General features: G+C 35.5%; 9 protein-coding genes, 1 long non-coding RNA gene and 2 other non-coding genes across 21 annotated transcripts in view; 4 read left to right on the top strand and 8 right to left on the bottom strand.

Moving 5' to 3' along the window:
• Window positions 1-736: 736 nt before the first annotated feature.
• LOC130744989 (F-box/FBD/LRR-repeat protein At4g26340-like) lies at window positions 737-4,243 on the bottom strand. The gene is made up of 4 exons (XM_057597144.1): window positions 4,173-4,243; window positions 1,308-2,220; window positions 974-1,211; window positions 737-801 (listed from the first exon to the last, which is right to left on the bottom strand). The coding sequence occupies exons 1-4, from the start codon at window positions 4,241-4,243 to the stop codon at window positions 737-739; spliced, it is 1,287 nt and encodes a 428-aa protein (XP_057453127.1).
• Window positions 4,244-16,027: 11,784 nt separating this feature from the next.
• LOC130747218 (uncharacterized) lies at window positions 16,028-21,029 on the top strand. 10 transcript variants are annotated; one of them, XR_009022348.1, is made up of 5 exons: window positions 16,035-16,275; window positions 16,716-16,767; window positions 17,929-18,047; window positions 18,243-18,447; window positions 19,333-20,016. It is a non-coding gene; the product is annotated as an uncharacterized LOC130747218 (long non-coding RNA). The 10 variants fall into 10 exon arrangements; XR_009022347.1 differs by having other exon boundaries at window positions 16,035-16,469; window positions 16,741-16,767; XR_009022345.1 differs by having other exon boundaries at window positions 16,035-16,469.
• Window positions 21,030-22,792: 1,763 nt separating this feature from the next.
• Window positions 22,793-23,566, bottom strand: LOC130744988 (uncharacterized). Its single transcript, XM_057597143.1, has one exon. The coding sequence runs from the start codon at window positions 23,564-23,566 to the stop codon at window positions 22,793-22,795; it is 774 nt and encodes a 257-aa protein (XP_057453126.1).
• A 9,165-nt stretch (window positions 23,567-32,731) lies between these two features.
• Window positions 32,732-34,575, top strand: LOC130747217 (zinc finger protein ZAT5-like). The gene has a single exon (XM_057600085.1). It carries the CDS (start codon window positions 33,059-33,061, stop codon window positions 34,001-34,003), a length of 945 nt encoding a protein of 314 aa, XP_057456068.1. The 5' UTR covers window positions 32,732-33,058; the 3' UTR covers window positions 34,004-34,575.
• A 5,261-nt stretch (window positions 34,576-39,836) lies between these two features.
• Window positions 39,837-39,909, top strand: TRNAV-UAC (transfer RNA valine (anticodon UAC)). Its single transcript has one exon. It is a non-coding gene; the product is annotated as a tRNA-Val (tRNA).
• Window positions 39,910-40,009: 100 nt separating this feature from the next.
• On the top strand, window positions 40,010-40,082 carry TRNAV-UAC (transfer RNA valine (anticodon UAC)). Its single transcript has one exon. It is a non-coding gene; the product is annotated as a tRNA-Val (tRNA).
• Window positions 40,083-40,448: 366 nt separating this feature from the next.
• On the bottom strand, window positions 40,449-43,652 carry LOC130747216 (50S ribosomal protein L9, chloroplastic). Its single transcript, XM_057600084.1, has 6 exons — window positions 43,422-43,652; window positions 43,149-43,276; window positions 42,192-42,237; window positions 41,726-41,823; window positions 41,598-41,645; window positions 40,449-40,875 (listed from the first exon to the last, which is right to left on the bottom strand). Exons 1-6 carry the CDS (start codon window positions 43,569-43,571, stop codon window positions 40,755-40,757), a joined length of 591 nt encoding a protein of 196 aa, XP_057456067.1. The 5' UTR covers window positions 43,572-43,652; the 3' UTR covers window positions 40,449-40,754.
• Window positions 43,653-45,238: 1,586 nt separating this feature from the next.
• LOC130747214 (leucine--tRNA ligase, cytoplasmic-like) lies at window positions 45,239-50,275 on the bottom strand. The gene is made up of 4 exons (XM_057600081.1): window positions 50,122-50,275; window positions 48,481-50,030; window positions 46,416-48,164; window positions 45,239-45,659 (listed from the first exon to the last, which is right to left on the bottom strand). Exons 1-3 carry the CDS (start codon window positions 50,169-50,171, stop codon window positions 46,423-46,425), a joined length of 3,342 nt encoding a protein of 1,113 aa, XP_057456064.1. The 5' UTR covers window positions 50,172-50,275; the 3' UTR covers window positions 45,239-45,659; window positions 46,416-46,422.
• Window positions 50,276-51,154: 879 nt separating this feature from the next.
• Window positions 51,155-56,516, bottom strand: LOC130747215 (pheophorbide a oxygenase, chloroplastic). The gene is made up of 7 exons (XM_057600082.1): window positions 55,950-56,516; window positions 55,628-55,863; window positions 55,142-55,268; window positions 54,200-54,336; window positions 53,721-53,880; window positions 52,187-52,462; window positions 51,155-51,514 (listed from the first exon to the last, which is right to left on the bottom strand). The coding sequence occupies exons 1-7, from the start codon at window positions 56,385-56,387 to the stop codon at window positions 51,260-51,262; spliced, it is 1,629 nt and encodes a 542-aa protein (XP_057456065.1). The 5' UTR covers window positions 56,388-56,516; the 3' UTR covers window positions 51,155-51,259.
• Window positions 56,517-59,208: 2,692 nt separating this feature from the next.
• Window positions 59,209-60,176, bottom strand: LOC130747213 (uncharacterized). Its single transcript, XM_057600080.1, has 3 exons — window positions 60,022-60,176; window positions 59,808-59,921; window positions 59,209-59,579 (listed from the first exon to the last, which is right to left on the bottom strand). Exons 2-3 carry the CDS (start codon window positions 59,888-59,890, stop codon window positions 59,453-59,455), a joined length of 210 nt encoding a protein of 69 aa, XP_057456063.1. The 5' UTR covers window positions 59,891-59,921; window positions 60,022-60,176; the 3' UTR covers window positions 59,209-59,452.
• A 1,907-nt stretch (window positions 60,177-62,083) lies between these two features.
• LOC130747211 (cyclin-dependent kinases regulatory subunit 1) lies at window positions 62,084-63,628 on the bottom strand. Its single transcript, XM_057600079.1, has 4 exons — window positions 63,484-63,628; window positions 63,277-63,373; window positions 63,132-63,192; window positions 62,084-62,447 (listed from the first exon to the last, which is right to left on the bottom strand). The coding sequence occupies exons 2-4, from the start codon at window positions 63,327-63,329 to the stop codon at window positions 62,295-62,297; spliced, it is 267 nt and encodes an 88-aa protein (XP_057456062.1). The 5' UTR covers window positions 63,330-63,373; window positions 63,484-63,628; the 3' UTR covers window positions 62,084-62,294.
• Window positions 63,629-68,531: 4,903 nt separating this feature from the next.
• LOC130747210 (pentatricopeptide repeat-containing protein At5g39710-like) overlaps window positions 68,532-69,667 on the bottom strand; it is a 3,363-nt gene continuing 2,227 nt past the window's right edge. Inside the window, exon 2 of the mRNA XM_057600078.1 lies at window positions 68,532-69,667. This exon is cut by the window's right edge and continues 1,888 nt beyond it. The gene's annotated coding sequence lies outside the window, so the exon portion shown is untranslated.

Raw genomic sequence — 69,667 nt, 5'->3', positions numbered from 1 at the left:
GAGAGAGAGCTTTTAAAGTTTTCTCCACAGCATTTCTACTAGTAATTAAAAATAAGAAAAGGAATGAAATTGTTATGGATCTACGAAATAGGGCCAAAACAATGAAAAATAGTGAAAAACAAAGGGATCTGCGAACAAACAATGAAAAATATAGATCTGCGGACAATGATTTATCTGAGAAATTAACTCACTCCTTGGAATACATAGATCTTCCGAACCAGCAAAAAAACAGTACAATAATAATTTCCAAAGGGATTCTCCCGAAAATACAAATCAAACCTGAAACCAAATCACAACCTGAATCTTGTCACAAACACATATCATCATGTCCGTGCATTAAAGATCTGATCTGAACAAACAATCTCACGACATCCGGTGATTAAAATACCGACAAATTAAGTTTATGCAGCCACAGATAAACCGAAGTAAAGAAAAAAACCATTAACCCTGACAGAATTGAAGGAGATGATGACACAAGAAACACAAAATAACAATAATTTCAAATTGAAGTTGCAGTCCCTAGGCAACCAAACATGAAGCAACACAGGAAAGAAAAATGCAAAAATATGGTTCAAGCAAATATGAATACTGACCTCAAACTCAGTTTTTTTTACAAGGACCAAAACATACACAACCTAAAGAGAAGAAGGATAATCTTTTTGGACAGAGAGTGAGCACAATACTTCACCAAAATATGAAATAACATTACATCAATTTAAGCCCTCACATCCGTTGGTCATGTGTCAGAACTGGATTCTTCAAAATCAGAAGTTGCATAACAAAATGCAGATACCAAGAGACCTAAAAAATCATACAAATAAAAGTTCACACAATGAAGATATCCTTGGGCATGAAGCTAATTCTTCGAACATTTTACATTTTAACCGTAGACATAAATATTGCGTGCAGCAAATTGTCATGGTCTGTAAAGTTGTTGATTTCTGCATGACATATTTTGCAAATCGCAGCTCACTTTCTGTCGCACAACAATCCTTAAGATAGCACTTTGTAAAGTGTGAAGTAAGACATTGAGGAACAAAATGAGGGTAACTAATAGGGCCACCCTTGGGATACCCACGGAAAATAAGTTCAAGATCCTGAAGCTTGGGGCAATTTTTGAGCATCTCAAGCAGGAAATCCCAGCTGTCCACAAAGGTGAAGACCAAATGTGTTAAATTAGGAAACTCAGGAATCATCTCAAACGTTCCGTACTGCAAAAAATAATTCAAACCAATTATGAGATATACAGGCAACATGAAATAAAAATGAAACCAAATAACAAATTGAACATATTTTCCTTTACCTACCTTTATAATGGTCAAAGACTCCACATTAGATATTGCCTGGAGAGGAACATCCAACCAACCCCTAAGGGATTTTAATTCTGCCCTAACCAATTTGGGTAAGCTTTTAAACTCTTCCTTAAAAGAAGAGACATCAAGCTTGGTATATATATGACGTGCTTTCAAATCCTCAAGAATTGGAAGCCCATAAAGAAGCTCCATAAGATGTTGAGGTTGTTGAAAATCAACATCAGCCAAATGTAGGGATTTGAGTGAGGGAAGCTCAACAGAAGAACAAGCATGCAGGGATACTCTTGTCAACTTAAGAACAACTAGGGTTTTGCAGCATAAAGTGTGGCAACTCAAACTAACTGCTCTAGACAATTCCATGTCAAGGTTCTGAATATGTTGTTGTGTGAGGCCCTCTACCCATGCATTGATCTTTTCAGCATTTGATTGGAAATTATTATAAGGCTGATATTTGAGACGGAATTTTCTTATAGGTGGGTGCATAGATGGGTGCAGATTTCTGGCGAGGATTGTTGAGCTTACGTGGTTTGCAAAGTCTAAGAATGAATCAGGTTTAGAGCGTCTAGTCCGAGTTATCATAGCTTTATAGTCATAGTGATCATATTCATATTCATAGTGAACTGAGGTACACAGGAGGCTCCACCTCCGTGAAAGAACACTTGTGGCAATAGCTTGTTTAGTTGGGAGAACGGAGAGAATGTGATAAAAGATTTCATCGGGTAACATGCTAATAATGTCCGCCCTATTTGAATCACTTGTATGCCTTTTTAATATAGCTTGTGTTGTTGATTCCAGTTTTTGACGTTTACTCTCCTGTGAAGCATGTTGACGGGAACTAGCCACATCATATGTGTCAATTTTCCCTACAAACTCAATGACGGTGAGGACGCGGGTTGAACAGTCTAATCTGTAAACACAACACAGAAGAGTTATCAAAGCTTAATAATAATGCCAAATCAAAATATACTAAACCAAATAGCCACTAAGTTCACAACAAAGAGGAATAACTAATTCAAATTGACTGACTATTCAGATCAGAATAGAAAAAAAGATGCTGCTAATACTAGAAAAAAGATGGATGCCTCACATAAATAAATTCAGAATAGGTTCAATAATCAATAGAAACACACATGTATGGTACAATTAGCCCTAATTTGAAGCCCTAATTTGATCAATCCCAAAATCAATTATCAATTACCTAGGAGCTCCTGCCTCTGCGGCGCCGCCGTGCCGGTGAGACTCGCGAGCAACCGAGCAAACAGTTGAGGGAGCAAACGTTCCAAAGAGACTGAATCATGCTAAGCCGGAGATCGCAGTGACATAGGAGGAGAATGAAAGACCTAAACTTTCACAATTCGATAGATAGATAGATAGATATACCCGACGACATGTTTTGCTTAATTACACTTTATCAAAGACATATGAGATTAAAATGTCTATTTTAAAGAAACTTTAAATAAAAGTTTTAAAAAACAATGATCCTGCATCAGTTTCAACCTTTAGTCTATGACTTCACTTATATAGCACACTCTTCACAACCTTATGCAGAGCAAAGGGCCTATTGAAAATCTCTTCATGCATATGATTTTGTTCTTCTATGTTAAATATTTCCCTTCTTTTATACTCAAATTTCAGGGGTAGTTGATGCGGCATGAATACTTATAAGAGTTCATATCCAAGTGATTTGAAATATGGAGCAATTGGTGTGGAGTATAGTGGAGTGTGACATGAACAATGAGCACATGCATATACACAGGATGAGGACCAGACTGAATGATCCTCTAAAAGGAATTAGGGGATGATAAAAGAATAAAAGGCCACAAGTCCTTGAGTTCGTGGATTAATGTTGTAGTAACCGGATCATGATGGGTGAGATCCAGACTATATAGAATTAGGATTAGTAGAGGGGTTTGTAATAATAGATGTAAATTCTAAATACATTTTGGTTATACTTAAATTTCTTCATATAATTTAAGAGCAAGTGCAATGCAATACATAGGTAAGCGAAGATTTTGGTCGCGCAATCCTATTAGTTTTAGTTTTTGTGTTACTTATATATGTTAAAATGGTCTAAGTTTAAAATACTACAATCAACTATTTTAATATATGTTTTTGAAATATTTAGACCTCTGATTAAGATTGTAATATCATTGTTGGTATCTCAATTCTTCTATAATTAAACTATGGATTAAACTATTGATTGATGCCAACTTCAATAGCCAATTACCCATGCAACGCCCAGGTAAAAGCACGTTCTCACTGTGTGGAACCGAACTTGCATAATCACGTTCATGCAGAATGTTTTATCTTTTTTTCACAGTAGATTAACTCAGCTATTGTTTATTAGCTACCATTAAACCGTTCTCTTATATGCTTTGCAGTATTTGAGATTTCGTTAAACAATCTTTTTATTAGTTAATCAATCGCACGAATTTCAATCTACGCAACAAGGGTTTCAATTTAAGACTTTTTTACCACTTTAATTAGCATTTCGGACTCTTCTATTTCATCTGTTCTTTAATATGTTTGTAATTTCTTATATCTATGATTTGTTCTATTGTCTTCATGTTCATGACGAATGTCAAACGAGTTCATATTGATCTAGATCAGGCTTAGAAGAAAAGTCATTTTATTCACTTTGCTTCGCATTTCAAACTCTTTTATTTCATTTGTTTAATATATTTTAAAAAACAATATATTAATTGACGAATCAAATACCACAAATCATATTCACCGTGCACCGCGCCGGTAAAAAAACACTAGTATGATTTTGAATACTTAAAGTTAAAAAAAAGTAAGTTTACAACAATATCATTTGTAGAGAATTTTGGATGACTTGCAGATCTATTTTTCTGTTACCTGCCCTGCAGATATGTTTTTTTCATTTCTTTGTTGAGTCCCTTAATCGCATCATAAAAGAATCCATTCATCTTTTGTAGGAGCAAGAATTAGATGATGGTCTTAGTTTTGTTAAAAGTTCACTTGAACTAGTCCATGATGTCATTGAAAAACCAGTTCATGAGCCCAGACCTTTAAAGAAAAATATTTTGAATACTTAAGGGTAAAAAACTAAGTTTACAACCTTAGCATTTGTCGAGAATTTTGGATGGCTTGCAGATATGTTTTTCTGTTACCTACCTTGCAGATCTGTTTTTTTTTTTGTTGAGTACCTCAATCGCATCATAAAAGAATCCTTTCATCTATTGTAGGAGCAAGAATTAGATGATGGTCTTAGATTTGTTAAAAGTTCAGTTGAACGAGTCCATGATGTCATTGAACCACCGGTCCATGAGCCCAGACCTTCAAAGAAAAATATTTTGAATACTTAAGGGTAAAAAAAGTAAGTTTACAATCTTATCATTTGTCAAGAATATTGGATGGCTTGCAGATCTGTTTTTCTATTACCTGCCCTGCAGATCTATTTTTTTAATTTCTTTGTTGAGTCCATTATTCGCATCATACAAGAATCCTTTCATCTTTTGTAGGAGCAAGAATTAGATGATGGTCTAAGTTTTGTTAAAAGTTCACTTGAACCAGTCCATGATGTCATTCAACCACCGGTCCATGGGCCCATACCTTGAAAGAAAAATATTTTAAATACTTACGGGTAAAAAAAGTAAGTTTACAACCTGATCATTTGTCTAGAATTTTGGATGGTTTGCAGATCTGTTTTTCTGTTACCTGCCCTGCAGATCTATATTTTTATTTCTTTGTTGAGTCCCTTAATCGCATCTTAAAAGAATCCTTTCATCTTTATAGGAACAAGAATTAAATGATGGTCTTACTTTTGTTGAAAGTTCACTTGATACAATCCATGATGTCATTGAACAACCAGTTCATGAGCCCAGACCTTTAAAGAAAAATGTTTTGAATACTTAAGGGTAAAAAAACTAAGTTTACAACCATATCATTAGTAGAGAATTTTGGATGACTTGCAGATCTATTTTTCTGTTACCTGCCCTGCAGATCTATTTTTTTCATTTCTTTGTTGAGTCCCTTAATCACATCATAAAAGAATCCATTCATCTTTTGTAGGAGCAAGAATTAGATGATGGTCTTAGTTTTGTTAAAAGTTCACTTGAACCAGTCCATGATGTCATTGAACAACCAGTTCATGAGCCCAGACCTTCAAAGAAAAATATTTTGAATACTTAAGGGTAAAAAAACTAAGTTTAAAACCCTAGCATTTGTCAAGAATTTTGGATGGCTTGCAGATATGTTTTTCTGTTACCTACTTTACAGATCTGTTTTTTTTCTTTGTTGAGTACCTCAATCGCATCATAAAAGAATCCTTTCATCTTTTGTAGGAGCAAGAATTAGATGATGGTCTTAGTTTTGTTAAAAGTTCACTTGAACCAGTCCATGATGTCATTGAACAACCAGTTCATGAACCAGACCTTCAAAGAAAAATATTTTGAATACTTAAGGGTAAAAAAACTAAGTTTAAAACCCTAGCATTTGTCAAGAATTTTGGATGGCTTGCATATATGTTTTTCTGTTACCTACTTTGCAGATCTGTTTTTTTTTCTTTGTTGAGTACCTCAATCGCATCATAAAAGAATCCTTTCATCTTTTGTAGGAGCAAGAATTAGATGATGGTCTTAGTTTTGTTAAAAGTTCAGTTGAACGAGTCCATGATGTCATCGAACCACCGGTCCATGAGCCTAGACCTTCAAAGAAAAATATTTTGAATACTTAAGGGTAAAAAAAGTAAGTTTACAACCTTATCATTTGTCAAGAATATTGGATGGCTTGCAGATCTGTTTTTCTATTACCTGCCTTGCAGATCTGTTTTTTTAATTTCTTTGTTGAGTCCCTTAATCACATCATAAAAGAATCCATTCATCTTTTATAGGAGCAAGAATTAGATGATGGTCTTAGTTTTGTTAAAAGTTCACTTGAACCAGTCCATGATGTCATTGATCAACCAGTTCATGAGCCCAGACCTTCAAAGAAAAATATTTTGAATACTTAAGGGTAAAAAAACTAAGTTTAAAACCTTAGCATTTGTCAAGAATTTTGGATGGCTTGCAGATTATTACTGCTGCAGTGTTTATATTCATTGGTGTATCAATTACAATTATATTAGGCCTTCCATATATAGAATCAAACTGTTGTGTGCTTAGGTTATATTAGTGTTGCTCAGCAGCTTTGGAATTGTATCAGAATTTTTTTCCTTCTCTTCTCTACAATTCTGTTTTTCTTCTACTAGGTATGCTAATGTGATTTGCAAGCCTCTCACCTCTCACTTAAGAGGAGGAGGTGATCAGGTTATATTGAAAGCTGCTACACAGGCCTTTCTTTCCTGGTTGGACATGGGTGCAATGGATGCATTCATGGTACTTTACTTTCTCTTTTGTATGTTGGAAATTTTGTGTTTGACACATAAATAATTTCATTTCATCCATGTTTTTTCATAATATAGGAATCTATTGTTGAGGCTCTCAAAGATTATTCTTTGGCGGTCAACACTTTGTATCTGATGATCCTATCACTGAGGTTAATTATACTCTTTTTTTTTTTGTCAAATGAGGTTAATTATACTCTAAAACATATAAAAGTCATTTTTTATTTTGCCATCTTATATAGGTGTATTTTTTTTATTCTAGGTGTCGTGGAGTAGAGATTCCCACATTAGCAACACGCATGATCATGCTAATGCCTGAACAAATTGAAAGTGTACGTCCTCTCACGGTTGACTATGCTTTTAAGCTGGCTCATGAGATCGTTAAGGTCATTGGAGCTCAGACCTTTAAAGAAAAGTATTTTGAATACTTAAGAGTTATAAAGGTAAGTTTACAACCTGACCTGCAGATTTGTTTTTTTATTTCTTTTTGAGCGCCTTAATCGCATAATAAAAGAATCATTTCATTTGTTGTAGGAGCAAGAGTTAGATGATGGGCTTAGGTTTGTTGAAAATTCACTGGAGCATGATGCCATTGAACCATCAATCCATGATGTCATTGAATCTCCCGTCCATGATGTTGGCACAAGTTTACATGTGGCGCATTCAGGAGAAGAACAACGCGATGTGATCTCTTTTTTGGAGGAAAACAAGTTTTGAACTAATATTGTAAGTCATGTACTATCTTCAATTAAATTTTGTCACAATGTTTTATTTGCCTAACATTCTCTTAATTAATAGGATCACCGGTCTTCAATTGTAAGGAAGGGTGCTATTAGCAGAGTGAGGATGGTTGCTTCAAACCGCCACCGTTTTCGTACGGGAGATCTGTCTCGGCTTTATGCCAGCTTACAACAGGTATATATGTTTGCTTTATTTTTAAAATTTTCCACGGAAGTGACACTGTAGCTAAACTACTAGTTTTGTTGGCAGGTCGTTACTGCTGATACGACTCTCGACTTTGCAATTGAAGTTGTCCGCGCCATTGGCGACATTGCTAGTGTGTTTGGAGCGCAATCTCCAAATTGCGCTTCCATTTTTGGTGATTTAATTGTAAGTTTGGTTGGTAAATATAATTAGTAAATATAATTGTTTATGATATCTAATATGTTCTTTCTTGAATAGAACAAATTCAAGGTGGAGGGTTTAAGAGCCTCATTGATTGAGACTCTTGAAGCCGTGCATAAGGCTGGATCCATTAACCTCTTGAATCCTTCGATTGTTGATGGTATGCTGCTATTTTTATGATTTAATTTTACTCTATAAGAGAAACAAAGGATTCATATCTTGCTTTTAATGTTCTGCAGCGGTGACAGTTGGTATAAGGGATAAAGACTCGGACATGCGGCTGTCCACATTGACAGGGATTCATACATTGATAGAGAAGATTACTGCATCAGACATAACTGAGACATATGCGCAAATACTTGCTGAAGTTAGTTTCTTCTAGCTTTCATTTGGTTCAACAACCCTACTTCTCTTAGAACTTGTAATGTAAATGTTTGAATCTTGTTGCGCACAGAATTATATCTAATATACTTCAATTAAAAAACTAAGTTTACAACCATATCATTTGTAGAGAATTTTGGATGACTTGCAGATCTATTTTTCTGTTACCTGCCCTGCAGATCTGTTTTTTTCATTTCTTTGTTGAGTCCCTTAATCACATCATAAAAGAATCCATTCATCTTTTGTAGGAGCAAGAATTAGATGATGGTCTTAGTTTTGTTAAAAGTTCACTTGAACCAGTCCATGATGTCATTGAACAACCAGTTCATGAGCCCAGACCTTCAAAGAAAAATATTTTGAATACTTAAGGGTAAAAAAACTAAGTTTAAAACCCTAGCATTTGTCAAGAATTTTGGATGGCTTGCAGATATGTTTTTCTGTTACCTACTTTGCAGATCTGTTTTTTTTTTTCTTTGTTGAGTACCTCAATCGCATCATAAAAGAATGCTTTCATCTTTTGTAGGAGTAAGAATTAGATGATGGTCTTAATTTTGTTAAAAGTTCAGTTGAACGAGTCCACGATGTCATCGAACCACCGGTCCATGAGCCTAGACCATCAAAGAAAAATATTTTTGAATACTTAAGGGTAAAAAAAGTAAGTTTACAACCTTATCATTTGTCAAGAATATTGGATGGCTTGAAGATCTGTTTTTCTATTACCTGCCTTGCAGATCTGTTTTTTTAATTTCTTTATTGAGTCCCTTATTCGCAACATACAAGAATCCTTTCATCTTTTGTAGGAGCAAGAATTAGATGATAATCTTAGTTTTGTTAAAAGTTCACTTGAACTAGTCCATGATGTCATTGAACCACCGGTCCATAGGCTCAGACCTTGAAAGAAAAATATTTTAAATACTTACGGGTAAAAAAAGTAAGTTTACAACCTGATCATTTGTCTAGAATTTTGGATGGTTTGCAGATTTGTTTTTCTGTTACCTGCCCTGCAGATCTATTTTTTTATTTCTTTGTTGAGTCCCTTACTCGAATCTTAAACGAATCCTTTCATCTTTGTAGGAGCAAGAATTAAATGATGGTCTTACTTTTGTTGAAAGTTCACTTGATACAATCCATGATGTCATTGAACAACCAGTTCATGAGCCCAGACCTTTAAAGAAAAATATTTTGAATACTTAAGAGTAAAAAAACTAAGTTTACAACCTTAGCATTTGTCGAGAATTTTGGATGGCTTGCATATATATTTTTCTGTTACATACCCTGCAAATCTTCTTTTTTTTCTTTGTTGAGTACCTAAATCACGTCCGAAAAGAATCCTTTCATCTATTGTAGAAGCAAGAATTAGATGATGGTCTTAGTTTTGTTAAAAGTTCAGTTGAACGAGTCCATGATGTCATTGAACCACCAGTCCATGAGCCCAGACCTTCAAAGAAAAATATTTTGAATACTTAAGGGTAAAAAAAAGTAAGTTTACAACCTTATCATTTGTCAAGAATATTGGATGGCTTGCATGTCTGTTTTTCTATTACGTGCCCTCCAGATCTGTTTTTTTAATTTCTTTGTTGAGTCCCTTATTCGCATCATACAAGAATCCTTTCATCTTTTGTAGGAGCAAGAATTAGATGATGGTCTTAGTTTTGTTAAAAGTTCACTTGAACCAGTCCATGATGTCATTGAACCACCGGTCCATAAGCCCAGACCTTGAAAGAAAAATATTTTAAATACTTACGGGTAAAAAAAGTAAGTTTACAACTTGATCATTTGTCTAGAATTTTGGATGGCTTGCAGATCTGTTTTTCTGTAACCTGCCCTGTAGTTCTATTTTTTTATTTCTTTGTTGAGTCCCTTAATCGAATATTAAAAGAATCCTTTCATCTTTGTAGGAGCAAGAATTAAATGATGGTCTTACTTTTGTTGAAAGTTCACTTGATACAATCCATGATGTCATTGAACAACCAGTTCATGAGCCCAGACCTTTAAAGAAAAATATTTTGAATACTTTAGGGTAAAAAAACTAAGTTTACAACCTTAGCATTTGTCGAGAATTTTGGATGGCTTGCATATATGTTTTTCTATTACCTACCCTGCAGATATGTTTTTTTTTCTTTGTTAAGTACCTCAATCGCATCATAAAAGAATCCTTTCATCTATTGTAGGAGCAAGAATTAGATGATGGTCTTAGTTTTGTTAAAAGTTCAGTTGAACGAGTCCATGATGTCATTGAACCACCGGTCCATGAGCCCAGACCTTCAAAGAAAAATATTTTGAATACTTAAGGGTAAAAAAAGTAAGTTTACAACCTTATCATTTGTCTAGAATTTTGGATGGCTTGTAGATCTGTTTTTCTGTTACCTGCCCTGCAAATCTGTTTTTTTTATTTCTTTGTTGAGTCCCTTAATCGCATCATAAAAAATCCTTTCATCTTTTGTAGGAGCAAAAATTATATAATGGTCTTAGTTTTGTTAAAAGTTCACTTGAACCAGTCCATGATGTCATTGAACCACCGGTCCATAGGCTCAGACCTTGAAAGAAAAATATTTTAAATACTTACGGGTAAAAAAAGTAAGTTTACAAATTGATCATTTGTCTAGAATTTTGGATGGCTTGCAGATCTGTTTTTCTGTTACCTGCCCTGCAGATCTATTTTTTTATTTCTTTGTTGAGTCCCTTAATCGCATCTTAAACAAATCCTTTCATCTTTGTAGGAGCAAGAATTAAATGATGGTCTTACTTTTGTTGAAAGTTCACTTGATACAATCCATGATGTCATTGAACAACCAGTTCATGAGCCCAGACCTTTAAAGAAAAATATTTTGAATAAGAGTAAAAAAACTAAGTTTACAACCTTAGCATTTGTCGAGAATTTTGGATGGCTTGCATATATGTTTTTCTGTTACCTACCTTGCAAATCTGCTTTTTTTTCTTTGTTGAGTACCTCAATAGCGTCCGAAAAGAATCCTTTCATCTATTGTAGAAGCAAGAATTAGATGATGGTCTTAGTTTTATTAAAAGTTCAGTTGAACGAGTCCATGATGTCATTGAACCACCAGTCCATGAGCCCAGACCTTCAAAGAAAAATATTTTGAATACTTAAGGGTAAAAAAAAGTAAGTTTACAACCTTATCATTTGTCAAGAATATTAGATGACTTGCAGATCTGTTTTTCTATTACGTGCCCTCCAGATCAGTTTTTTTAATTTCTTTGTTGAGTCCCTTATGCGCATCATACAAGAATCCTTTCATCTTTTGTAGGAGCAAGAATTAGATGATGGTCTTAGTTTTGTTAAAAGTTCACTTGAACCAGTCCATGATGTCATTGAACCACCGGTCCATGAGCTCAGACCTTGAAAGAAAAATATTTTAAATACTTACGGGTAAAAAAAGTTAGTTTACAACCTGATCATTTTTCTAGAATTTTGGATGGCTTGCAGATCTGTTTTTCTGTTACCTGCCCTGTAGATCTATTTTTTTATTTCTTTGTTGAGTCCCTTAATCGCATCTTAAAAGAATCCTTTCATCTTTGTAGGAGCAAGAATTAAATGATTGTCTTACTTTTGTTGAAAGTGCACTTGATACAATCCATGATGTCATTGAACAACCAGTTCATGAGCCCAGGCCTTTAAAGAAAAATATTTTGAATACTTAAGGGTAAAAAAACTAAGTTTACAACCTTAGCATTTGTCGAGAATTTTGGATGGCTTGCATATATGTTTTTCTATTACCTACCCTGCGGATATGTTTTTTTTTCTTTGTTGAGTACCTCAATCGCATCATAAAAGAATCCTTTCATCTATTGTAGGAGCAAGAATTAGATGATGGTCTTAGTTTTGTTAAAAGTTCAGTTGAACGAGTCCATGATGTCATTGAACCACCAGTCCATGAGCCCAGACCTTCAAAGAAAAATATTTTGAATACTTAAGGGGTAAAAAAAGTAAGTTTACAACCTTATCATTTGTCAAGAATATTGGATGGCTTACAGATCTTTTTTTCTATTACCTGCCCTGCAGATATGTTTTTTTATTTTCTTTGTTGAGTCCCTTATTCGCATCAGACAAGAATCCTTTCATCTTTTGTAGGAGCAAGAATAAGAATTAGATGATGGTCTTAGTTTTGTTAAAAGTTCACTTGAACCAGTCCATGATGTCATTGAACCACCAGTCCATGAGCCCAGACCTTCAAAGAAAAATATTTTGAATACTTAAGGGTAAAACAAGTAAGTTTACAACCTTATCATTTGTCTAGAATTTTGGATGGCTTGTAGATCTGTTTTTCTGTTACCTGCCCTGCAAATCTGTTTTTTTTATTTCTTTGTTGAGTCCCTTAATCGCATCATAAAAAATCCTTTCATCTTTTGTAGGAGCAAAAATTATATAATGGTCTTAGTTTTGTTAAAAGTTCACTTGAACCAGTCTATGATGTCATTGAACCACCAGTCCATGAGCCTAGACCTTTAAATAATAATATTTTGAATACTTAAGGTTAAAAAAAAGTAAGTTTACAACCTTATCATTTTTCGAGAATTTTGGATGAATTGCAGATTTGTTTTTCTGTTACCTGTCGTACATATATGTTTTTTAATTTCTTTGTTGAGTCCCTTAATTGCATCACAAAAGAATTCTTTCATCTTTTGTAGGAGCAAGAATTAGATGATAGTCTTAGTTTTGTTAAAAGTTCACTTGAATTAGTCCATGATGTTATTGAACCATCAGTCCATGAGCCTAGACCTTTAAAGAAAAATATTTTTAATACTTGGTAAAAAAAGTAAGTTTACAACCTTATCATTTGTCGAGAATTTTGGATGACTTGCAGATCTATTTTTCTGTTACCTGCCTTGCATATCTGTTTTTTTATTTATTTCTTTGTTGAGTTCCTTAATCACATCATCAAAGAATTCTTTCATCTTTTGTATGAGCAAGAATTAAATGTTGGTCTTAGTTTTGTTAAAAGTTCACCTGTACCATTCCATTATGTCATTGAACCACCAGTCCATGAGCCCAAACCTTCAAAGAAAAACATTTTGAATACTTAAGGCTAACAAAAGTAAGTTTACAACGTTATCATTTGTCGAGAATTTTGGATGACTTGTAGATCTGTTTTTCTGTTACCTGCCCTGCATATCTGTTATTTTTTATTTCTTTGTTGAGTCCCTTAATCGCATCATAAAAGAATCCTTTCATCTTTTGTAGGAGCAAGAATTACATAATGGTCTTTGTTTTGTTAAAAGTTCACTTGAACCAGTCCATGATGTCATTGAACCACCGGTCCATGAGCCCAGACCTTGAAAGAAAAATATTTTTAATACTTACGGGTAAAAAAAGTAAGTTTACAACCTGATCATTTGTCTAGAATTTTGGATGGCTTGCAGATCTGTTTTTCTGTTACCTGCCCTGCAGATCTATTTTTTTATTTCTTTGTTGAGTCCCTTAATCGCATCTTAAAAGAATCCTTTCATCTTTGTAGGAGCAAGAATTAAATGATGGTCTTACTTTTGTTGAAAGTTCACTTGATACAATCCATGATGTCATTGAACCACCAATCCATAAGCCCAGACCTTTAAAGAAAAATATATTGAATACTTAAGGGTAAAAAAAGTAAGTTTACAACCTTATCATTTGTCGAGAATTTTGGATGGCTTGCAGATATGTTTTTCTGTTACCTGCCCTGCAGATCTGTTTTATATTTTTCTGTTGATTCCCTTAGTCACATCACATCATAAAAGAATCCTTTCATTTTTTGTAGGAGCAAGAATTAGATGATGGTCCTAGTTTTGTTAAAAGTTCACTTGAACCTGTTCATGATGTCATTGAACCACGAGTTCATGAGTCCAGACCTTCAAAGAAAAATATTTTGAATACTTAAGGGTAAAAAAGTAAGTTTACAACCTTAGCATTTGTCGAGAATTTTAGATGACTTGCAGATCTGTTTTTCTGTTACCTGCCATGTGTAACGCCCCGATTTCTCGAGTGTCACACAGTAACTAGAACGTCATTAATTAGTGATAAAGATTCATTTTATAAAAACTCTTAAACTGTAATCCCAAATCATTTAAAATTGAATCGTGCGTCGAAATTCGAATAATCAGATAAGAGAACGATACTTGTAATTAAATGACGGTGAGTACGAGGGTTGAACAGTCTACTCTGTAAACACAACACAGAAGAGTGATCAAAGCTTAATAATAATGCCAAATCAAAATATACTAAACAAAATAGCCAGCCACTAAGTTCACTACAAAGAGGAATAACTAATTCAAATTGAATAGAAAAAAGGATGATGCTAATACTAGAAAAAAGGATGGATGCCTCACATAAATAAATTCAGAATATATAGGTTCAATAATCAATAGAAATATACATGTATGGTACATAATTAGCCCTAATTTGATCAATCCCAAAATCAATTGTCAATTACCTAGGAGCTTCTCCCTCTGCGGTGCCGCGCCGCCGTGCGGTGAGACTCTGTGCGTGCGAGCAACGGAGCAAGAGAACGAGAGAGACAGAGGAGGCAACCTTAGAATAAGTGAATAGGAAAAGGCCCAAATGGGTAAGCAAGAGCCCAAAACAGCCCAACAGCAAGGCTTCCATACAAGATGGGTAAGCAATAGCCCAAGACAGCCGATGATTTGGAGTGTTACCCCAACTAGTTAAATCGTCAATCCTCACTGAAGCAATGTGATTGAGATATAAATATATTGAAAATCACACCAACATTTTATTTAAATCTATATATGAAGACAATGTTATAATTTACCTAAGACGTGGCTATTCAATCCTTGGGTAAATTAAACAATCACATCTTTAAACAAAAAAATTGGTACAGAATCTAAGTAATATTTCAAAAGAAAAATAAAAGATGTGATTGAGCCTAAAATTATAAAATAAGAAGAAAGTAAAGAGTGCGTTGTGTTAGTTGGTCTCAACATGAACATATAACCTTGGATGTGCATGCTTTTAGTTTTAGTTGCAACAAACCAAAAACAAACCATGTTGTCTTTATCAACAGAGAAGTGGAGTGAGTATTAGGTTTACTAATTTTCTGTGTGCCGTTCAACTTGGCTTTCGATTTAAGCAACGTTATAAGCTACTTGCACTATATATAGACTAAAGTATTATGCACACCTTAATGTATATGCAACATTTGTCCAGTAGTACAGTCTCCATGTCACAATATATATATTTAGTTATGAGGAATTTTGTGTTACTTCAAAACCATTTTACAACTAGCAACATTCAACATTATGCTCGTTATCCTAGGAGAGGAGAAAAAGAAGAAGAGAGGAAATGGAAGAAGAATTGCTAGTGATCAACAATGTTGATCTAGTGACAGATAATTTAGATTTATATAAGAGTCAACATATAAGTTCAAACGCTAAAAAACTATTAGTTGAGAGAGACGACTGCCACGGTTTCACGAATAGATTTACATCTTTATAAAACTGAAATATTAAAGAAAAGGAAAGGAATGGTAGTGAAGTGGGAATTTTCCCAACTAGAAAATAAAGTTATATTTTTAGGAGCCTTTCGTTGTCTTGGACCACATGGAATTGGCAAACGGTTAATTGACGTTGTTGTGGATAATATGAATATTTTTTTATGTTTTCATCAAACAAAAATAAACATTTTTATAATTTTTTTTTTGTGATATGTGATATACGTCTAAATAATGAGAGACCTAGATAACTCTACCCAAAAACGCTTAATTAAAATATGAGAATTGTCTTCTTAATTATATATAAGGGTTAATTATCTTTATCATATATATAGTTAGTCAATGTAAGATATGCACCCAACAAAATCAAAATAATTATTTATTAATCTTACACAATTCAATTATTTAATTTCAAGTTTTTGACTCAAGTTGTTCTGACTCAAAGATATGTCAGCAAGGTTTGCTTCCACGCTTTCTTTCTCTGGCTGCTGTCACTGTAGATTTTTCGTCACCCTTGGATCGGATTAGGTGAGGACCATAAGGAGAAGAGAAGGTCATGGAAGATATCATCGCTGGACACACTTCATCGTTGTACGGCGTTGCTGGTTATGTCAGATGAGGACTGTACGGGATGGAACGGTGGAGCCAATCGTGTAGCAACAGCCAGGTTAGCTTCTTTTATTCAATTCTGAGCACAGACTTCCATCATCCTTCAAATAGTTACCCTATTAAAATTTAAATAATCACCTACTAGCTGTAGAGTGATAGTGTAATGGCCTCTTCCCTTTGCAATCTCTATAAATACCCCTTTGTTTGTTCATTTACCCTGATGTCTTCCCCTCTGGAGCTTTAGTGTATGAGGTACGTTTTTGTTATTGTTTTCTTTCAATTCAATTTCCCATTTTTTTTGGTAGAAATTCATTGATACATAGATGAATGAGTTATTTGATTTTACCCTTTTTCTTTTTTATTGTACTGGGAAACCTCAATAATAGTTATGGGGATGTCAATGTTATAGTGCATACAATACATAAGCTCACACATCCTTCTATATTGGCATCACATCCAATATCATCTTTTTCATTATTGGCTCATATTTGCTGATAGCTTTCTTTGTGGATGAGGGGATCAGATCATGTTGGAGGTTGCTGCACATGGGGTATGAGGAAATAAACGATTTCTATTTAATATTTCCCTTCCCTTTATACTTTTTCTTGGTTTAAAGCTTTTTCTATATGATCACATGAATGCTTATTCCCTTAATTTGCATCTAAGAATGATTTAGATCCATTCAAGATGGTCTTGAAGTCACATTAAGTGAGATGGAGGATAGAGTTAGTTCTTGGAAGAGAGAAGTGATTTGGTTGCTGGAGAATGAGAAAAGGTGTTGGTGAAGGTCCTACTAAGGTTCTTGGATTTGTGTTTTCTGGTTTGGTGGAGATGGGGGTGTGAGTTATGGTTTGATGTGGACAGGCTATGGTGGTAGAGGTTGAGGGAAATGGTGAAGGGTATTGTGCTCTAGGTTGTGTTTAGTCTTTCACAATTTAGTCATTTACCTCTATAGTTTGTTTGTCCTCTCCTAAAGTTAGTTTCCTCTATACTTTGGAACCTTTGTATTGAAGTGAGTCTTGAAGATCTATAGAGCTAGCTAACATATTGTTGTATTCATTCTTTAACTATTTAGTCCTTTCCTAATCCCTAAGTTTCATTTTTAATATATTGTGGTAGTTTAGAGTTTTAAAATAAATATAAAGCCATTCTTGATTTCTTTATTGTGTCTCCCGAAGTTATAAGGGCACTGTAAATTGTTGCAGCACTAGAATAGGACCTATAGTACAGGAAGGAGTACCTGGTAACTATGATCAGAACAAGGTTATGTGAAGTGACAGTTTGGGATGTTGTATTTCATTTAAGTTGGGTTGCACATCATGTTGGATGGGGCACATTTGGTTTTAGGATGATAATTCTTATTTTCTGTCAAATCTTCCATTGAAGTTTTTGGTGCTATTAAACTTTTATTATTGTTAAGTCTCGGTTACCAGAATCAGATAGACTGTCAAAATTTCCATTAAAAGATAAGGTTAGTGCTTAGTACTTCTATTGATTGATTATGATAGCCATGTCAAAGATTGATTTATCATGAGGGTAAGCAAAAGTGTAATTGTTAATATGAAGGTCACCATCTTTGTAAGAGTCATTGTCGCGTCTCTTTTCTCATTTTCCAGGAGCAAGTTTTATACCTTGAGTTTTGCCGTTGGTTTTGTGTTTTCTTTCACTTTTGATTCTTTTTTTTTTTACTAAGAAAGCTACATCTGTGTAGGCTAGCATCTTCATTGCTGGAGCTAAATGGTGAGCTAAAGTGGAAGTGAAAAATTCTAGAAGAGAGGAATTGCAACTGATGCTTTGTGTACAATTTGCTAAACTGAATATGAACCACAGGTATATTGTTTGGTTCGCTGCCCAACACTTCAACCAGTATAGTTTGCATTATCCAAAACTGATTTGGTTGACCACTCAGTTTGTTCTTGATTCATTTCTTACTTCAAAGAACTAAGTGTTTTGTTAAATAAATTTCTCTATTATGGTAGTAATTTTATGTACCTTGATATGTAAGTGTTTATGGTGAAAATGCAGATCTCCGCGAAGACAAGCACTATTTGCCTGATCATCCTGGCCTGGTGCCTGTCACTTCTGAGCAAGTATCTTCATTTATTACCTGTTTAGAGTTCAACATGCAGTATTTTTTTGTGGAAACTGTTGGCTTTAGCTCATAACTAGGGCGAGGAGCTCTGCAAACAGATTGGAGCTACCTATTATATTGAACTCAAAAACTTAGCAGGTATGTTTATTCAGTTCTTCAGTGTTTTAATTCAACATGTATATGGAGAAATACTACTAATTTTGTTCCCCTGATTGGCGAATAATTTTCTTTTTAGTACTATGAGGCTATGATCTTCTTGCTTTTCTCTTAATTAGTGCATCTTGTCTTCACGAAGGTGTCTCTTAACTTAGTTTTTTTATTAAGTGTTGTGTATTCTTTACTATGCACTCTCTGAACCAGTTGGCCCCCGTCTATTTCATGTCCTTGCACATATGACTTCTATTTGAACAATTGCAATCTACCATGATATTCCATATTTATGGTAGAATTCTAATACCGAGATTTGTGTAGCACTATTCATAAGAGGTATTTTTTGACCGAATGGTGTCACAGATTCTGCTCCCTAATGTTGTAACTTGCTGTTTTTTTTCTCTCTTATTAGTTTTAGTTTTAGATTTATGTTCTTAATTATATGTTGTGTTTGAGTATGTTCTTAACACTTTATTTTCCTATGTGCTTTTGTATATGTTTTGAATGGAAAGTAAGTATTTACTCAGTTGTCATACCTGACAAGGGTTATTTTAAAGCCTTTTCATGAAATATACTTATCATCACCACATTTCATCCAGCACTCTCTAATGAGTGGCAATGCACGTGGCAAAAGGGTTGGGTGGGATATTTGGTTGTCATTGATTTGGACCATCTCGAATATAGAGTTAATTCAATTCAAATCGTGCCTGTGGTTGAAAGCAAAAACAAAAGGTTTTGATTTCTCTCTTTTCAAGTGGAAGTCAAACCCTTTAATATGTTTGAATCCCAGTAATTGAGCTACTGCTTTATTGCTATGGTGTTGGGGTGAATTTGGGGGAATTTGGTTATGGTGCTTTTGTTTCGTTGATACAGGTTTGGCATATGGTGCAATCAGGCTAAATTCCAATTCTGGTGAGCTTCATCTGCACCATAGAAGGAGCAGATATATGAGTGTTCTGGCTCTTTCCACTCTGTTCGTGGTCTTGTGCTGTGAAACCGGAATTTTTGTCCATCTACTTAGCTTTTTATTGATATGTTGATCCTAATTGGTTGACTTACTATGAGGCTGCGGTGGCCATTATCAAGTGACCTTTGGATTGAAGCATGTAGCGGATAAGGGATCGATTACAACTTTGTCTGCTCGATTTTACCATAAGGACTACATTTCCAATATTAGACATTTTTACTCCTCAAAGGTGGGTGTGATTTTGGCATCAAGCTGGAGGTTTGATGAAGACTAAAGTATGGTTTGCTCTAATCAATACTTTGGTTTGGTTTTTGTATGTTGGCTTATTTTGGTTGGGACCTAATAGTCATAGAACTGTTTGAGTAGTTGTCTGACAAGAATTTTTGTTTACCTATGCTGATAGCATTCTTTTCCTGTTTTATGGGGCCTTAGTTTTGTCCCCTTGATCCCTTGTCTTTTGTACTCCTATTATATTTTGGGTTCTAGCACCACTTGTGCTAGCTTTGAATACAGTTTCCGCTTATAAAAAAACTTGAGAATCACAGGAATGAAATTTGGGTTGAATGTGATTTTGGAATATTAAAACTTAAGAGTTGAAAGTTCTTTTCTCGATGGATCGTGTCTGCTGCACTTGGGTGTTTTTTCTTTTAACCTTTGTGTTTATGGTGTGAGTTTTAGCCTCTATTTGTTGTACTTTTTCGTTTTGGCTTTTACAAAATTTGGCTTCTTTACATTCACTCTTTATTTGCGTGAGAGCTTTTGTTGGAGTTTTACACTCCTATTAGTTATATGAGGTGGTTTTTTATTATAATCATGGAATTTCGAAGTTGTGGGCAGTCCACCAAATTCAGGGAAGTATTGTAATGATTCGCTTTGTTTATGAAGGTGAATCCAAGTGTAGCATCAAAATATATGATGTGTAACTCAGAGAGATTCACTACAGGACCAACACTGGTCATCTTGTCCTGCCGCTGCAGATCCGAGTCGTGCCAATAATGACTTATTGTTTGAGGATGAAGACAATAATGTAGTTAGTGATGATGGATCTGATGATGAAGTTGAAGAGATGCATTGTAAGCAGTTGTCTTGGATGCTTGATATCACTACTGATCTTATCAATGGGAACGAATCTTTGGTTTGTTTTGTGTTTTTCTTTACTAATACATTGTTAGTATTGATTTATTTGCATTATTTATGTTGTGAAATTCAAATACATAGATTCTCCCCAATCGTGTCCAGTAAGAATATTTCGTATACTTACCTCCTTAAATAAGTATTCTCCTTCTAGATGGATCTTGGACCAATTGGAAAATTCTTTAGCGTTGCAAGTGGTTTGACTTTTATAGGACTGAATTTAGGAGGCTTGGTAATTCTATTGCAGTTCACAAGATGCAGTTAATGGAAAATGCCCTAGCCAAATAGATTCAAGGTTCATGTATTCTCCTACAATCTATCTTGAAGAAGTTGTAACTTTGATCCATCTCTTTTGATTATCGTATTTAGACTTTTCTTGAATTGTGGTACTTTTTGTGTTTACATGTATACTTGAATGATAAAACTATCCAAGGTTGGAAATGCACGTGGAAGTTGAATTTGTTGTAACTATGCATGTTGTTTAATGTGGAGAGCAATTATATCATTGCTCTATGTCTGTTTTTTTTTTTTATATGGGAATCAAACGAGCCTATTTTGTGACTACTTTCTATAGTTGTTGTAACCAGTTGATAAATTGATGTGATAGTTTTATTATATACTTAGTTATTATTACAGGATGCTATGGTTGAACGTAACGCCAATAAACATGATGATTGATAAAAAATTATCATGTTATTTGTATTACTAATTATAATTAGTTTAGTTATGTTTGGTTCTACATTAACGTATCTCTTTGACTTATCATTTTATCATTTGTGTATTTCCAACAAATTTTGTAACATTGTTATTGTATTATAATTATATTAAAAAAAGAGAAAAAATGCAAAAATATATGTTTTATATCTATTGAAGTTAACAATCGTTTATTTTCACCTATGTATTGGCAAAGTTGATAATAAATTTTGTTGATTTTAATAGGAGGGTTACTTAAACCCATCCCAATGAACGAATAAAACTATTTATAAATAATAAATAAATAAAATATGAAAATTTCAATTCAAATGTGATTAATCCATTTATGACCATGTGTTTTCAATTCAAACTTTTTCATGGGTCATAAAGAACAACCGTAGTATATAATTGAAAAGATTACAAGTTATTGGTATGTAGATTAATTTGTTCATCTTAATAAGTTAAAAAATTAATCATGTTAAATCGTAGAATTGCTCGTCCGTGCATTGCACGGAAATGAGCTACTATCCTAGTATAGAATATATCACCTTCACACAATGCCGAAGTGTCACACTCACCCCACCCCCTCGCCTAAGAGTGTACTTTACAAAACTATTTTTTGTATAAGTGCGCGAGTGTAACCACAATGGATAACGGTGACAAATTTTATTGCTGAAGTTGGTCGCACAATAAATGTCTAATTATGCAATGTACTTCATTAATCATATAATTAAAGGGATGAAATGAGTAATTACACATCACACCATATATGTTAATTGCATATTGATAGATCAATCATTTCATTCCATGTTAGTTTTTTTTTTACTTGACAATAAACTGTGAATTCTCGCTAGTCAAACCTTTCAAGACCAGGAGATGGAGATTAATCTTGTTTTTTTTTTGATAAGCCAAAAATTATATTGAAATGAAGTACAAGGGGTACTTCAACCCAATACAAAGAGAAAGAGATACAAAGATACAACAATAAAAAACCCAACAACCTTGGGGAAAACTCTTAGAAATGTGCCTCATTAAAACCTTACCAGGAAAACCCCCTTGGGAAAAACCTGGTGAAGGAAAAAGAGTACACATTTGTAAGAGCCAAAGCGAAACCCCAAGATGTCAATTACAATAAAATCCATATACAATAATGGTGATCCAGAACAGAGCCACATCCTCAGGTCCCATAGCGTCAGTGCACCTAATACTATCCTTGGAATCCAATCAGCCATAAACCATTGTCCCATCCTCAATATGAACTTAGCAACACATGTAAAATATACTCCCACGCAAAGAGTCCATTGAGCCATATACCACTGCCACATTATCAATAAAAGTTGAACAACAAGTGTAAATGTATTCCACGCATCATTAGTATATCAAATGCTCATGTTGCTGTGACATCAGAAACGCATATACTCCCCTCACAAACAGCAATCTCATTACCATGACAGTTCAGACCTCACAATGACAGAAGGCACAATCGTGGGTTCGATTTCCACTCAAACCAAGAGTAGGAAAATTCAACCCGCCGAGCTGTTAACCACTGCCACGATTTAAGCTGAACCTGCTCCAGAATTTGGTCTTTAAGTAGCTCACCCCACTGAAAACAATTCTATTACGCACACACCATAATGACCAAACTACAGTCAGCCATATTGCAACTTCACCTAATTTTTGAGATTTATTACTCCCAATTGAGGCAAATTGCAGTAAGTGTACCTCACCAACTGGAATCTGAGCTGTGGACACACCCAACCAGGCATAAACATCATACCATATCAGCAAGGCAGCGGGGCACGTAAAGAGCAAATGGGAACAAGATTCCTCCACCCGGCCACATAACGGACAAAGAGCTTCAGCGGCAGTATGAATGACTTGTCTCTTCAGCAAATTATCCCGAGTCTGAATGCGGCCTAACATTACTCTCCATGCAAATGCCTTTATGTTGGAAGGTGCTGGTGCTGTCCATATCCATGAGAACACAGGATTCGTTTCACCTAAGTTTTGTCCCTGCAAAAAAACATAAGAAGAATTAACTGAGTAAGAGCCACCCCCTTCTAGTTCCCACACCCAGCTATCCTGCTTATTCTCTACCAATTGTGCAGCTCGCAAAACCCCCGTTAACTCCTCAAACCATCCCACCTCCCTTCCTTGCAACCTCCTCCTCCATCGAAATGACCACCGCCACACCCCATTCTCCCAATAACCCATATTCTTCACTGGTTCCCGTTTCTGACAAGAAAGATTATATAAGCGTCTAAACCGAAGTTCTAAACTACCAGTTCCTATCCAGTTTTCTGCCCAAAACATGGTCTTGTTACCTCACTCATGATAAACGAACATCTTATTAGTGTTAGAATAATATTTTCATCATTTATAAGTTAGTTAGTTCATTTTTTTTGTTATAAAGGAAGATAAATTAGTTAATATATTAATAATTAAATTAATTAGATGAGTAGTTTAATAATTTATATTTTGTAGTAGCAGCTTAGCAGTTATAAATAATAAAATGGAAATTGAAGAGACTCACAAGTCTCATACACCACACCACTGTCATTCTCCTTCGCATCACAATACTTTTTTTTATCTCCTTCATATCGCAGTGATCTTTCTTTCTCCTTCGAGAGAAATGGCGTTGCTGTAACACCCCGATTTCGGTGGCGTCACTTTAGTAACCAAAAAGAAATTAATGCGGAAAAACGTGAATATTTTTTTTCGATAATAGAATTAGAAACTGAAAGAAATGAAACTCGACAACGAAAGATAACAGAACTAATATATAATAATAAATGCAGCTCCCGCTGTAGTACCAAACCTCGTCACGAGTAACCTCCAGTGACGGAAAGTAAAGGAAGTAACACGTAGGCAAAATGTACAAACCAAAAGTAAAGGTTTAAGTGTCCGCAACACAAACCCTCAAAAGTGAGAATGAGTTAGCCCAAACGGCCTAAAACAAGACCCCCTAGTCCAACCAACTCTCTGTGATTCCCGTAGAGAAACCACACAAAAAGCTATAGGCGGGAAACTACCCTGTCCCCAAATAGAAAAACATGACGGTCAGAGCTAAAACTCTACTCCTACACTAATCCTGTCTCGAGGAGCTCACACTAACACTCAATCCTACATGCTAGCGTGATCGTCGTCCGAATCTGAATCCAGAACGACCAAGTCTATGTACACCGTCTCAGCACTCCTTCCGTCAAGTGTCCTAAGCTGTCGACACGATCCTCCATGATCCTCCCCGAGTACGTCGCTCAATGGCCAGCGGGGTCGACCACCCACGCGCCAGAGTCATCCTGATCCATCATCTCGTATCTAGTCCCCCCCGAAGGGTGGACCATCGTGAACCAGTCCGCCAAAGACATCTGACAATGGGCGTAGTCCGCCAAAGCACACACAGAAGACGCGAGGGTCAACTCCAAAGAATTATGTAAATAATAATCCCAATAGGTACAAATAAGTAATAGCCACTTAGGCTTATAAGTTAAAGATAGCATCCTAGGGTTGTATATTTCACAATGAATATAAAAGACGATAATAACAATTAGCATGCATCAAATAGGATTAACAATTATCAATCACACTCAGCAACTAAGTCAGTATGCATGTTGCATGAAATGCAATGCTGGTTGACAAGATGCATTCCGGAACGGATGAGCATCTACGAGTCAGCCCTAGCACCAGCAACGGTGGGACCATTTCCGCTCGCGTGTCTCTTAAACCACACAAAGTGTAGTCAGATCAGCAGTGAACCCGAAGGTCTGCCATTTCCGTCTGCTACTAAGAATCACCGCAGTGTTCTTATATGGAAATCCGGGTCTTATGACCATTTTGGAATCCACCGAGGTCCAGAGTTCGTCCCGTGTTAATACCTCAAAATGAGTGCATGAATGCAAAGTGATTAGCCAAACAACGTCTCCGACCTCACTCGACACGTCGCCACGTGTTCTAGCTAACTTATTGTCTCTAAAAAGAATACCCTAAGGCAAATGTCGATTCTGCGACAAAATACAATTAATCATAAGAAGAGTGCAATCACTCACGATAACTCTTCGAGTCATCAATGCTCTCACGAAGTCTCACGCTTCAGTGAAGTCTTATACAATCACGAAGTCTCACGCTTCAGTGAAGTTTTATGCTTTCACGAGGTCTCACGCCTCAGTGAATTTACACACTTGCACGAAGTCTCACGCTTCAGTGAAGTTCCATGCTGTTCACGAGGTCTCACGCCTCAGTGAAGATCCATGCTTTCCACGAGGTCTCACGCCTCAGTGAAGATTCACACTTTCACAAGGTCTCACGCCTCAGCGAAGCTTCTCGGCTCATCTCTTGGATGGCTAAACAAACTGCTCAAAGAGCGAAGGAGTATCAACATACTCAGAAACTTACAGTTTCCCCAAAACTTGTATTCGACGACACTTCTCATTTTCCAAAACTAATATTCAATCCTAAGCTTGCATCCGAGATTGTTATCATTATTTAAAGGTTTAGAGGTTGTTCAATATCTTATGAATTTTCCTTGTAAAAATAGTTTCCATTTAGTCTTATCGTAATTCCTATGAGTTTCAAAGATCCCATAATCCCAAATAACTCCCAGAGAATGTCTCGATCCACTAAAACAAATACAAGGCCCGAACCTCCGTTTGTCCCGTCAAACTTTCCCAAACTCTCATAATAAATTCGGCATAACCTGCCCGTTGTCCTCACTCTGAAGTACAGCAGATATATGTGTAATAACATAGTTAAATTAGCACAGTCCAACAATCATAGCACATATATCAACACATCCTAGATTAACCATTTAGCACATAGCATGTAATTCAATCTAAAAAACAATCAATAGATGAATAATCATCATTGTCAGCCGAGGCCTCAGAAAACATTTCCCAGTCAAACACAAACAAGTGCATAAACAGTAAATCAAGTCGAATTCGTCGACACTTAAAGCATTAACTAATAGTTCAGTGAGTAGCTCTCACCTGTAGATTCTCCAGGGTTCTCTTCGAATACTCCTTCACAATCAATTCCTTGATCTACGGGAAATTCCTCAAAAGAACCTTAGAGTAAAAACCACAGAATTCCATCAGAATGTATCAGAAACTCAGCAATCAATACTCACTAAGGTTACACGAAGTAGTATATACTCCGAGATACGATAATCTAGCGCGAAAGGACAAGTTTTTGAAAAAGAATTTTCTTCCTCCTCCTAGGGTAGCTCTCGGCCACACATGGTAATTGTGTGTGTCGATTTTTCTTCGATCAAACTTGGTTCCTAGATTTTAATTCGTCGTAACTAAGGTGAATCTAAACTCGGAAAAATTATCGGATCGAAAACTGTCGCAGGGGTATTTTGGTCATTATTTTCAGCTCAGAATTTCAAAATCAGAGTTTCGAAAAACAAATTAGATGGGGTTGATACTAACGACGATTATGACGACTAATCTTACTAACGCTAAGCTCAGTCGAGGGTTTTAAGCCCAAAGGTTGGAACTTTAGCAAAAAATGGGTATTATGAGCAGAATTGAAACTCGGCGGCAATTCGGCGAGAATCGGCGAAATGTAATCCGCTAAACATGCTCAGGGGCACGCAGGGAATAAGTTTAGATAGAAAGATGAAGTTATTTTGGATAGTTTTGCAAAAAGCTCAAAACTTAGAGCACAGAAAAACATAGAGAAAAGCGGCAGAATTTACGATCAGAAGTAAGGATTAGCATCAGTACCTTGAGGCCTACGCGTAGCAACGAACTGTGGGACGATCAGGCAAGAATCTGCGAAAAACTCTTCTCCTCCTCCTTCCTCCTTGGCAGCGGGTTTGGGTGGGTTTTTGGGTGAGATTTTTGTTTTCTTTTCATTCTTCAAGCTACACATATATATAGTGAAGGAAATGGAAGATATTTATCAAAGGTCGGATAAGGATGAGTAGATATTTATCAAAGATCGGATAAGGATGGATAGATATTTATCAAAGATTGGATAAGGATGAATAGATATTTATCAAAGATCGGATAAGGATGAATAGATATTTATCAAAGATTGGATAAGGATGAATAGATATTTATCAAAGATTGGATAAGGATGAATAGATATTTATCAAAGATTGGATAAGGATGAATAGATATTTTGTAAACCGGTACAGATTAGTTTAGATATCGGAGGATTTAACTCATAGAGTTAAGATAAAAATATAAGAGCGATTCTGATTTCTCCGGCTTCATTCTCCGTGAATTCTAAGATAGGTTTTGGCGACGGAATTTCAAAACTAAAAAGAGGTTTCTTTGTATTTTAGGTGACTAATGCAAAGTCGGTGTAAAACTATTTTACCCGAAAAGTTACTTTTTGCAGTGAATGTCGGATGAGAAAACTTCTCTCTGAAGAAAGATTGAAAACATCAAGAGAAATGGGTGTACGCGAGTGGAATCTTCATTTGAAGCTCCGAATAGAAAAAGTCTTCATCGTCGGTTGATTTTAGGTTTCTTGAACTATCAGGGTTTTAGTTTCGGCAAACTTCCGATGATTGGAATCGGACGTTCGTACATCCTAGAGTTTCGCCTTGAAACGATTGTCATATAAGGATTAAGAGAAGTTCTAACATTTCTCTGAAGATTTTTGGAATTAGTTCCCATCGTGTCTATAAGTGTAAATTAGCTATTTACTAGCGCTCTTGCCCTAGGTTTAAGCGTATATTGATCGTGCTATGACTTTTATCGACTTTGATACAATCCTAAAACTTTTCCTGAACTTTCTCCTTCATAAATTTATTCCATTCAATAAACTCTTGTTCTGGTTTTCCTTCACGATACATTAAGCCTAGTCGTAAATGGAAATCTCTTCCACTTATTCTAAACTTAAAAACTTGGGTCTTACAGTTGCAGATTATAAGATGTGTAGAGCTTTCCTCGTACAACCGCGAGTATCCGAGTTTCAACCCTGCGCCATTTGAAAAACTATTATGATTCGGCTTCTGATCCCAAAGATCTTCTGGATATAGGTAGGTCTCGTCTAAGATGTGGAGAGTTACAACGTGTGGAGGAGCTTAAGGTGCTTCTCAGGAGCTTCTCACCTAAGCTGGGTCATCGTGATTCATGGGCTTGGATAAAGGAGGGATCTGGTTTATACGGTGTAAAATCAGCATCTAAGTTCCTTCAAGGGGACCCTGAGTTTGTAGACGGTAACCTGTACAATAAACTTTGGAGAGTAAAAGCTCCATCTGGGATGATTGCATTGACTTTGAGGATTTTTCTAAATAGAGAAAAACAGAGTGCCCGCTAAACGAGTGCCCACTAAAACAGAGCTTGCCCGTAGGAATGTTCTCCCTGATAACTCTGGTGTTCCGTGTGGTTTGTGTTTGGGCGAAGAGGAAACAATTTCTCATTTATTTTGTTCTTGCCTAGTGGCTTGGCGGGTTTGGATGAAGCTTTATGAGTGGCTTGGAATTTTTGCAGCTCTCCGCAGGTAGCAAGTGCCCACTTCCTTCAGTATGGGTTTATTTTGGGAGGTAAACATATAACAGGTGCAGCTTACTTAATTTGGATTGTTGCAATCAATTCCCTATGGTATTTTCGCAATAAGTCAATTTTCAGGAGAGATGAGGCGGAGGTAGAAAACATAGTGGAATTTAGCTCTGGTTGAAGGCAAAGCAAAGAGACTTCTCAGTATCGACTTCAGATTTGAGCTTGAATCATGTTTCCTACATCAAGATGGTGTAACAAGTTTACTTTGAGGAAGAATTGGTTGCTACGTTCCTTTTCTTTTGTGGAGTTATATATTGGCAAAGCATGCTAATAGGAGGAGCATCATATTTTTATTTTCTTCTGGAATGTACCTACTATCACAGTTTTGACATCTCTTTCTTTTCCCTTTCTTTCCTATTTCTTGTATCATGTTTATCTTATTTTGCGGACTTAGTCTTCTTTGACTGATTTTTTTTTTCATTGTATTTCCTAATGATCAATGAAATCTTTGCACGAGAGCCTTTATAAGCTCCCTCAATCTGAGCCCATACTTTTGATCTGGCTGAATATAATGGGCTCATGCTTTTGATTCCTTAATTTGGATATATGTGTGATTTGCATATTTTGTTCTCAAACATTTTTTTTTGTTACAATGAGTGGTGCAACAAGACCACACACACTAAGGCGAGACAGAATCACTCAAACAGTGATCAGAGGAGCCATCGCTCAATAATAAGGAGTGACATTCACCAAAAGGGGAATCAAAACAATGCTCACCAAAGGGGAGAGATAGACCAAACTTAGCTAGAAAATCAGCTAGGGAATTCGCATCCTAGAGGTATGTTGAAAGACTAGAGCTCCATGAGCAGCCTGAAGACGGAGGATCTCAGAAGCCAAGCGTTTGAACCTGTGACTGTTGTCTGGTAGTGTCAGTGGACGTGAGTAGATTGACTACCTCCAAGGCATCAGTTTCAATAATAACTTGAGCTAGGTCCATCCCCATCACCATCTCAGTTGATGTGAGGACTGCAACATGACAACACATTCGAGTCCCTCAAACTCTATTGTTCACCTTTAAATTCTCATTTTTTAAGAAATTAAATTAATTGTAAATTGAATCAATTTTGTCACCGTACATGTTCTTCATTAGTAATCATTACTATTCATTAATCAAAATATTAAATTTTAATAAAAAATGAATAAATCCAAAATTAAATTCCTCTCATTAAATCTTAATTTTATATCCTTCAAAATTCATCAAATTTTCACAAACTTTTTTACTTAAATAAATTCATCATATATATATTTAATGCATTATAAAATCATATATATTTTTAAAAAAATGAAAATTTAATTATTTTATGCATATGAAAATTAAGAGAAGTACAAAATTCACATAATATTAAAAGTACAAAGACTTAATTAGCTCAAAAAGCCAATAGGAAATCACACATATTTTTTTTTTCCTAAGGAGACTAAAATACAATTAAGCCCAAACAAGAAATTAAAAGGAAGCTAGCGTGCACTTCAGTAGTAGCCATTCTTAAGTTATGCCGCATACTTGCATGCTACATGTGCCTTCTTTAGTCTTTATTCATTAACCGAATCCTATAGCAATACACTAGCTGCTTATTATGTCCCTTTCTTTTCTTGTTAGGACTGGTTACTTACTAGTTACTACCCTATGTGCTACATAATATAAAATATGTCATCCTATTCTAACAAACAAAATATAACAATCAAGATAATAAAAATAATTGGGCTTTTCCCCCTTAAAAAATAATAAAAATAAGAGTTAATCACATTCTACTACCTTTAATTTTATAAATATTGGTTCAATTTTTTTTATAAATATTAAATTTCATTTTCACTTTTGTGACAATATTTATCAGAACGTATTACAAAATCTCTGGCTCATGAATAGAGGTGGAATAGTGGCAGATTTTACTGAGGGGCATTTTTGTGTCACAAATATCGTCACTAATTTAATTTTATCTAGTATAGAGAGAGATTTATTTCATTTATAAAATTCGTCACTAATGCATTCTAATTTAACATATATTTTAAAACTATATACCCACAAACTTTAGACATGGAAATAAAATTCTTCAACAATATTGACTTTCTATGATTTGTAAATTAGTGACGGAATATGCCAATTAACACTTTTAGCCAAGAATTTTGTGACAGGCTCTGATATTTTGTTACAAAAGTCGAAATGGAGTGGGATGAATTGTGAACTTCAGAGAAGAATAAAGTTTAATATCATATCAGCAATGTTGAAGATAGTGAAGTATAATTTACTCTAAAAATAATAGGAGCAAAGAGTATCAAAGCAAAGTAGTTTATTTTTATTTTGCAATTTGTTGGTTTCAAGTGGTTTGCTTGAAAGCCACCCGAATCTGTAATCATTCCAATTGGGTTAGTACTTTTCTTGGAACAGTGATGAACTCATGAGGGTTTGACATGCTTTTAACGTGCAATCTCACTTTGCTTGAATGGGTTATAGTGTAAATAGTTACCACTCCCTTTGGTTGGCCTAAAGGTCTATGCAAATTAAAGAGAGTGTGAAACCGACTGATCCAAACATTATGACCAACCTTTCTTTTCTTTTATCAACTCTTAATTTCCAAAACTCTCATACATTTTTCATCACTATATCAGTTACCTACAAAATCAGATTCAGCTGTCACTAATCTCCATCTCTAATTTCAACCTAATTTTCTTTCATACCTTCCAAAACAAATGCTAACCTTTATCTATCTTTTAATACTAGCTAGTACTCACAAGTTACGCCATGTATTAATTATCAAAATCGAATATTAATTGCAAAATAAAAATACTCTTCAAATTGTCAAAGAATAATAGACATCCAACCCATAACACCATACAATGTGCTTCGAATACGCAACACAAACTCATATGGATCATAAAATATTCGTTTCATAAAAGTAACACCTATGAGCAATAATACTATCAAATTCCAATTTTTAATCTCTTCAATCGTAACACACATCAAATACACCTTTGTTCATGAGGGTTTAGCTAGCTCTTCTTTTTCTTTTTCTGTTTTGTAAGCTCTTGTTATAAAAAAAAAATACACCTCAATTTTCTTTTTATCCCTTTTCAAGATGTAATGTCTATTTCTTATTTTTTAACTTTTATGAGTTTAATTTCATGACATTGAATTAATTCATATCAATTAGCTTACATGTTTAAAAACATTTATGTGATTTTTTATTTTGATTAAATTTAAATTTTATTTTCTTGACGTGATAAATAACCATTAATTTTTTTTGGAACAGCAGAAAATTATTTTATTCATTGGAAAAATACTGAGAACATCTCTTTCATTAAAAATTAAAGTGACTATTTGAACCCTTAAGTTGAGAGTTAAATTCCTAAGAATCGTATTTTTTAAGACTTTTGGACCACATCAGAGGTTGAAATTGCAAAACTTATGCCAAACTCCACCCACCAAACAAAATACACTCCCAATATACAAGAACTCATCTATAATAGATAAACAACCATTAGGTTTCAATGTAAAAAAGTGTTATACTAAATAAAAGTACATCAACGTTAAATCCAACTTTCATTTGTGAGCACACACCCACCTTGGTTGTTTGCGTGGTTACTTTTAAAATTTTGATTTATTCACATTTTATTTCCTATTTCATATCATTTATACCTGATTTTTTTTCTGTTTATTTCATTATTTTCTCGTCGATCATATTTTTCATTTTTTTTTCCCAAACATTTTCCATTTTCTTACACTATAGAACAAGTTAGCTAGCATTATAGTGGAAGTAGAAGCAAAATAGAAAGGGAGCAAAAAGTGTGGTCATGATGAAAGCGTAGAGAGAACCCGTTCCAAAAGCGCGTGAGAAAAGAAAAGAAACTTTTCTTGTTAGTAACACTTCGAAGGTTGGAAACGCAAGGAAGATTTGGGGTGGCACACACACAAACACACACTATTAGTATTTGGGAATGAATGAATGAATGAAATCAATGAATAGCTAGCTGTTATAAAGAGATCAAGGACGGCTTCAAACAACAAACAAAGTACACCACCACACTCACATAGTCACATACACTCTGTTGCCAACAACATTAATCACTCCCATCCCAAATATATAAATAAACAAAACTCCTTCACTCACTCTCATCTTACTCTTCATTCATTCATCTCTCTCTGTCTGTTTCTTTCTTTTCTCCCTCTCCTTGCTTACCTAATCACCTCACCTTATATAAATAAAACCGCTCTCTCCCTTTAGTGTTAACTCATCACTTTCAGTTTTCATTCACTCATAACAGTAGTTTTTCTCCTTCTTATTTTATTTTTGTGGACATGGTAGAAGAACAACAATTTTTGCTGGGGATGGCGACCCCCAGCATCCACACAGGGAAGGGAAAACGCACCAAGAGGTTGAGGCTATTATCCCCCTGTGGTGGTGTCGCGGCCACCGTGACGGCGTCTAGCTGCTCCAGCGTTTCTGGCGGTGATAACATGTCGTTTTCTTCGTCGATGGAGAGCGCTGATCGGGAGGAGGAAGACATGGCTAATTGCTTGATCCTCCTTGCTCAAGGAGGAGGATCTCAATCTCATCATCAACATCATCATCACAAGAAACAACAACCTGAAAATTATGATGAAGGTGAAAAAACAGAAAAGGGAAACACCGCCAGTAAAATGTTTGCTGAGATAGCCACCGCCACAAATCCCAATACCAAAGCTGGTTTCTTTATTTATGAATGCAAAACGTGTAACCGAACATTCCCTTCGTTTCAAGCACTTGGTGGGCACAGGGCGAGTCACAAGAGGCCTAAAGTCACGGTGGAGGAGAAGAAACTATCTCCACCTCTACCGCCTCCGCCGTCTTCACAACCACACCAGCTGGTTGTGAATTACGGCGGATTTGAAGAAGCAGGGCTACCACGTGGTGGTGGCCCTTCAATTTCTCTTCAATTGGGGAGATCAGGTTTCAATGGCAATAATAACAAGGCCAAGATTCATGAGTGTTCCATTTGTGGATCAGAATTCACATCAGGACAAGCATTGGGTGGTCACATGAGGAGGCACAGGGCATCCGCCAACGCGGCCGCCGAGACTAATTCTAACGCTATCACCTCCACCACCGTCGTTGCTCGGCCGCCTAGAAATATTTTACAATTAGATCTGAACCTTCCGGCACCGCCCGAAGATGATCTCCGAGAATCAAAGTTTCAGTTTCCGGCAACTCAGAAATCAATGGTGCTGTCTGCTGCTCCGGCTTTGGTGGATTGCCATTATTAGGCCAGGGTGGAGAAATTTGGAAGGAGTATTATTTTGATTAATGATCAATGTGAATTATTACTGTCATTTTAATTTACAATTATATTCGTAATTATCCATTCTTTTGGATTATGATTATTATTCTTTGGTTTTATTAATAATTGTCATTTTGATATACATGATCTACTTGTTGAAATTGGAATACTTTGAGTAAGTAAGTGGTTAGTGTTATTCATGGTTGCCTTTCATTCACGAAAAGTGAGTGACATAGGGCATCTTTTGTTTCCTTTTTGTTTTGTTTTTCATTTTAATATTTTTAGTATCTACTTCTGAGAGCGATGTGCAAGATTCAAGAGCTAAGAAAGAGAGTGAAGTGTATCATGAAGATGGGCATGACTAGCTAGGGCTTGGCATCACCACAACCACAAGCAAAAGTCATGGATTAGGTTCTCTCTTTGTGTGCTTTGGATTTATTTAGTTTATTACAATAAAGCTAAAAGATCCCTTTAATTTCTTTTAGTCTCTTTCTTACTTTTATTTTGTGAAGATATTATCACAACCGATGAGATTAATTATCTCCCTTGAGACTCTAATGGAGTATCACGTTAATTGAGTATATTTCTTCTAATAAATTATTTTTTTCACTGTCTTGGAATCAAACCCTAAATTAAATGCTTTAAAAACCTTTTAAACTATGCTTAAGAAACTCAGTTACTCCCTCCGTTCCTAATCTTTTGTTGTTTTAACTTTTGGCCTAAATTCCAAAACTTTTGTTGTTTTACAAATCCAATGCATTTTTTCTCAATTTATTCCATATATACCCTCATTTAATACTATATCTCTCACCTACCACCTCTTATTTTCACCAATCAAAATCATAACAAATTTCTTAACCAATAACTATTATTCTCTCTCTTCACTATAAGAGAACATTAAATAAGGGTGTTTATGTCAACAAATATATCAATGATAGCACTCTTAAACAATGTGCATAACCTTAAACAACAAAAGATCAGGAACGGAGGGAGTATTAAACTTTGTTAGTGTCTCTCTTTCTCACTCACACACCGGCCATCCCATTCCCACTCTTTCCATTAATGACAAGAATAAAGGACTAGAAAAATCCTGTGTTGGATAAATGCACTGAATATTGTACCATTATCTTGCAATTTATATGGCTGCCTAGCTGTCTAAGCTATATATTGTCCAAAGCCACCTCTCATAGTACTTAATTTTAGCTTTATAATTAAATTAGATTAATCAATTTCACCTAATTAGCAAACTGTCATGTTCTTACCTTGCATGTTCCTAAATCCTAAACTCAACACATATTGATAAACTAACATGACCAAAGTTGATTTAAGACTACAAATTTCTTTATATACACATACATAATGATTAGTCAATAATTAGCTAGCTTTGGGATAATCTCATGGGAATTCCAGCCCATATACAAAGTTTGATGCTCCCAAGAAAAATACTATCAACTTTGAAGCCACAAACGTTTGATATATATATTAGGCTTAATTCCACTTTTGGTCCCTGAAGTAACACGATTGTGCGAAACTCATCCCCTTTGTTTAAAACGAGCAGTTATCGTTCCAAACGTTTACGCCGTGAGCGGTTTTAGTCCCTCCGTCCATTTTCCGTCAATTTACTAACGGAAGAAGCTGACATGGATTCACTTAATGACGTGGATGACCACTGGTTATTATTGCCATGTGGGTAATTAAAAAAAAAAACCAAAACTAATTAATTCCCCCCCCCCCAAATTCACGATCAGATTGGGGATAAATCCCCAAATCTGATGAACCCTAGTGTCTGTGTACCAATATACGCGAGTCTCCTGGCAAGATCGAAGAGAGAAGCAAGAAGTGGCCATCCACATCATTAAGTGAAGCCATGTCAGCTTCTTCCGTTAGTAAATTGACGGAAAATGGACGGAGGGACTAAAACCGCTCACGGCGTAAACGTTTGGGACGATAATCGCTCGTTTTAAACAAAGGGGATGAGTTTCGCACAATCGTGTTACTTCAGGGACCAAAAGTGGAATTAAGCCTATATATTACTACTAGTAGTGTAAATAAGATATGGACCACTGGCTACTTGGAATTGGACCCATCACCCATACGTACATATACACCGTTTTTCTCACTCTTTTCTAGTTATAAAACTTCATTCTTATTTATGTAGTTCACATAATGAAAGATGAGAAAATGACACGGTGGATAACAACATTTCTCAACTTTTTTCTCTCTTCCACGTAAAATACTATATATAAAAGAGAATTAAAATACGTAAAAAATACTAGTTTGTGTTTTTTTTTTTCAAGTGGTATATGTATTTGTTACTTTAGCAAAATCTCATATTAAACTCTAATGAGTGCAAAATAAAATCTCACTAAAAGAGTCTGATCAAATAGGATGTGAATGTTACTGACTCAAATAAAATTGTTTCTACAATAAAGCATATATGTCAACATATATAAGTTATTGAGTGAGAGTTTCAAAGTTAAATTAAGCAATGAGAGAGAGATGGAAGACTTTGAAGTCACTTGCAGTGGGCACTAGTTATCTAAAGTTAGTTAAGTGCACGTTTTATAGGGAATGCTGGTAAGCGAAGCATGTGGACACATACATTGCGTGAGGTGTCCGAATGCATAAGAAATGTGAGGGTGATCACTCATTGACATTAGCACATGTAGTTGGGGAGGTTCCCTTCGTCTAATGTAACCTCTTCCATTACTTATTCTCCTCAATAAATTAATTATTATTGTTCTCCAAAAAGGAACTTAGACTCTAACTAACACTACAATCATAAAAGCATTACTTTGCTTGTTTTGTAAAAGGCATATTTTAATTAATTTCAGGTCACTCATCTTTGTTTAATTAGTCTGCTAGCTCAAGGCATTAGTTGTCAATTATATATCTTAGCACTGATCACATGAGCTTGAAAATAATGTGTTCACACAACAATTCCGCTCTTTTTTTTATAAGCAAAATTGATATAACAGGAAATACTATGGGTATGTATTTCAACCAATTACAAATGGGTCAGACTATTAATTACAAGGTAGTCTACTAGCTGGGATTCAATTCCGCTCATACTAGAGAAAAAAATAGAAGATATGATAAGTAATGTGATATAGATAAAAAATAGATTAAAAAATGGTTGTGTCTATCCTATATCAAGAAAAAACTAGTCCACAAGCATATTGTAAATAACATTTACTTAATGTTAGTAGCAAAAACATATGCATGAGTTGATCGGTTTTAAAATGGTCCACTATAAATTTGCTCATGAAAAAAATTGCTTAGGAAATGAGTTTCAGAGCAAATTAATAAAAAATATGTTCAGATCGAACTGGTTAGCTTGGCCTAGCATTGTGCTGTTGTGTTTCTCTGCATCAGATTGGAGTCTGGAAACAGCTTATGAGGACTGGTTCCATGTGCTTTATCCCCTGCATTCTTTGCCTGTAGCTGCTGTTTTGAGAACTTGTCATGCTTTTCCCCTACCCTCTTTTATTGGCGTTTATTATCTTGTAGCCTTAGAGGGGTAGGCTTTTCTTTTTGCAGCAGACTTAGGAACCCCTTGCCTGTCTTTGTAGACCTTATTTTTTGGGTTTATCTCTTTGTATATGGTTTTGGGTACACCTAGTACCCACTTTAACTCAATTTTGCTTATCAAAAAAAAAAATAAAAAAAATTAATTGATTAATGACTTGATTGTGACCATTTTAGAAGTTGATTAAGGGACTAAATTTACTTAAAAATTATTAGCGATTAAAATCATATATTAGTTATAGCAGAGGGACTGAAATTGCAATTAAGGTAAAATAATAGTGAAAATGAATATAGCTGTCTTCATCTAAAACATTATACATTGAATATATAATAATTATTTTATATCATCTTTATTTTGTATATTTTTAATTAGTATTATAGACTTTAAACTCACTTGATTAATAATAAGCATAGATGGGGTGGGTACTAATTAAGCATTTCAATTGAGTGCTTTTGCTTACTCCAAATGGCCATAGTCGCCTAATTACCATTACTAGTCACGACTAAGGAATGCCAACCATGGAATCAGCTGAGATGTCAATGTCCTTTTGAAGAAAACAAATAGAGAAAGCTAGCTAGAGGGGTTTTGAGTCCCACTTTTGTAATTAGTCCAACAAAGACAAAGGGTTAGAGAACACTGCTACTTACTCTTGTAGAAGTGTGATATAGAATACACACACACACACACACACACACACACATATATATATATATATATATATATATATTAAGTAACAATATTATAATGAACCATGTTAAGAACTGGTGCACCCATGAAAATATATTTTACAAGTACATATTATTTATAATGAACATTATATATAGGTTAAAATAAATTTGTAAAGAAACTCTTCTAACTTATAAACCTGTTTTTTTCTCGTTCCCCGATAAACAAAACCTATATATATTAAATATTCTTTTTCTCTATCTTAAAAATGAGTTAGCCTTTTAGCTACTTTCCAAACTGCACAGGTGGATGGCTGAAATTGATAGCGTTGGGTGTATCCAGTCATGTAACTGAACTAGACTCAAGTATATATGCATATTGTGTTGAGTACATAGTAGTTATCCTTTTTGGTTTTTGGTTGGATGAGAAGTGTGTTGAGGTAGCATTGGTTCGTCACAGTTTAGTGATAGAGACAAATATATGCCTCAAATGCATGAGTTGGCTTACTATGCAGCTTCTTGTTCAAACTTGTAAACCTATAATAACAAAAAAAAAGTAGGCATTCGCCGGCTTTAAATTCTATTTGCATTACTAGTGCCAAATCATTTTCCACTCAACTAATCAATTGCTTCCCTTTGCTTAACGGGGTTTAATTAGCTCCTAAATTATATCATAAACCAAACCATATTCATGAAGGTGATTATGGGGGTTAGGCACTTAGGCATGCCGTGACCAAACAATAAATGTGGATCTAATTGGCCTTCTCTTAAATTAATATAGAAGTTTTAAGCACTTTGGTGGAGTGGGGCTACCTAAGATCTACTTCACTAGTTTGGTTTTGGTTAGCTTTGCTTTTCCATGGTGTATAGTTAGCTATTTTCTTTTTATCTGCTATGATATTATTTTTCATTGAAGACAATTATGTTCGAGCATTAGACATTCACGAGAGGCACGTTATAGCTTACATTTTTTATGCACAATACTCAAACTCAAAACATTGTTTACGAAGAATTAAACATGTATCATTTGAGCCAACTACATTAGTTGGTTAAAGTTAGTTACTAGTGAAGTGAAGAGAACCAGATTTTTGTGTGGATATAGCAATAAGATATGGATTCTTTCAAAAAATAAATAAGATATGGTAGTTTTGTTAGACCTATAATTGGGATTTAGTTCAAATTAGATAGAGGGATGGTGCGCTGTGGTAGCATGGGAAGAATTATCAGTGTAATTGGCAATTGCCACTTGCTTAAGCCAATGATAATTCAATGGTCATTGCTCAACTATACACCCTCCGGTCACATATATAAGCAAAAAATACTTTTTTAGGTTCATTCATTTAATGAATGTATATAGTCATTAAAACAACTAGATACATTAATTAAATGAATGAACCTAAAAAGTGTTTTTTTTTTCTTATATATGTGACCGGAGGGTGTATGTCATATCCTAGGTTGGTTCAGCTGGTTAATTGACTAACTTTGATTTTACTATATTAAAAGGTTTAATTTAAAAAAATACATTATTTCAGAAAATTAATTTTCGTCGGGAAAAAATATAATGTGGTACGAATATAATATATTCAAAAATAACTCTGAACTATACTGATTTATACATAAACTTGGTTGCTGTGGTGTAGTGGTTATCACGTCAGTCTTACACACTGAAGGTCTCCAGTTCGATCCTGGGCAGCAACATTTTCTTGTTATATTTTTGGTTTACGGGTCAGTCAAAATTTTGCAGAGCCACAAGTAAATTAATTTAATAAAATTAATGAAGGATTTTTTTCCCAAATTAGTTACCGTGGTGTAGTGGTTATCACGTCAGTCTTACACACTGAAGGTCCCCAGTTCGATCCTGGGCGGTAACATTTTTTAATGTCATCTTTTTTTTTGGTGAATATTACATCTGACATCTTATTTATAGCAAAATTGTTAGGAAAGATTAATTTCAATATCTTTAACTTTGACTAATGTATGTCAATTCTCCTATGCTACCTTGAATAAACTACAGCAGAAACAAAATGTTCGAAGTTTGAAATGAAGAACACAAGTTCAAGGGATACCCTCAAATTTAGTGGGTGATCAAACAACATAGACGATCGCTGCAAAGCACAAACTTATAACATGTTTTTCACTTATTTTTTCTCATAATCAATTTTAAAATTAAGAAAAACTTATAACAAGAGTGTAGGTTCGTTTATATTTATTCAATTTTTATGCTCACAAGACCAATGAAAGTTCCAAACAATAGGTTTTAGGATCACAAAGTAGAACATTACATTGTCCTGAAAATTGAATGTAGATTCAAGGAGAGGAAAAATGAACAAAGAAATGTTTAAATAACCAACATTTCCCACATTAAAAACATGTGACCATTAAGAGTCCTTCCTCACCCGAGCTTCGGGGCATAATTACAAGACTAGAACTACAGGAAGGTTGAAATCTGAAGATTTATCATCCTAAGATGGTTATGCACCTTGAACTGATGCGCATTGCTAGCTCCAGCAAATGGTTTTGCTAGCTTCAAAACATACTAGTGCTTAGTTACCATAAACAGTCACCCTCACTTTAGCTGTAACTTCTGGGTGAAGCTTTATTTCTGCAATATATTCTCCTGTTTCCCGGATCTCTGGAAGATCAACAATTCTCTTGTCCACGTCCCTAAAAATTAATCACAGAAAACCATTCCGAAATTAATCAATTAAACTATGAAACACATGAGCTGAACTTTTTTTCATGAGACTGAGATGAACCAATCAAATGTAAACAATGAACCACATAAAAGTTTATGAGAAATTAGATCTGCTCCAGTGAACTCACATCCACGTAATTATCTAGTAACTTATGAAGCGAATAACACATCTGGTTTGGAAATTTTCTAAAGTGTTATCCAAATTTCTTCTAAAATCAACAAAATTGTAATCATTTAACACAATGAAATAAATCCATAGAATTATGGAAGGAGCACTTGCACCTATGAAATTTACTTTGGTTGTACTTTGTGCTAACAATTGGGAGAGAGGAAAGAGAAAAATGTCATCGTAGATAGTACATAAATGCTCTTTGAATATTGACAGATGACAACAATGTATCACGTATAAACATATTGTGCTCATCCACTCCAAAATAATAGGAGTTTCTCTAAATTAAGCATCAACATTAAACTTACTTTTGCATCAGCCTCAGATGAAAAGAAGCAATAATAAGCATATAGCTAGTTGGGCAAAGAAATACCTAACTGAAATTTCTTTTGCTCCAAACTGCAGAAATTGAGTGTATTTTACACAAAGTAAAAGTATGAACTGGATTGTTATAGGATGATACTCAATCAAAGATATATATGCTGACAAATAAAAGATTTGAGTAGATCAGAAAGACGGTACCTTTGAAGTTGTGCCTTGATTATGTCAACAAGATCTTGAGCCGTAACACTAAACAGAAAGCAAACATTAGACAAAATATCCATAAATGGGCATAAATTGATTTCTTACAATTGCAGGACAAACCCTACCTTCCAAAAATTTGCTTTCCTTTCCCACCTTTACGCCTCACCTTGAAAGCTCCAACAGTTTCAAAAATTAGAGCGAGTTGCTGTGCCTCTTCTTTTACCTATAGAAATGTAAAGTTAGATAGGATGGTTCGTCTACAAAAATCATGTAGGAGATTAAAAAATACTGTGAAAACCTCAGGGGATTGTACGAAAGTAGACATGAATTTTGCCTTGACTGGGGACAATCAGATACTAGAAAGAAAGTGGTTTACTAAAGGCAGAAGCACTATGGGATAACCATTGAAAGGAGCACAATACTGAAATCACTGTTGTAGGTCTTGACTCTTGACACAAGGTTTATAAGTAGAGCTTAATAGCATAGCATTCCTTACCTCCTAACTCCTAGTTACTAATGGTAACTTTCGCTTCACACTACCAGAAGACAAATTTTACAAAAGTTAAGGACTAGGCAACTTGCGAAAATTACCCGTCTTTTCTCAGCCTCAATTCTTTCGTCTTCTACCTTCATTTCCCTGAAGAGAGGAGGTTAAAACAAAAAGCTCTAAATATGATGCAAGGGAAACTCAAATCAAAATTGGGGCAAGCATGCTTCCTAATTAACATTTTAAATGGTACTCATCGCACGTAGAAACAGCTAGCTCAAAATTTCCAATGATCAGCTCTCTAATAGAAAACGATTCAGACAGTAATAGCCCACTACAAAGTAAAGAACGTCCAAAAAATGAGCACAAGCAATCTCAAATGGAGAGTGCTCTGAAAAACATCTAAAAAAGGACAACAAAATTTTGTTTTGGTAACCAGAGATGACCAGTTATTATTGAACTAATATTGCAGGAAGTATACTTAACAGCCTGGATTATAGGAGAAAACATGAAAACCATGTCCAACCGAAAACATCAATGTCCAATGGTCCAACTGAAAACATCAAAGTCTAATGGATGAAACAAAAATACACTCTTAAAGACGTGATTATTCTAATTAATAACTCTACGACACCTATATGTTTTCTCCCCAATCAAAGCCAGAAGATTTTAAAAGTCAGTTCAGTGACTCAGTGTGCATATACACATCAAACTTGAAACAAGCTCTTCACAGGGACAGTTTAATTTCTAAAGATACAACAATTTCATATTTAGAATTTAATTAGAATGCACTGACATTGTAAACACATAAGTCCAGTCACACTGACATCTCTCCCAAGTTACCTTCTAGTCTTCTTCTTTTTTTAAAAAATAAAACACTTTAATCATGATATGTCAAGATGGTAAACTTAATTGGATGTCCATATAAAACTTATCTAGTCACTAAACTCCATAACTCATCCAAGCAAAGCAACCTACTTTAGTGTTTCAAAACCATTACTAATGCAAATTTTCCAATCCCAAGCCTAATTGGAGGACCAAAAATGGTTTTATTACATTACTTGAGCAATTGAGGAGTGCAAAGCAGTGCATGACCATTGGGAAGCAGGAAATTTCTGTAAAACCCAGCCCTAACATCAAGAAGCTCCCCTTTCTTTCCCACATCAACCACATCTTCCTTCAAGATAATCTGATTTTTTTCACAAAAAGCAAAGCAAGTGAGAAATTCACACCAGAGAAAAACCAAGCATACCCACTTGACTAAAAACCACAGAAACGAATCAAAATGAAGAAATATTTGATTTAAGGTGTAGACTACACAATGTTGAGGTTACCTTTCGAGTTTTCTTGGTCTTCTTTTGAGCAAAAACCGAAAGGCTCGAACCATTGATGGGGAATTGAGTAAGGAGCTTCGGGTTTGCGGTGAAACAGTGGTGCAGGAATGAAGAAGAGGTGGAAGAGAGTGAAGGAAATGCTGAAGCCATTGTTGTCGTGTTTGCAAGCTTTGTTGTGTCTGTGTCTCCTACTCTTATCTATTCGACTCTTCTTCAGTGTTGCTTGAGACAACAACAACAACAAGATACATAAATTATTATTGAGCAAAAAACTAAAAATGAGGGTAAAATAAAATATGAATTCATCAAATTACTTCAACTTTTTTTTACCAAATTTTGGTTTGCAATATTAGGTTTGTGTATGAAAAAATAAATTCTTATTTTGAAATTTTGAAATTTATGTGATTACAAGTAAAAAAATTATATGACAGTCCGGTGGAGTTTTGTTTGTAGTACTTTGATGGATGCAGGCTTCCCTGGGCGGCGGTTGAGTTAGCAAGTAGTTGCATTTCTTCGATCGCCGCGATGTAGTTGTTTTGGAATGGTGAAGCTCTCTGAACCCGTTTACTTTGGAGTGGTAAGAGTTAAGAAACATAAGAGTTAGATGGGATGAATGGTGAATGGTACAAGATTCGAACTCTAAAGAGATATTAATTTACTAACATTTGCACATAAAAAACCTCTTGAAAGAGGCGTCCGTCAAGGTAATCTTATTTGTCCTTATTTATTTGTGCGGTGTATGGAAATATTTTCTTAAATTATCTCTTATTAATTTGAGTTTGCTTGTGGGAGCCTATTAAACTCTGCACGTGTGGTCTTGAGCTCTCTCATCTATCTTTTGCGGATAATTTAATCCATTTTACGGAGGCCAATTTGGACAAAGTCGAAGTGATTATATATCTTTTAATTGGAAAATGTTTGTTTAAGCTTTTTTAAAAACTAGTGTAATACTCATGCGATGCACATAGTGAAAAATGACATTTATAAAAAATATATTAGTTGAATATGAAAAAATATATTTAAATATATTTTTCAATTAGTTTATTAGTTTATGTATGAAATTATTTTCATGTAAAATATTCACTCCTGTCTTGTGAAATTTTACCCTATAACTTCACATAAATAAAATTATACTATTATAAATATTAAAGTTCTCCCAAATCCCCTTAAAATGGGAGATGATGTAATGAAAAAGGTGCTAGCTATTCTGAATAAGGGTAAGTACCTTCTAGGTATTAACAATTAACAGGACACTTATCTGCTTAATCCCCACGATTAAACACTGGATAGCCCGCAAGATCTTACAGTCTTACACCAATCAATTTGTGCAATGTAATCTTGAAAATCGTTACCAAGTCCATTGCCAACAAAATTAAGGTTAAATATGTTCATTCTTTTAACCAAAAAACATGTTAAATCTTTTAACGTAAGACAACATTTGATTCACCATATTTTTGTAACAATTTTTATCAAGGAATTTTACCCTCTTATACATATACTTAATATTGTAATTTAGGTACTAAATGCTTACATGTAAAATTTTAATTTAAATATTAATATATATATTTTCAAGTAGAATATATTTTTGTTTGAGGGCTGTTAACAACATGCTCCCAAAATGGAGCAACCCGTTCCTCAACTCTTGACATTAGGGTCTCGAAGCTCCTTCGTCGGTGACTCTAACCCTAATTGCTGATCTACTTTTGTTGACTAGAGTTCTTAAAAAATATTTCAGATAAGCATTGAGATACTTCTTGGATGAGCTTACTGTGAATCAGCAACACTCTATACTTAAAGATATGGGGAACCTCAACAACTTAAGAGCACAAGGTTCATTATATTGTTAAATTGCTAGTTCACCAGTTAACTTGGTAAAAAATTAAGGAAAATAATATTACAACTACATGCAAACCAGCTCTTGCAGTCTTGCAGGACAAAATCATAGTTCATGGAGAACCACATGACATGAAAGTTCACTCTAGACTCCTATGATTTAATGGCATTTCTCTTAACTAATAAAATAACTCATCAGTGCAAAAATACTTTAGAAACAAAATGTTAATTTCCCAAAAGAGGGAACAGCGAATTAGGGCGTAGCAAACCAGATTCTATAACAGCAATTCCTTACAAATCTTCTGCTATCCCCCAAGAAAATTCAACCTTTCCCAATCACCAACAAAGCACCATCCAGATCAGGATAAACATTGCATGTTCTCCTGGGTAGTGTATTTTTGCAACCTATAAATGAGAACCACATTAATGAGCAAGTTTTCATGAAATGAATGCTCTTGCTAACCAGATGATGATGCAAAATATAATGAAATAACAAACCAAGACGATCACAAAGGCAATTTTATATCACCTAAAGTCTCTCAAACAGGAAGCTAATACCAAATCAGTGAAGTAATTTTATTTTATTTTTTGTAAAAGGAGGAAGCTATATTTTTTTAAGGGGGGAAAGATTAGTAACATCCCCCAAACTCACAATCACAATCTCACCAATGAGTCTGTAAGAAACATTTTACAAGAGTAATCAAAGAACTTATGAAAATGCTTGTGAAAACATAAATTTAGCTCAGCTTTTTCTTCTCCAGAATCCAATATCAGACTCTGCTTTTCACATACAACTGGCACAGTTTTCTGTAGCCTTCGAAGACATATCTAATCTAACTATGTAATCAATCATATCTTACATCGAGTAGTGGAACAGTAAGAACAATAAAGAGACTTGTATATGTCAGTGAAGGAATTTTCATTCAAAAAGGTATCAAAACATCAACTCTTTACACTGCCGACAAATGTTATCACAAAAGAGTAATGCAGTAAAGGATGTAAGTTACAGAACAGGAAAAACTGGATAAATTACAAAAAAACTAAAACTTCAAATTAGAACAAGATATAAACGTCAGAACACTAATGGTTGTGCCTAGATGCAAAAGAAATATGATCTATGATAAAGATAATTTAACAAAGGGGAAATTTCCAGAAACTCACCCGGTAGCTACTGAGTTAAAAAGATGGCAGTTGGCTTTCCTGGGGATGGAGGATTTTGATTTAGAAGAGAAGCTAAGGGTCCAGCTTTCGCCAAAGAATCAGCATCTGCTGCAGATAAAATTTCCACATGTTCTAGATTTATCTGTCTCTTAATCAAGTCCAAGTTTTCCTGAAGAACCTCAATCTCACCAAATGGCAATCTCAAATCCAGTGCTTGAGCCCCGAGTTTAATGGCTTGCTCCTTCTGAAACCTCAAGAAAGGCATACATTGCTTTTGAGTTTGTTTAAAATTAGAAGACTGGCCTACCGAACTATGTTGTAAAGCCTCCAATATCTCTGAGTCTGGAGCAAAAGTTCGAGTATCTTTGTTAAATTTGTTCTGGAGAATGTTCAGGCACTCAGCTTTCCAACCATCAAATTGTTCATTTACATATACCAAGCCTGTTACCTTGTTTTCTGCCACTGATGCAACTGGAGCACCTTTCTTACTTGCTTTCTTTGAGCCTGAAAGTTGCTTCTGAAGCAACTTCCTCATCATACCAATAGATTCCTGCAGATATTCATTGGCACTCTTTAGTGTAAGATCAGGAGCATCCGCTGTTGGCCAGCCTGCCTTCACTACAAAACCATCCTTCTTCAAAAGCTCTCTCCAAATAAACTCGGCATAATGTGGACAGATCGGTGCCAGAAGACGTGTCTGCACATCCATAAAACGCCACACCAACTCACGATTGTAACCTCCAACCCCACATGAGAACCTATACTCATCCCTAGCAGTCTGAAGACCATAAAATCCGGTCTTGAGGGCTTCTCGAAACATGTAGTTGGAGTAATTTTGCTCAGTTGTTTTGACAGCAATGTTAATCTCATTGGCAAACACGCGATCAGCATAAGTAGATGGGGGACCAGTTCTCATAGAAGATTCTGCTGCCAGAATCTCTTCATACCATGCAATCTCTTTGGTGAGTCCAAGAATTGCAGCATTTGCTGTCTCAAAGACAAAATTTGCATCATCAACACCATCACCAGCATCAGCCAAAGAGAATCGAGTAGCATCGGCAGAGAACTCCTCAATTGCTTGGCGAATAGTCCTGAAATTTCCAGTAGACTTGGACATTTTGTTGTTGTTGAGCATTATATGACCATTGCATCTAAACCCACGAGGCCAGTGATGCTTGGACATAATTGCAGTGTGGTTGTAAATGCAGAAGGTAAGATGATTCTGGATGAGATCCTTACCGGACACTCGAAGATCAAATGGATACCAATACTCAAATTCCTTTTTCATTTTCTCTAAAAGTGACGATGAAATATCAGTGGACTTAGGGAAAGGCCCATCACAGAAAATATAATCCCAGACATCATCAGTCAGCTGTTGAGGTTTGATAGAAGATTGGCTGGAGCCATACATGTCACCATTCTGCAAATAATGCACAACAGTGTAATAAGCCATGTAAATGGTGGAATCTGATAATGACTCAACCAGGAACTGTTCATCCCATGGTATGCGTGTCCCAAGACCAAATGATCGTGAGCAAGCCCACTGGTTCAACCAGCTTAAAGTATGCTCAAACCCATGTCTTGTCTCATCAGAAAACAAGCTCATGCTAGACAAGCATTCCTCAGCTAACTTCTGCCATTCTGATTCCCCATATGTAATGTACCACTGATCTGTCAAAGCTACAACACACTCATCACCAGATCTTGACATCACCCGTTTCTCTGGCTCACTGTACACAATAGCCTGACCTGAAAGTATGGAAACAAAATTTCAAGCATTGGGAGCGAGATGACCAACGAGGATACATGCATATGAGTAAAAGAATTTGTTCAGTATTTATATTTAACAATAAAAGTATAATAAATTTTGGTTTATTATTAGCACAAAGCTGTTTCATATTATTATCTAATAATCATATGTTGCTATAATATTTTGAAGAATTTAACCAAAGATAATTGAATTAAGCAGGAAGTAGAAGCAAATCTTAATCAATTCTGACATGAATAAGAATAATAAGATTGATATACATATATTAAAAACAATAACGTGATGATGAATACTGACCAATTTCCAAAAGCTTGCTCCTAATCAAGGGTTTAGCTTCCTGAACTTTCTTCCCTGCGAATTCTCCAACAATCATTGTTCCTTCAGTGAATCCTTTCAAGTAAGTTTGCTTCTTGGCTTCTGCAAGCTTCTCTTTCTCATTCTGACTCTTGATTTTCATCTGCAAGCAAACTGTCTCCGCGCACTTATTTCCAAACTCGGGAACTTCAATGATGGGCACAATCTCAAAAGGCATCACCCATTCATCCTTCACACCAAACTTAGCCCTGAATGCTGGCTTTGACTTCAAATCATGCAAGGCCATGTAGTCATCAGGAGCATCACTAGGCACACTGGTCACAACCCCAGTACCTTTATCCATCAAAATAGACAGCATAGGAAGTGCATAAATGGTATCATTAAACGAAAGCGGCGATCTCAATGGCAGGCCAATCAAGTCATGACCCGTTAGCTCAAGCAAGCAAGTGGGTTTCTCAGGGACTCTAGAGTGGTTCTGGTAGGCCAGGTTAAGTGCTGCTCTATGTGCCATAACAAACACCTCAGTCTCATTGATTTCAAATGCCCCATATTTCCCATCAGGCAAAACCCAAGCATTAGTTTGCCCATACATTGTCTCAGGCCTCAAAGTTGCAGCAGCAAGAAACACCTTCTTCCCCTCCAGCACTTCGAATTTAGAAGGAAAAGGTGCAATCAACTCCATCTTAATAACAGTATACTCTTGAGGCTGAACACCTTCACCAGATGCTCTATCATGATCAGCACAGGGTTGTCCATCAAGAGGAGAAAATATGGTATACCTAACATCCTTCACAATCTTGCCCATGGACTTCAACTTCCTCACCTGCCACCTAACAAAGGAATCAAAATAAGGGTTCATGTCTGTAGTAATAAAAGATCTTCTCCAATCACAACCCAACCCAAAAGCCTTGAGATCCTCCACAGCCAAAGGAGGGAAATAAGAAAGCCACTTGTAAGGATCCTGAAACTTTGAAATCTCATCATCAGAAATTCCAACACTTCTCATAATCTCCCATTGATACACCTGTGTGCCAGTTTTAGCAGCAGCTTTAGACTTCTTCCCTTTGAATTTCCCAGGAGCACCACCTTCATTTGCATCATCTTGTTGCTCTGGTGCTTCTTCTTGTTCTGGTTCTTCCTGAGGAAAAACCGGTGGATCCCCGAAGCACTGGATCTCCCTGGCGAGCTTATCGGCGGAGGCTTTGATGGGCATGCCGGTGCAGTGGAAGGCGAAGGGGAGGAGGACATTGGCGCCTCTCAGCCTGTGGAAAGCGGCGGCGAACTCGAGCTTGGAGAGTGAAAACGCGTGACCCAAATGGAGGTAACCGTTCATGTAAGGGAAAGGGAAGTTACCGAAGAACTTCTCGCCGGGCTTCGGCGGCGCGTCGCCGGGTTCTGACTTGAAAACTTGGCCGTCTTCCCACCATTTCTGAACCTTGGCTTCAATCTCCCTCAGACGATCCCTCCGAGCGAAGCTTTTCCCGGCGCCGCCGCCACCCTCGCTTGCCATGTCTGTGAAAAAGCGACGACAACTGCGCACGAAAGAAACAACGTACGAAAATGTTGTTAGATCCGCAACAGATAACCTAAGATGCACGAATGAGACAAGAACGAAAATTGAACCTGTGTGTCACTGAAGTTTGCAACTGAGCGTGGCAGCGACTAATCAACATAACAAGGGAGATAGAGAAGCAGAAAAAGGGTTTTTACATTCTTTCTTTTTCCCGGGTCGGGTTTATCAACCCGAAACAAAATTGTAATTACTAGTAGTATCTAATTGTAATAAGATCCTCTATTAAACTTGAAGAGGATGATGCACTAGTTCAAGATTGAGAAAGCTACAAAACTCAAAGAGCATTTCCAAAGGGACTAAGAAATGATCGAACATGCAATCTCCCAGATATGAAACTCTGTCATACTCTATTGAACCGACCCCTTACGGTTAGATCACACTTTTATTGATCATCCCCACACTTTTACTAATCATCCCTCCATATACTCAAGTCATAGAGCACATAACTTAAATATAGAAACGCCTTGGATACAACTCCTTAAAACTAGCATTTCCAATCCAACACATTCAACTCAATTTTCTTAAACTATTTAAAACAAAAAAAAAGTTTGTAATAAGCTCTGCTCTTGTTAAAATATAGACAAATCATTTTTTCGAGTCCTTTCCCAAATCCAGCTGCTTAAAAAAAAAGTGCAGAAAATCAGAAAGGAGTTAGAATTATCTCTAAACAAAATACAAGTAACAAGAGGAACACCTAGCAATACATTCTTCACTATGCTTGATTTGTTTTTCATAAGTCAAAATGACTATGTTTTTATCCAACAGCAAGTCAAAGTATCACAAGTACTAGTAAACAAAATCATAAATAGGAAAAAACACACAAATATGAGATAATCATTGTTCATAAGCAATTATCAATTATGCATGGGCGAACACTAAAGACTAATAACATTGTACCTTGAAGGCTAAAAGATTAACTTTATAAACCAATAATGTAATGTTTTTCGCAATATTATGATTTTTAAACTGCAAAATGCCACTTTTGCCACCTGACTTTGCTGTTATTCTCTCTATTTTGTTGTAATTGTCAATGGCATTTTAAAACCATCCTTCTTTTCTTTGTATTTGATCATAACACCAAGGTAGATTAGAACTCTTAATAAAAAGGATATATACACATATACATACACGTAGTATTTGCCTCCATTTCTATATACAACTAGTTGTAATTCCTTTGGACTAAGGCATTTAATCGATGTCAGCATGCACGTAATCGACAAATACAAAATTCTTTTGGAGTTGGTTTATGGCAAAAGCTAAGCCTGCACTGAGAATTCCTAGTCCAGCCAAAAGTATCCGCAACTGGGTATCTGATGGGATCCCTGACGTTGCACAAAACACAACTGTTGCACCAATCAGGATCTTCTGCCATGTTTGGAACCCCTCATATGCTCCTTTACATGATGAACACACAAGTGTGTGCTGTTCAAATCTATCCAACATCTACAAGGACAAGAATATAATGATGATCAAAAGCTGTGTTTCATGCTCATAAAAAAGAATATTAAATATGTTTTTCGTCCTTGTAAAACTGATAAATTTTAGTATTAATCTATATGAAAATGTTAAGATGGATGAGTAGCCTCACTAGAATGGACAGATACACAATTATAGTATAAGAGGAGATGTTGGTGTGGCGCCTATTGAGGATAAGATAACGGGAAATCAATTAAGAACTTAAGGTAGTTCAGACATATACAAATAAGACCTTCAGAGGCCAAGTGAGAAGGATTCCTGTGAAGAGGGGGTAGAGGGAGGCTAAAAAGGATGTCGGAAGATATTACTAAAAACAACCTAATGATTAATAATATCCCACAAAATTTGGTTTTTATCGAGCGAAGGTGATCCATATAGCTAATCCATATAGCTAACGTGACTTATTGGGTTAAGGTTTTTGTTCTGGTTGTTGTTGTTGTCTCAAACCACATCAATTTTGTATTTTCTAAAGACGAAAAATGAAAGAAAAATTAATGGAGACTAAAACCAAAGAATACATGGTTTTTAGGGACACAAAACATAGTTAACACTAAAAAATTGTGTGGCATTCTTAGTTTGTGGACAGTGGGGAGGGTTCAACAGGAAAAAAATGATCAAGTTATTGTTGTACACTTGTACCTCGCGTTTTGAAAGAACTGTTGATGGCAACTTCTGCTTGTTGGTCTTGCCAAACCATTCCGGTTGGCCGTTGCCATGCCGCCTCAGCCAATTTCGAAATGCCAAGACAAAGCGGTCTGCCTGTGTTGGTGTGAAGGTGATGTTGGTGTACACTTTGTTAATGTCGCCGCCTTCCTCTGTTTCTGAAAGAAAGATCTTCTCTTGACCTTGAAGGACAATCATGTCTCCGTCATAGACAAGGTTTGAGGTCCAATGTTCATACCATCTAGGAACAACCTGAGACGAGAAACAAAAAATCACTGTGATTTGCTTGTTCCTGAAAACATTTTAAGAGGTTGTAGAGACTTGAGTATTCCAATTTGTTTCAATCCAATGAATAGAAAGTGTGCATAAAAAGAAATACAAGTAGACAACATCTTACAACAAGAACAAACAGCAAAGTCAATAATTACTATAAGTTTTAGCTTAAGATATAGAACTTGATTGTGTGAGTTGATTTTTATATTATTTCTTCAGCCAAATTATATATTAGAAGATTTAGCTTGCACAAATTCCATTGGTTGGAATAAGTCAAAACTCAAAAGTGTAAAACCCAAGCTATAAGTATGCATTAATAAGATTAAAGGCAGCTGGTAAGATTTAGAAGTGATTAGAAATCAGAAAAGACATGGTAAGATAAAACAAAATTATTGGATTCAGTAATAGCTTATGCATCAGATATAGTTTCTAATGCAGCTTATTTGTATAAGGAATGACATCCGCTACTGTTCTGCCGGAACTAATGTTAAAAACTTTTAGTTAATAAAGATATAAGCCATGAAATTGGTGATCTTGGATAATTCATTGACCCTCGTTACGGCCAGTAACATTTCCCATCCCAACCACTAACATCAGGAGAACATTCCAATCAACTATTTTAATCACTTACTTGATTAACTAGTATGGCATTCAAATTCTAAGGGCTTATTTGATTCCCTTTTCAGTTTTCTGAATTTAAAAATATTTTCAGAAATAATTTTTAAAATTTGTTTTCTAAAACAAGACAAGAAAAAAATTGTTTAGTAATGTGTTTTTCAAAGCTGAAATGCATGTGACAAGAAAACTAAAAAGTAAAAACAGAAACAGAAATATCTTTCAGATGTTATGAGATTTCAATTTTTAAAACTGAAATAAGAAGTACTTTTAAGAACAGTTTTCAAAATCTATTCATATCAAACAAATTTTTCTTTTCTTTTTTTCTGTTTCTAAATACTGAAAATCTGATTTACAAAACAGTAACCAAACAAGCCCTAACATTTGGTCCATATTTCTAAAGTAAGAAAAACAAAATCTTAGTTTATGTACATTTTCAAACTATACAAAAGCTTCCAGCTTTCCACATTAATTGAGGCTACAAAATTTGCTATACCATTATCATCATGACAGGACAAGTTATTGTTTAGATAAATCAGTGAAAGACCACCATAGAACAGAAATGCAAGCGTGCTTTTATCAAATAGAACAGAAACCACAGCATTGAACACAGAAATCTTACTTGCCACCAGGCAGGCCCTGGCACTGAGAACTGGAAGAAGTTTCGAGCACTGCATACAATGGAGCGAGTCTTACCAGGTGCCATGGGGACATTGAAGGAACATATCCATATTACCCATTTCTGATCACCAACTACTGGGAGTTTTGTATCAATCTCAATCCTGCAATAATAATGCATAGTGTATTGAGCTTCAGTAGCAACACATGAAAAAGAAAAGAACAACCTAGTGTAAAGTAATAGTTATTGAAAATTGCATATAAAAACAGGATGCAGTGAACTGTATGAGCCTCCAACAGCATTCACTCGAGATAATCAATATACCTACTTAAATTGACATTGACTATTCATGCATTATCCAAAGAATCACAAAAGTGATCTGAGAATCTCTTCATGTAACTCAAAAGCTACATAGTGAAGGTACAGCTAACTTAGCAAGACATGCATGTACATCCAATGCAAAAGACATCCATTGGTCGTACTTGTTCATATAGTAACATGGTGCAACAAATTTGGCACTGATCTGTGGGTTCCCTTCATTAGCTCCTGCAAATCCCCATGGACCACGAGAATCCATCTTGAATGGAAGAGGCTTGGCTCTATCTCTCCTTCCTGTTACCTGTGGAGTGTAGATCATATTTATGTTAGTGATTTGGAAAACCCTAACAATGCAAATAATTTCAATTTTTGCCACTGGCCCGCTACTTATCTAGGTAGTATCTATATTAATAAGTAAAGTGATAAGGAAACATGTCAATGACAAGGACCATAAATAGACAAAGCACATGTATGAGCTGAAGAGATATATAATTGTATATATAAAACATCTGGAAGAAGTTTAAAATCCTAATACTTGCACTTTCAGCTTAACTGCCTAACCAAATTCAGCCAAACTTCAGCAAAATTTTCACAAAATAATAGATTCGATGTTAGAAAACTAAGGCTATGTTTACATATCTGTTGGCACTAGTGCCACTGCCAATGGACATTAAAATGACTTCAAGATAAAAAGTGAACATAACTCTTTAATGAATTGGGAGGAAATTTCATTCACGTTGCACTCTAACTGATATAGCACTCTAACGCATACTAATACAGTACTAATCGAGTTCCAGTTTCTACTATTCAGTCCAAACGTTACCCATGAAGAAGGTTTTTTTCTATTACCCTACCCTCAAAGTTTTTAAATATACTAATCATGTGGCAGTTTCAGTGAGTGAAGACATGTAAAAATATAATAAACAGAACTAACCAAAGGTTCTCCCTAATAACAATGTTTGGACTGCATCAGCATCACTTAATATATTCAACAAAATCCATTCACAACAGGATCAGAATAAAATACTATCAACTAGCACACTGATATAAAATAAAATATCCTGCTGCACCTAAAGGTCAAGTTTAAAGGTGTTATTAATTTGTACCTTGTGATGAGCGAAATCAATGTGAGAAGGGTCTGAGACATTCTCCATGAGAGTATCATAGCCATAGAACAGATCACGCTGAATGTTAACAGTAGCGAACTCTGGTTTATCAAAGTCAGCTGGCAACCTAAACAAACACAATTTTACCATACATGTCAATGAAACACACTTCCATATTAAAATAAGTTTAACAAACTTTTAGAATGTTTGAATCAGCTTTTTTTTATCAGAATCAATTTTGAAACCAGAATATACAAAGCATGATTGGAAACTCTTTCGAAAACCAGGGTGACGTTAAAATCATGGTGGATAGAAGCAAAAGCTAAGAAATTGCTTCTAGCCACCATAATTTTGACCTCGCTGTGATTTTCGAACAATGTTCCAAACATGCATAGAACTTCTCTCTAGAGCCATTCTAAACATGGACTTAAACAATCAAATGATTATTATTAAATGAACTAAAGACATGATTAAATGAATGATTACAATGGAGGCTTGGAGGCATTTGCTCTGTCCCAACCATTCTCATCAGGCCAAACAAAGAGCAAGCCCTGAGACACCAAGGTAGGAAACCTGGTGACACAAGCTTTAGGAGAACGAACAGCACGTGCTTCAGGTCCTTGAGGTGAAGCCTGAGGGATCACAACACACGATCCACACCCATCAAAAGACCACCCATGATAAGAACACTGCAAGTTTCCACTCTCATCAATCCTCCCTTCCTGAAAAAACCAAAACCAAAAAACATCATCACTTTCCACGTTCCTCTGAAAAAACAAGAACAACAAAGAGAGAGTGTTGCACTTACAGATAAAGGGGCAAGTCTATGAGGACACTTATCATCAAAAGCAACCCATTGTGATTTTGCAGTATCATACCAGAGCACGATTTCACGACCCAGAAGCTGAAACGGTGTGGGCACACGAGGGTTCAGATCTTCGATTAGCGAAACTGGGTACCAGTGATCTCTCCATGAAAACTTCGAGGACGAGCTATCATCTCCAAAATCTTCCTCAGTTTCGTCCCTTTCAGCTTCTGGGTATGATTGGTCTGGTTCAATTGTGGTGGTTGGTGCTGCAACGCGTGGTGGGGTTAGGGAACCGTTGCTTCTGCTTCTGGGTCTTGCTTGTTTGGTTGAAAATGGTGAGTTTGTGAAGGAAGAAGAAGCAGGAAGGGGTTTTGGTCTGGGTGATGATGAAAGTGTGAGTGTGGTTGCTAATGCAGTGATAGAGTGAGCTAGTGCCATCAATGGTGGTTGTGGTTTTTTGTTGATGATGAATTGATGATGATGGAGTTTGTGAGTTGTGAAAAGGGTGAAGAACTATATAGAGAGAGATTCATGTGAGTTGAGTCGTGCAAGTTTCAAATGCTTCTTCTCTACTCTTCTCTTGCATCCGTTTTTCTTACTTTCTTTCCAGTTGGGAGTTGGGTTTGGCACCCCACCTATGGGGCTTGGCACCCCACTTTATCAAATACGGAATTTAAAGTTCCGTATTCTCCATATTGAATACGGAACTTAAAATTCCGTACTGTATTTAAGCATGCGTGTCACATTTTCAACCACTCATTATATACTAAAACAGATACGGAATTTTATTTTCCGTATTGATACGGAAATTTAAATTCCGTATCTATTTTAGTGGGGTGCAAAGCCTAAGGGGTGGGGCTCCAAACCCAACTCCCTTTCCAGTTTCCAGACAAAATGCTGTTCAATAGTGTCACTGTCGGATTTTACTTGTCTATTTTGTCACTTTACTGAATGAATTAATTAACGTTAATTAATTGAGTCATGATGTTATGAAAAGCTTTATCTCCCTTTTAGAATTTGAATTGAATGAAGTAAGGAGAGATAAGTGATAGATGTGATATATCATGTGCTGTGACGGGAAGAAAGAGATAGAGAGAAAAAGGGTGTCCGCAGATTTATGCATTATTTAGTGGTTTATGAGTTGTTTTGAATTAGTGTATGTTTGGTTCACCTTCTGAAACGTGGATCTGAGTCACAAAATTGGATCTGAGTCCAAAACGTGGATCTTTCATGCTTTGAAGATGTTTGAAAACCAGTTTTTAGAATTGATTCTACGAGTTTGACCTAGATCGGGCAGAATTGACTTGGAATAGCTTCTCAATCTGGTTAATCCAATTCTGGGTATTTGTACTATAATTTAGTTACAAAAATCAATTATGAGTAAATGTATTCAAACATAAATCACGTCACTTAAACTCACGCTACCAAATCCAATTCTGATAAGATCTGATTCATAAGATCCAATTATGCTAACGCTCGTCCAAACACACACTTACACTTAGTGTTATGAAGTAGGAGTACATGTTTTAGGAGAAATCAGAGTTATTAATTGTGAAATTACTGGTCAAAGTGTGTAGTAAATTGCAATGTTTTTTTGTAATTATGGTGGGAAAAATCTCTATTTTTTTTTTGCGAGGGAAAAATGGAAGATCATTTGGCAGAAGGAGGGACGTCCACAGCATTGAAGAGCAGGAAAAGGTTGATGCAGGTGTTGGCAAGTAGCACTGATACGTTTAGTTATTATAGGCCAGGTGTTGGTAGTTCTAGAAGGCCATTTTGGAGAAAAAGCTGTGGGAACAAGGAAACAGTGGGTGTCAAAATTGCTGCACCGAGGCTCTTTTTTCCTTAGTACCTCATGCTGGAATTTGATTCCACATTGTGACACGCTTCTTGCACAAAATTTCAAAATTAAGTTGATTACTTGATCATATCCACTTTCTATGATAGATATTGGTGCTAGTTTGGATTCACTTCCGCACGTGTAATTGTTTATCAAAACTTAAATGGATGTGTTATTTTTTGTCAAAAGTCACCCATGATAAGAACACTTCAAATTTTGAACTCTTTTTTATGTCAAAAAATTTCAACTCTTCTAATGGAATAAAACTGCAGCCCCACCATGCAGATGTTTCTGTCTCAAATCATTTTGTGTAGAGTTGGATGAGATGCATACTCAAGCATACAACATACATTTTGACCCCAAAAAAAAAGTAACATACAACATAAACCCAAAATCTTTTAGCCTAATATACTAACTTTTCTCATTGATAACAAGTCAGTTGATTAATGTTTACTAGTTTGAGCCTTTAAACGGTTAAACCTGTTTAGAAATAAAGGTTAAATCTATGCATTACAAATTATTCTTCTAAATCATGTCAAGTGATACAATAAAAAAATAACCAACAACAAAGTAATATATTTGAATAGGCTCAGGTATTGAGTTTAGAAAACAGATAAGGCTAAGATTTTAGAATACCTAACCCAGTGGAGTCTATTTCCATTTTACTTAGTATGAGAATGTGAAATGAGCAAAGATTGGGGCTGAATGAACAAAATACATTCTTATTGACACAATTCAGAGTCACAACATGTATGGTTGAATGAGGGGATATCTTTCAGGAAATTTTATTCAAGAAAGAATAAACCAAAAAGAAGAAGAAAAAGTAAGAGGAATTGCTTCAGAGACATTCTTTCTATTTAAAGAAAAAACTATGCATAAAAATGTAGTCAGTCAACAGAAAACAATTTTGATGCACACTACACTATCCAGTGCAAGCAAGGTCCAATCTACCCTCACAGACAAGCTATCCCCCGCCTTACCACTCGGCCATGCCGCCAAAACAATCTATAAATGACAGCTGACAGCAAGTCGGCAACCATCATGACATTTGGCTCATCTAAGGTGCAGGCCGAAATCATATTCAATAGGCAAACATGTCTCAAGTACTGTTACAATGTTCGGAAAGCAAATATGGTTATATGAACACAATCTCAAAATCCAAACTTGACTTCTACAACAAGCAACAAGCAACAATCTATTACTTTTCCAATGAACAAAATCACTTTGAAAGCATAGAACCAACTTTACACAAAATCAAACCTACAAACATAAATCCAAACACACAGAAGTCTTTGCCAAAGGCTCAGGTTGCTTCAGAGTTAAATTTGTTGAAACTGTATAGCAGTCACAAGACAGGCAACATAGTGGCCATCATTTCAAACAGATGGAATGGACACAATTTCCATGATTCAATACCAATACCACCATAATTCATCTTTTTATTAGAATCACAAAGAATAACATAAACCATACAGATTGATCAACCTTTCACAGAAAGGAACTCCCACACCCCCAGTGGGTAGCAAGATTCCAAAATGACTTCCACTTATCAAAGTCATTATACAATGACCATTGAAGATGACAAACAAGCAATAAGCAATAGTAACACACACAAGAGCTTGGTCATCCAACTCAACACAAATCAGGGCATTCTCAAGTTGCTTCATTTCTTAGGGTAACTCTGATGATCAGGACCAACATCACGTGAGCCCGTGTTTATGTAAGGCCCTCGAAAAGTAGCTTGTGGTGGAAGTGGCTTTGTTGGGTCAATAACAGGCTTCTTTGAAGATCTAAACAATGCACAAAAAAAAAAAAATGACCATTTAGCTAAAATGTGTCGGACGTTAGCACTCACTTCGAAGCAAAAATTTAACGAAATTATTCTTATATATTGAAATGAATGGGCTCTTTATGTTAACTCAACTTGTATCTAAACATACACTCACTAACTTTGTGAGCATGTGATTATGCAATATATGGATTGAAATTCTGAAAGGAAGTGAATTCAGTTGACTTACGCCATGTAGAAGGGAAACGCCAAGCCTACTGAAACGAAAGCAACGAGGCCACCAGCAACAGCTAGATTGCGAGCTCGGGACATGGGTGCGATTGGGGAACGAAAATTGCAGAACCTAGATTGAATTGCAGAGAATTAGAAGAACGAAATCATGAGAATTGAAAGATTGATTCGAAATTAGAGGAAGCAGGAGGGTAATCATGGGAATGAAATACCTTGTGTGAATCTTTTTCGCTTGAAACTCGTCGCAATGCTACCATCTCAATCTGGAAGCCATTGCAGGACGTGAATTTGCTCCTCGATCGAATTGGGAACCTACAAACCCTAACTCAGTCAGGACTTGAATATGAGTTACCAGGCCCAGCCCAGCAGGGTTAACGGGAATTGAGTTTGGTGCCCCACCCCTTAGGCTTTGCACCCCACTTTATTAAATACGGAATTTAAAGTTCCGTATCAATACGGAAAATAAAATTCCGTATCTGTTTTAGTATATAATGAGTGGTTGAAAATGTGACACGCATGCTTAAATACAGTACGGAATTTTAAGTTCCGTATTCAATAGGGAGAATACGGAATTTTAAATTCCGTATTTGATAAAGTGGGGTGCCAAGCCCCATAGGTGGGGTGCCAAACCCAACTCCCAGGGTTAACTGATACTCCATGAAGTTTAACAACAACTTTTCAACCATCATTGTTCTTTTAAAAAATAAGTTCGTATACCTTTTTTTTCCACTAATAAAAGTTTGAATAGATCGGCTTTAGTCACCACCACAAGTCCGGGTATGTTTTTGATACTATATATGTTATATGTTATTTAAGCGATACTTACAGATCACCTATTAACACAGCTCTCACATCTACGACGACAATCAAACAAATAACATTCTAAATAAGTGTTTCGCCCTTACCAACTGAGACAATATGTGAGTCGGTGAACATGTGTTAAGTAACTTCACTCTATATGAATTAATGAAGTTTTTTATTATAGTAGTGATATTTTTTTGTTTACATGTGAAAAAATAAGAAACTAAACAAATGACAAATTTAAAGTGTCTTGGTACAAAAACTCCACTATACTTAGATGGAGTTAGTCTCCAAATTTGATAGGCAGCTTCATCCGTACAAACATGGTACGTTAAGGGTGTGTTTGGATTTCAGTTGAGATAAACTTGAAAACACTTTCAATCCAACAGAACCTAGGAGTTACTTTCACATTCACATTGGAATTCGTGTTTTTCAGTTGAAACTGTATTGGAACGCGTGTGAATTGAAAACCAATTACACACTAAAGCATTTGCCAAGGAGTTGGATTCGAAGCATAGCGTCCGGCTCCCAAAAAATATGAAGTCAGTTGTACCGCCTCTTTGCATTTGATGCGCAAATAACCTCCTTATAACTCAACTCTCACTCATATCGTGAACAATGTTTAACTGCTTGAAGTTTCACAAGAAAATCACTCTAAAAGAAGTAACGTTTTGAATTTCTTCCTTAAGTAACGTTAAACTTATTTGTGTTCACCTAGGATCAGTAATAACCACATGACATGAGATAAGTTAGACAATTCAAACAAAACACTTTGTTCAAAGCAAACATTACATATAATGTAGTTTTATATTTTTTAAAATACTACACAAACACAAGTTTATAAACCAAACCAACCTACTATATATTAAACTAACTAACCAAGCTTTATCATAAGAAAGTGAGCAACCTAATATAGGATTAGGATAAGAGATTAATAGAGGATGCTATGAATGAGATCCACCCAACTCATGGCATGAACGGTAGAAAAACTCACTCACACTTCAAAATTATTTTAACACAACTGACTCAACACATGTGCTTGAGCTTGGTAAACGGACATTCTACTAGAAAGCCATATCACAAAGATTTTGTCGTGTTATCCACAACACAGAAGAAATCTCAAATTCACAAATTTATAATCGTTTGATACACGAACTAATATCAGATTTTCTATTGAACACTTCACTCTTGCTATGAAACACCACTCTCCACATTCATAAAGACTCAAGACCATAGAACCTCAAGCAGCAAAAGTAATAGTCAATTCTGGGAACAGTGAAATTTAGTTGACTTATTTCACTTTTAACCATGCAAGAAATGTTAATATAATAAACATATTGTTTCTGAAAATCTTTTTGGGCAGCACAAGTCAGCTGCTTGAAGTCAAATCTTTCCTACAAATTCATTTATATGATGATTAAACCTCGCTGCAAACAACACAATGATCACAAAAACACAAATGCCAGAATCATGTAACAGAAAATAACTGATATATAATCCACAAGCTATAGGAGTACACAGAAGTACACCAACATACATGTAGAAACATCAAGTCTAAAAGCACATTAAAATGACAATGGATCATACTTAAAATTCTCCACAGAAGAGAATTCCACAACCAAAGACTATAAAACCTATATAATATTTTGTATTCCACTTTCAGATTTCCAATGGAAATTAGTAATCATTTGACAAGCATGCTCTGCTGAGCCTGGTTTTCCTGCTGCTGCTGATAATTCAAAGGCCTCCTGAAAAGCATTATGTGAGGCTCAGGACGATGAATGGCATAGTGAACCCAGCCACGGCTCTGCTGAACCCCAATTGCACGCCACTCATTCTGTAAGATCAAACCAAAAGAATGTACTTAGTGAAACAACACCCAAAATATTAACAAACAACACCTTTACTGAAAACACTTGCTTAAGAAGAATAAGAAATCCAGAAAATCATTTACACTTCAACTAGATAAAAGAATATCAAATCAAATACATAGACCTAGTCCTGAATTGATAATTATGATGATGATGATGATGATGATAAAAGCAGAACCTTCACAACCCAAACTGAACATCTTAGGTTAAACAATATTCAGTTATCAATTACCCTCGACAAACAATTTTCACTCATCAGAAGAGTGCCAACAATCAAAATTAAAGCAAAGCAAGCATGAGAAGCATAGGCCACATTGACTTAGTAACGATTCGCAGTATTTTGCATCAAAGATCAGGATCAAAACTCAATTCTCACCATTCTAAACAGAAAATTCCATCACACATTCCCATCAGTCTCAAAACAACATCATAAAATTCCATTTATATTTCAAAAAAAAAATCAGAAAAAAGGAAATAACTATCCTAAGAACTTTTATCCATTTTCATAGGCAGATTACTACACAAAACAGGATGAACAAAAACGAAAGAATCACACAATCATATAAAACCTGGATCAGTCACAAACAACACAAATCAACAAAGAACGACTCTACAGATCACAGAAATCAACAAAGAGAGTAATTACTCACTTCGGAGAGAAGCCGATTCTTAGGAAGCAGTTTAGCAACTTCAGGAGGCAGAACCACATGCCTGAACAACAACAAAAAAAAACGATTCAAAAACAAAACTAGGTTAATCACAAAGAAGATCAAGGAATTCGAACAGTGTGTATACCTATACTCGTAAGTGTCATCGAAGTACTTCTCGGAATACTGGATCTGACCCATACTCGAAAATTAGGGTTTCTGATTCGCTCGATTCAATCTGCAATCTGCAAAACAAGGGTTTCAGATTTCAGAGAAAACAAAACAATCGGAATCGAAAATGGATTGAAATTGAAATTGAAATTGCAGTGAAGAGAAAATGGAGAGCGAAGCGAACCTGAGAATTGAAAATTGAAAATTGAAAATGGAGTGTGTGGAGAACGGTGCAGTTTCAACCTAAATAGAATACAAGGAGGAAAACGTAAATTCCTTTTATATTGTAATTTTGTGGAGCGAGTTTTTATTTATTTTTTCCCATTTCAAAATTGAAAATTTAACGGCTCAAAATGGACATTTCAAAAATTTGAATTTCCCGCTGCATAATCGAATATTCTAGACACTCCTCCTCCATATATCTTTTCCTTTTTTTTTTAAATATATTTGCAAAATTCTTTCATATAGTTCCTCTAATATCTCTTGTTTATTACACACCACTTAATATCTAATTTAAAAATCTACTTGGTCAAACCCTACTACCTAGCGCGTTAACTTAAGGCCCGTTTGGTACGATGTATAGTATAAAGCCAGATAGTATAAGGCCTGATAGGATAAGGCCTGATAAAATTTTAATACTATACAGCGTTTGGTCATACACTGTATAATTTGGTGGCCACACTGGTGGTGTGGTAGTGGTGGTATTGAAATGTGATGATGGGGGCAGGGGTGGTGGATGGTGGTGGCGGCGACGGCAGTGGCAGTGACAGTGGTGGTAGATGGTGGTGTTGGTGGCGACGGTGGCGGTGGCGGTGGTGGTGGAGGGTGGAGGCGGCGGCAGTGGTGGTGGTGGTGGCGACAACGGTGGTGGTAGTGGATGCAGTAGTGGCGGTGGTGATGGTGGAGGGTGGTGGTGGCGGTGGTGGTAGAGGGTGGTGGTAGTGGCGATAACGATGGCTAGAGCGTGATGGTGGTGGTGGCGGTGGTTGTGGTGGCGTCGACGATGGTAGTGGTGGTGGTGTCGGCGACGGTGGCGGCGGTAGTGGTGGAGGGTGGTTGTGGTAGCAGCGATAGTGGTGGTGGTGGTGGTGCCGACGACGATGGTGGTGCCGGCGACGGTGGTGGCGGTAGTGACGGTGGTGGTGGTGGTAGTGGTGGAGGCTGTGGTGGTGGAGGGTGATTGTAGTGGTGGTGGAGGTGGTGGCGCCGACGGTGGTGGCGGCAGTGACGGTGGTAGTGGTGGAGGGTGATTGTGGTGGCGGTTGATTAAATATATTGAAGTAGTTTATACATTGCATTCTTATCATGCCTTATCCATCATCTATAGGGTGGATTAAATAATCCATCATTTTGATGAGAGGAGATTGATGTATAAGCTTATACGATACAATGTGAGTACCAAAAAATGGATAAGTCCATAATGTATTGTATAAGCTTATACTATCATGCCTAATACGGTGTACCAAACGAGCCCTTAGGGTTAAAGATTGGTTTCACAGCTACCGACTGTGAATGTATTTTTGGCTAAGATAAAAAAACTACAATTTCTAATTTATTTCACAAATATTTTAATTTTTGTTTGCTATATAAGAAAAATAAATAATAGACAAGATGAACTGAGAAAAAAAATTATTTTGTAAATTATGTGATCTATATAATAAAAATTAAGAAGTAAAAAGAAAATGGTTTTTTTTTAGAAAATGGTAGGTTTTAAAGAAGCACTTCCTAACCTCTCGAATATAGCGTTAATTAATGACATTTTGAAAGTCTATAGGTGATTGTCTTCTTTATTACCCACGTGGAGCCACCACACGCCCATACATATGTTTATAAAATGGGCGATCGACTGCAAGGAAAATTTTTACTCAACAAAATAATATTGAAGTGTTATTTTCGTACCCCATAAAAACTTTATACATACTCTTTTAAGTAGTGAAAGTTTATTTTGCTTAATGTGTTAGTTTTCACCTTTACCTAACTTTATAAGTTATGTCCCTGATTATGTGCAAGAATAACAAACTTTGACAATCATTCATAATGTTGCTTATAGCTAAGGAATGGGGTAAGTCACTCTTGTTGCATATTGTTGTGACTTATGAGCTCATAAGTTACTTACAAAAATCACATCTTTAAAATTGATTTTAGATTTTGAATAAATTATAGAACTACTTTAAAAAATGCATATAATAATAGAACTAGCTAAGAAATGGAGTAAGTCACTCTGTTATTTCCACATATAGCAGCACCCTGTCAAAGAGAGGATCTTCCTTTGTCAAAGTCAAAGTCTTTATCATTTTTGTATTCAATTAGCAAGATGGGGGACTACCCCATTCAACCAGTTTTTGCATCCTGATCTTGCTTCAAGAATCAAGTGTGGTTGTTCTTTTTCATGCTGCACTTAGTCAATAGTTTCTATCAGCAATGAATGATAAAGAAAAGTATGAGGCATGAACACCAATAAGAATAAAAAGTAGAAAAATGAAATGATGTTTTCAAAGAAAATATTTCTTATTCAAGTGCATAAGTCGGGGACCGAAAAATATATTTAACCCTTTTGATCTCTCACCTTTTTAAAAATTAATATTAACTTTCAGTCATTGATGCAGATTTTTAATAGTAGCATTCAAGAGTCAATCTTCAGAAAAACCACTTAATTAAGCACTTATTATGATAATGAGCGATAAGTACTTATTGATAAGCTAATTTGAGATACTTATTGAAATAATTCAAAATGAGTTATAGGTAAGCATATTATTCATAAGTTGTTATTAACAGCTTGTGAAAATAAGCTCACAACAGCTTACACATATGTCATAAGCTATTCCAAACATTTGCATAAGCATTTATATTATACTAGTGCAATAACCTGTACGCTGCACGGAATTTTATGTTAGAATTTTTTAATTAATAAATTAGTTTTTATATATATGTTCTTTTTAAAATTATAAATAAGTCAATTGTGTATAAGTCAACCGTGTAGAATATATGAAGAGAAAAATGTAATAAATAAATGAAATTGTGTTGTATACATCAAACATTTCTAAAAAAAATTTAAACAGTACATTTACAGTATTGGTCTATTGTTTTCCCGACTCATCTAGTGGGTGTAAGCGGGTACGGTCCGATCCAAACAAAACACATTATGGTGGGTTGGATTGGATCATTGCTTCGGTTCGGATTTTTTTTATTGCATCCGATCACCATCGATTCGGGTATCGGATTCAGGGATTGAAAAACCGATGAATCCGAACCAACCCAATGATATTGAGTTTTTTTTTACTTCACCCCAAAGACTCCAACCTATTATATAATTTACATTTGAAAAGATATGAAAACATGCTCACTTCTGTTTAACGTTTTACTGCCTATTTTGTGTTAATGAAAATTTGGGGAGTACAAACCCAAGTTAAAGTATTTATATTTATATTGGAGATGTTGGTTTTAGCCTGTTTATGTTGGATTATATGAATTATATCATCATGGAATGTTGTTCTTTTGGATATGTTGGATTATATGAAGATTCCTTTTTTTTTTTTATACAATTTTTCACGTTTTTAGAATACACTTCGTGCAAATTTTAAAACAATAATTTTTTATTTTAAATCCGACCATCCTCAATCGGTTTGGTTCGGTTCGGGTCATCGGTTTGGTTCGGTTCGGGTCCAAAATATAAAAAAAATAGGAAATCTGAATCAATCCAAAACAAACATGTTTGATTGGTTCGAACATTTAAACATCCTAAATCTGAACCAATCCGGTCTGATTACACCCCTATCCAGTATACAAATTAAGTTTAAGACCCTTTTCTTGAGCGTAGTCTAGAAAGAGCTACATATAACTGACCATTAGTGAAGACAGACCTCGGAAAGAAGAGTTCAACCTGAGATAGTGTTTGTCCTTGACTTTTGTTTTTGGTCATCGCAAAGCATACTGCAATTGAAAACTGTATTCTTCTGAATTTAATTGGAAATTTAGAAGCAGAAGGAACCAAGTTCATTCTTGAAATGTGCACTTTATCATTAGAATTTGTTCCTGTGATAACAGTTGCACCAATAACACGTTCACCAAGTTCATCCACAATTAACCTGGTTCTGTTGCATAAACCTGTTGTTTGGTCTAATATTTCTCAAAGGCATGATTGGAGTACCAACTTTCAATAATATTTTGTGGTTTGAGATTCCTGAACTTTTAGTGTTATAAGAGCATCTCCAATGGGAGTATGTAATGTCAAATACATACTCCCACAAATATCTATTACCATTGGAGCATATTTTTAATTCCAACATGACTAGTGAGAGTATGTGAGAGTAGATACTCGATTTAGTCATGAAAAGTGTTTGCATTTATTATTGCTTAATGTAAAAGGTTTAAATAAAACTTGCAATTAATACAATAATATATTTATATAAACTTTTAAGAGTTGTAGGGTTGGAGTAAAAATTAATAAAATGATATAGATGATGTGACATTATTAAGAGTTGTAAAAAATAAAATGTAAATACTTTAGTGAATATTATGGTTAAAGATGTTGTAAGCTCTTTCAAACAGAAGAATTTTTATGTTTATATTTTCAAGAACTAAAATTATGACGCATTAAACTTTCAGATACCAAAATGAGCTTGTACTATTTATATGCTTTTACAGGTTTATGGTACATCGACCTTAAAAAAAAATCATTGAATCACATTATAAGAAAAGATAAGTCTGAGAAGTTTATGAATTAGGAAAAGAATCAGATCATGGTAAGATGCTGGATAGATCTAGTGACCTACCATGAACACTATAAAATGTAAACCTCACTAGCATGAGAATTGCTATAACCTACAACCCTGATATGGGCTACATATTAGATAGCTTTTAATTAAGAAGTGGAGTGAACATAAGTACATAACAATATAAATAAAAACAATTTTTTTAAAAGCAACTTGCTTAGTGATAGTGACAAAAAAAAAGCAACTTGCTTAGTTCTTTTTACTGTATGTTTGGGAAACTTTCTCCGATTAGTTCTGAAGACAAAATATATTTTAAAAATTTCTGGCTCTCAGAATTGGTTCAGGTAGAAGAAAAATTGACCCACACATGCTATTAATTTTGTAACTTAATTTCTGTGTTAAAACCCATCCAGCTTCCATACCTTAAAAAACACAAAGAAAACAATTTCTACTTATGATTGAAAGCAAGTTACTTCATACTTGACAACAACAAAAATTTAAAAATCTTAATTACCCTGTCTAGAAGGTCTTTGATAGCTGTAGAGTTCCACATAAATGATGATACACTGCTTTCCTAGCAAGGGAGAACTTCCCATATTGCCAGTCTCCAAGCCAAATCATGCTCGATGCAAGCTCGAAGAGTCAGCTCAAGGTTTATGGTAACAGAGTTCAACAAGCAAAGCCAAAGATATTAGAGCATTTTCAATGAAGTCCTTATTTGAGAATTTTAAAATAAGATTCGGATCTTGTTAGATCTCACCATTGGAGTTATCCTACATGACATGATATCTTAACTTTTGCTAAGATCCTTAGCTCAGGTACTCTCAAAACTGGGATCTTAAATAAAGCGATACTCTAGTCTTACTCCAGGTGGTCATCCTAACAACGTTAGATAAGTCCATCTGTAATTCTTTGACTGGGAAAGAAATTTATTCTAATTATAATTTCACTGAAAATTACTCATAAAATGATCTCTACTTGTTAACAGATGGGGAAGACTTACCAATGACACAAACACAAACGACAGAATAATGGAATTGGCGACATCATTTGCAGAATGTAACTGAAAAAGACTGATATAGTCCACAAATGATAGGAGTACACAAAAGTATACCAACATACATGAAAGAACTAAATGACAATGGATCATTACTCAAATTCTCCACAGAAGAGAATCCCACAATAGTTATATCTAACAACACATACATAATTCCAAAACACAATAAAAACCCTAGCTGGAAATATGGCTATCACCCAAGGAGCAACTTAATCCCGCTGTCCATGATTAATGTTGTGACGGGTAAATCACCCTCAATCTCATGTAGTTAAAGCTAAAGTGAGGACAGTATTTAACTACATGAGAGGTGATTTCCTCCATCACAACATTCAATAAGGGACAACTTGACAGTGGACCAGAGTCTCCAAGCCAGAGCATGCTAGATGCAAGCTGGAAGAGTCAGCTCAAGGTTTATGGTAACAGACTTCAACAAGCAAAACCAAAGATATTAGGTACTTGCTGAAGCATGTGAACACTTTCCACCATCAAGTAACAGGCCATCAATGCACCCATTTTATCTTTCCGGATGTCAATTTCAGTAATTACTTTAAGTAGCTTAGAATCATTGAGACTACAGCTCCTCAATGCATTTTGAATAA

This window comes from Lotus japonicus, chromosome 3 (assembly GCF_012489685.1).
Source record: "Lotus japonicus ecotype B-129 chromosome 3, LjGifu_v1.2".
NCBI classification, from domain to species: domain Eukaryota; kingdom Viridiplantae; phylum Streptophyta; class Magnoliopsida; order Fabales; family Fabaceae; genus Lotus; species Lotus japonicus.
Note: the sequence above shows the minus strand (reverse complement) of the source record. Positions and strands in the feature narration are given on the sequence as shown.

What these genes read in the sequence shown, in the direction of transcription:
- LOC130744989 (XM_057597144.1), bottom strand. Translation starts at nt 4,243, where the DNA reads ATGAATGGATTCTTTTATGATGCGATTAAGGGACTCAACAAAGAAATG. An exon ending in AAAACATATCTGCAGGGCAG is followed by an intron (nt 2,221 to 4,172) that starts GTAACAGAAAAA and finishes TTGTGTTTACAG; the next exon opens with ATTAGACTGTTCAACCCGCG. An exon ending in AGTCTTTGACCATTATAAAG is followed by an intron (nt 1,212 to 1,307) that starts GTAGGTAAAGGA and finishes TATTTTTTGCAG; the next exon opens with TACGGAACGTTTGAGATGAT.
- LOC130747215 (XM_057600082.1), bottom strand. Translation starts at nt 56,387, where the DNA reads ATGGCACTAGCTCACTCTATCACTGCATTAGCAACCACACTCACACTT. An exon ending in TTGATTTCGCTCATCACAAG is followed by an intron (nt 54,337 to 55,141) that starts GTACAAATTAAT and finishes TACACTCCACAG; the next exon opens with GTAACAGGAAGGAGAGATAG. An exon ending in CAGGGCCTGCCTGGTGGCAA is followed by an intron (nt 52,463 to 53,720) that starts GTAAGATTTCTG and finishes TTCTCGTCTCAG; the next exon opens with GTTGTTCCTAGATGGTATGA.
- LOC130747217 (XM_057600085.1), top strand. Translation starts at nt 33,059, where the DNA reads ATGGTAGAAGAACAACAATTTTTGCTGGGGATGGCGACCCCCAGCATC.
- LOC130747214 (XM_057600081.1), bottom strand. Translation starts at nt 50,171, where the DNA reads ATGTTGATTAGTCGCTGCCACGCTCAGTTGCAAACTTCAGTGACACAC. An exon ending in CAAACTTCAGTGACACACAG is followed by an intron (nt 50,031 to 50,121) that starts GTTCAATTTTCG and finishes TTTCGTGCGCAG; the next exon opens with TTGTCGTCGCTTTTTCACAG. An exon ending in GAGCAAGCTTTTGGAAATTG is followed by an intron (nt 48,165 to 48,480) that starts GTCAGTATTCAT and finishes CCATACTTTCAG; the next exon opens with GTCAGGCTATTGTGTACAGT.
- LOC130744988 (XM_057597143.1), bottom strand. Translation starts at nt 23,566, where the DNA reads ATGTTTTGGGCAGAAAACTGGATAGGAACTGGTAGTTTAGAACTTCGG.
- LOC130747211 (XM_057600079.1), bottom strand. Translation starts at nt 63,329, where the DNA reads ATGGGTCAGATCCAGTATTCCGAGAAGTACTTCGATGACACTTACGAG. An exon ending in GATGACACTTACGAGTATAG is followed by an intron (nt 63,193 to 63,276) that starts GTATACACACTG and finishes GTTGTTGTTCAG; the next exon opens with GCATGTGGTTCTGCCTCCTG. An exon ending in AGAATCGGCTTCTCTCCGAA is followed by an intron (nt 62,448 to 63,131) that starts GTGAGTAATTAC and finishes TTGATCTTACAG; the next exon opens with AATGAGTGGCGTGCAATTGG.
- LOC130747216 (XM_057600084.1), bottom strand. Translation starts at nt 43,571, where the DNA reads ATGGCTTCAGCATTTCCTTCACTCTCTTCCACCTCTTCTTCATTCCTG. An exon ending in AGACCAAGAAAACTCGAAAG is followed by an intron (nt 43,277 to 43,421) that starts GTAACCTCAACA and finishes GAAAAAAATCAG; the next exon opens with ATTATCTTGAAGGAAGATGT. An exon ending in ATCAAGGCACAACTTCAAAG is followed by an intron (nt 40,876 to 41,597) that starts GTACCGTCTTTC and finishes ATTAATTTTTAG; the next exon opens with GGACGTGGACAAGAGAATTG.
- LOC130747213 (XM_057600080.1), bottom strand. Translation starts at nt 59,890, where the DNA reads ATGTCCCGAGCTCGCAATCTAGCTGTTGCTGGTGGCCTCGTTGCTTTC. An exon ending in GCGTTTCCCTTCTACATGGC is followed by an intron (nt 59,580 to 59,807) that starts GTAAGTCAACTG and finishes TGCATTGTTTAG; the next exon opens with ATCTTCAAAGAAGCCTGTTA.